Here is a 72,089-nt window from a genome sequence, read left to right on the forward strand (position 1 = left end):
TATCATTGAAATTCAGAATCTATGCACTTACTTCCTGTCAGGACTAGATTTCTTGCGTAGTAATAATAAAAGTGTACTTGGTTCTTATTTTTAATTCAGTGAGCATTATGAGGGTACCTGAAACTGTCACATGAATTTAACAGTCTTTGAGAGGAGCTCAAATAATGGATTTTAGGCCTTATTTTTAGAAAGCACATAGTTTGTACATAGAAGCTGCTCAATCTGTATCATTTTAATGTATTGAATTATTCTTGAACTATATGATCTATGTACTAAGTTAAATTAGTAGTGGCTGACAAGAATCTGAAGTTGGGGATGTTGAGCAGTCTGAAATAGTTTGAAAACTATTTAGGAGCTTTAAGTATAAAGTTATCACCATGACAAATTCGTGAAAAGTGGCTTTGGAAAGACTGGAAGAAAAATAATTTGATAGGTCTTCATCTTTAAGGTCTATACTACATGCCTCTTGTGTGATTCTGGTAGTGAAAATATCTAGACAGCAAGGAAATAGGGATTAATTGATGAATTCATATTTGCATTTTTTAAAAAGATTTTATTTATTTATTTGACAGACAGAGATCACAAGTAGGCAGAGAGGCAGGCAGAGAGAGAGGAAGGGGAGCAGGCTCCCCTCGGGGCAGAGAGCCCAATGTGGGGCTTGATCCCAGGACCCTGAGATCATGACCTGGGCCGAAGGCAGAGGCTTAACCCACTGAGCCACCCAGGCACCCCTGCATTGTTTTATAAAGTAACTCTTGGGGCGCCTGGGTGGCTCAGTGGATTAAAGCCTCTGCCTTCGGCTCAGGTCATGATCCCAGGGTCCTGGGATCAAGCCCCACATTGGGCTCTCTGCTCGGCGGGGAGCCTGTTTCCCTTCCTCTCTCTCTGCCTGCCTCTCTGCCTACTTGTGATCTCTGTCAAATAAATAAAATCTTAAAAAAAAATAAAGTAACTCTTTTTTTTTTTTTAAGATTTTATTTAATTATTTGACAGAGAGAGCTCACAAGTAGAGAGGCAGGCAGAGAGAGAGAGAGGGGGGAAGCAGGCTCCCTGCTGAGCAGAGAGCCCGATGTGGAGCTCGATCCCAGGACCCTGGGATCATGACCAGAGCCGAAAGCAGAGGCTTTAACCCACTGAGCCACCCAGGTGCCCCTAAAGTAACTCTTATTTGTTACAATTTGTAGCAATTTGTAGGTACTTAGATTAATACAAAAAATAACAAGTTTAGCTGTCCCCAAATAAAGTTAGAAATTGCTGGGTAGCTTAGATTTTCACACTCAAGTTTCATGCTCAATTATAGTCTAAAATCTGAGTTTGCAGATATGACATGGGACTCTAGTGATTCAAACATTATAGTACAAATACTGCATATATTTCTGCCAAATTTGTCTCAGATGGACTAGCTTCTAAGGAAGAATCCATAGCATGACTGAGCTAACAGAAACTGTGTTACCTTTCCAATAGGTAATACCTCTATTTGCATGCGGTGTTCACTGATAAGAGAGAAGACCTGAATTTCTGTCATTTTTCTGGACACCAGCCTTAAGGTCTATACTGTCAGTTCAAAATAGAATGAACAGTAATTTATGCTAACCAATAATAATAATAATTATTATTATTATTTTTAAAGATTTTATTTATTTATTTGATAGAGAAGTCACAAGTAGGCAGAGAGGCAGACAGAGGGGGAGGGGGAAGCAGGCTCCCTGCCAAGCAGAGAGCCCAATGTGGGGCTCGATTCCAGGACCCTGAGACCATGACCTGAGCTGAAGGCAGAGGCTTACCCCACTGAGCCACCCAGGCGCCCCTAACCAATAATTATTATTAAGACAAAATTATTTTCTTGGCCAATAGAAATAGATATTTGGGGGGTGCCTGGGTAGCTCAGTGGGTTAAGCCTCTGCCTTTGGCTCACGTCATGATCTCAGGGCCTTGGGATCCAGCCCTGCATCAGGCTCTCTGCTCAGCAGGGAGACTGCTTCCGCCTCTCTCTCTGCCTGCTACTCTGCCTACTTGTGATCTCTCTCGGTGTCAAATAAATAAATAAATAATCTTTAAAAAAAATCTTAAAAAAGAAATTCGGCTTTATTTAAGTTCAACTTCACTAGATCCATTTTATTAGAGAGTGTCTAATTCAATTTTGATTTTTCAAATTGCTTTTTATACTACGAAGAACACTTCTATATAAAATGTAGTTTGAAAAGAGAAAAATTTTATGCTTTTATCATTTTTAGTGATCAAATACTGCAGTGCTAGATATTAGAATATCATGTGCATCAATACATTATTAACTTAATCTAATGCTCAGAGTCATTACCACATTCATGGGTGTCTTTCTGATATCTCTCCAGTCCACTGGATTTTGAAGTGTGATTATGTAAATTTTCTACTGATAAATAAATGACTATAATTGTACTTGAAATACCACTCAAATTCTTAAGACCATGGCATCTAAATAATATATTATGCATTCCTTAATTATTTATCAAGACTAATTCAAAATAACTGTAGGGTAAAGCATACATTTATTTTTAAATAGCCATCCCCTTCCCCAATTTTTTTCTGCACCAGGTTAAAAAATATTCCAGATGGTGAAAATATGGAGAGATGAGAAAAATAAGTAGAGTAAACAAGTCTATTCCTCAAGGAAACATCTCTGGTCTGGCCAATAATACTATCACCATGATGCAATTTTTATGGCATATGATTTTAATACCAGTTCAATAAGGGTATTTTGGTGACAGAGGAAATTATGTTTAAATGTTAAACATTAGTGTAGAAAATTCCTCACCACTACTTGACAAAAGAAAAAGGGAGAAGTTAGCAGGAAAAAAAAATATACCGATGTGTATTTTTTTAGGTTCTTTTATAATCATAGTAGGGAAATTGTAATCTTGAGTTATAAAATTTGAGTAAGGGTTATACAATCAAATGACACTAAATGTAAAGTATGGCTTTCCTTCATTTAATTATAGTTATAGAAAATCACAATAACCGAATGGTACCTTTTCATTGTTTAACATCGCAAGTGTGTGTTCACAACTCTTGTACTGTGCCTTTAAAAGAAGCATGGGGTGTGTGTGTGTGTGTGTCTTACCTACATAAATTCTAATTGCAGAATCCACTCTAATCACTATGTAGAAATCATCTGAAGCCTCATAAGTTCATGAGCTACACACTTTTCTTTTTTATTCTGCAGACCACACCTTATCTGGTTGCTAATGAAATACAGGAGATTGATTGCAGAAAATCTTCAAGGGAATATTTGCTGTACCACATATAGTAAGCTCCATTTGGTGCATTAGCATTTAGCCATTTTATGCAAATTTAGAGAAAATGACTCATGTATATGATTTAATATGCATCAGCGATAACTCATACCACCCTTATAAGAAAAAAGAAATTAAAAATTCATTAGAAAACTAGACTAGTGTCACTACATGGTTAAAACATTATTAAAGCATATTTCAATGTTTTGCTTACACTAGTGTTCTCATCATGGTGCCACCATTTCATGACAAAGGCCGTAGAGGAGAAAACATTCAACTTAAAATGTCTGCTGGCACACATCGCTGGATTTGTGTGTCACTAAACAATGAGCGAGCATAGCCTTGAATACCAACTATTTAATTAGCACTTTTGGAAACCATGCATAGAAAATAGCTCATTTACATGCATCTGCTTAGCGATTAGTCCCATAAAAAGCTACCATTTTTTTTTTGTTGTTTAATATAGCGAGCATTTTACCATCGGCCATGAAAAAAATCAAAACATATGTTATTATTTTCAAATCCTGAAATTCAGAGATTTAATTAAAACAGGCAAAATCTTCATATTTCTCTTCAAGGTATATTTAAATTATTTAATTTAACCTTAAGTGTACCATAAAAGGCTGGATACAAGTAATAATTAAGAACTTCAAAGGGCAACGGAAACCCTCTAACAGTCCTTGGTTTAATTAAAGGCTATTATTAGAAAGCTCTCGAATATACAGTTACATTTAATGACGAGTGATGGCTAGTAAAAGCTGTGTTTGAAAGTTATGAGTATCTTATTCTAAATACAATTGATAGGCTGTAGAAAGTATTGCTATCATTTCATTTTGAAAGTAAATGACATATATTTCTTGAAAAATCAAATTGATAACATTAAAAACCTGTAAGTTTAAGATGCTTTGCTTTCCATTAATTCTCTAGTCTACACATATCTGTCATGATCACAAATTAATTGTTTGCTTCTTAAAAAACATTTTTCCCAATTTAAATGTCTTTAAGAGGGTATTTTTTTAAATACAGTGGTATATTTATGAAGCCTTGTATACAAATGTGTATGGATGCATTAATAATAAAAGTGGACTTTACTAGTGTATTTTGAAATGTAACATTTTTCGGAATGTGGATTGATATTTAATTTAACAGTAATAAATTATTTTTTAGAAGTTTATATTATCTATCACATTTGTGTGAGTAGAGAATTGGCCCCAAAAAAGGTGATTCTAAATACATTTTAGAAAGTGTATAAACCATATAGAAAATAGGAATGGATCGGGGGCGCCTGGGTGGCGCAGTGGGTTAAAGACTCTGCCTTTGGCTCAGGTCACAATCTCAGGATCGAGCCCCGCATCGGGCTCTCTGCTCCGTGGGGAGCCTGCTTCCTCCTCTCTCTCTCTCTGTCTGCCTTTCTGACTACTTGTGATCTCTGTCTGTCAAATAAATAAATAAAATCTTAAAAAAAAAAAAGAAAAGAAAGAAAATAGGAATGGATCGTTTATATAAAATTTTGTGTTTATCATGAGTAATTATGCTCATTGTACTATTTTGCTTTGTAAATATTTATACAGGGAATTTAGTTGGAATTTGTATAAACCTCAGGACAGATGAGTGAGTAGAGTGTGTGTGTATATATATATATATATATATATATATTCTGAAGTGAAATTGAACAAATATTTTGAGTTTATTTAGAACATTTTACTGATTCTGTTTAATTATCTTTAGAAACTGGCTTATAAAGCACTTACAGTAAAAAATTTTTTACTTTTAAGCATATAAAATTTTAATTTTATGAGAAATCTAGTATTTTAAAAATGTGATACTATTTCCTTTATTCACTGTGGGCCAGTGAACTATATCATGAAGTGTTTGGTCTAAGAAGGATTGTGTGGATTAAATATGTAGCTATGAATCTCTATCTGTGTAGCTTATCTATCTAGTTACATAATCTATCTAGTATAATATATATATGTGTGTGTGTATGTATATATATATATATATATATTCCACTGTGTAAGGAAAGTGTGCTCCTGATGTGCCTTTTCTGTGACCTATTTCTTTAATTTGAAAATTTTTTTACTTCACATTTTTTTAAAAGATTTTATTTATTTGACAGATCACAAGTAGGCAGAGAGGCAGGCAGAGAGAGAGAGGGAGGAGCTCAGCTTCTGCTGATCAGAAAGCCCGATGCAGGGCTCGATCCCAGGACCCTGAGATCATGACCTGAGCTGAAGGCAGAGGCTTAACCCACTGAGCCACTCAGGCATGCCATTACTTATTTTATTTTCCTCACAACCAGTATTATTCTTTATTTGCTTTTATACTCACCCTACTTCCCTCCTGCACAGACACTCAGAATTTAAGTTTTGTAAGCAGAAATTTACTGGTCTTGTTCACTGCTGAATATTCTGTACCTAGGACAGTGTTGGACAAATGGATGCTCAATGACTATTTGTTAATCGAAGAATGAGTACATTTAAATATGAGATTGATCTTTCTGAGATAGCTGTTGCCCTGTGGATCTAAGGAATTGGTTTAGATAGACTGGTTCTCCCAATGTGGAAGTCCTCTTGAAGCTGCCTAGCTTTGATGAGATTATCCTTCCTGGACAGAGTAAAACCACTGTTTGGTTTCGGGGTTAGTAATGATTGCAAAGAAACCTGTAATCTAGATTTCAAAGTTCAGTTGTAGGAGAGTTACATATATATTTGAGATTTTATCTTTGATATAGGAAATATCAAGTGGTTCATAGAACAGGGCCAAGTTAACTGGACACATGGGAACTGAATTCTAGAACACAGAATTATTAAAAACATATTCCAAAGAAATATTTTACAAGGAATTTTAATATTTGTATTTTATTTTGATTAAAATATCTAATTCAAAAAAGTGTGCTGTTTGTAAAAGGTCTGAAATGCTTACAATTTTAATGATAGAAGAAATAGATGTGAGTCAGTCTCCCTGGGACCTAATCATCTTGACTATGTTAGGACCATTTTTGAAACTCCCATTAGTTTCCTTAGAATACTAGGGAATTATGAATAAAGATATGGTTATGTTACTAAACAGTGCTCCTATGACTTAAAAATTAACCTGAGTGTCTAACCTGCAATCCAATAGTTAGATGGAAAATTTAAATCATTGATTATAATTTCGAGCAGAAATTGGAATATATCATTTGGTATAATCAGTGAAAATTTGTCTTTTCACATTTTCACACAACATGGGTTCCAAGTAACAAATGTAATATGTGAAACTCAAATCGATGAAATGTTTATTGGGCTCTTAACCAATAAGGTTCCAAGGTTCTCAGAAAATACCAGTAGTAGATTGTTGAGTTCATAAAGCAACAACTAAACATATTCATAAGACCAGGTAGTTAGAAAAGTGAGTCATCAAAAAAGCCCAGCCCTTTACTATTTATGTACTATTAAGAAAGAATGTTCTTTCCCCCTCCCCTACCCCCGCAAAAAGCTTTTTTGTTTCCATTAGGTCCACGGTTTGGGCAAAGGTTCCCGGGTGGTTAAAAAGCTGCCTAGTCCGGGCGCCTAGGTGGCCCGGTGGGTTAAGCATCTGCCTTTGGCTCAGGATCGAGCCCCCACTTGGGGCTTCCTGCTCAGTGGGGAGCCTGATTCTCCTTCTCCCTCTGCTACTCCCCCTGCTTGTGCTCTCTCTCACTCTCTCCTTCTCTCTCAAATCAAAGGCGGGGCGGGGGAGCTGCCTAGGGCTGTAAGGAGAGGCTCAGGCAGAAGCCCTGGCATCAGGGGTTTGCCAGAGGGGCCCCTTAAAGGCTGCTGGGCTCCGGAGGCTCCTAGTCATGCTTGAGGGTGAGCCTTTCGAAGACAAACCGGCCCAGCCCAGCCTGCAGGCCAGCCTGTCTCTGAGGTTAAACAGGTGGTCGCCATGTTCTTGATGAGGTTCACCTCCTGACCTAGGAAGTGGTTCTTTAGAAAGTCACAGAGAAAGGCGTCTGCGCAGGTAGAACCAAGGGCCCGCAGGTCCCAAAGGACCTGGTTCCGGTTCTTCTCCAGAACAGCCGCGGCTTCTGTGGTGTGCAGGGTTTTACGCCACTCATCTTCGGACGGCTTCTGCACTACCGGAAAGAGGACGGAGCAGCAGCAGCAGCGCCCAACACGCTGGTTGTAAGTCTTCAGGAGACTCTTGGGCCCTCTCGCTTCTCCTCAGTGGACTGGGCAGAAGTGGCCCATGCCCTCCGGAGCCACATCATCCTGGTCGAAAGAGAAGCCCCGAGAAAGGTAGGTGTGTAGGAGGCGTGCAGACGCATGTCGACCAGGGGGCTGACGGCAGCCTCTATTTCTTTGGAATAATTCTGTCCAATCTGGAAGCTGCTCACGGTTGACTGGCAATAAGGAGCAAAGCTTTAAAAAAATCGTGTTGGTTGATTTTGGGGACAGGGGATGGCTGAGAAGATGGCTCCCAAAGTTGCTACTGGAAAAGAGGTTAAAGGGTGGCCGAGGCTGTAGTAAATGGCGTCCAAACACTGTTGAATTAAGAGATGGATCCGCAGGCGGCAGGGTGCGCTGCCAAGAAAAAATGTTGTTAGCATTTGGGAGTTTAATCAATTTGCATTTGATTAAGCCCATTAACTCTTTCGTATTATTAAGGTATTATTTTAGTCTGCGAATGCATTTTTGGAAACTACAATGGATTTTATATTGGTGCAAAAAAGCCACCAAATGATTCCCTGGGAGATACAGTAGACTTCTCAAGTCATGTGTCTTGAACATCGTGACTAACTGTGGAATCCGGATCCAGACTCGTGTTGTCGATAGACTTTATCATAAAGCAAAGCAGAGAATTCATGTTATGTGTTTTATCTAGGTCATTTTCATGCTTCTGATTTGAAATTAGAAAAGAAGTCTCCACTGTGTAAGTGGCCATACTGTTTACTAAAGGTAGACCTAAATTTCAGGAAATCAATGAGGAATTTCTGGGCTAATAGAAAATCTGTTAACCAGAAAGTATTTATTTATTGAGTGCTTTATCAGAGTATACAGTGGGAAGAGCTAATTATATGTTTGGGAGTATTGGGTTGGGAGATATAGAGATGGAAAGCTTTGGAAGAGAACTCAGAAAAAGTGTAAGAGGGGCACCTGGGTGGCTCAGTCGTTAAGCGTTTGCCTTTGCCTCAGGTCATGATCCCAGGGACCTGGGATGGAGCCTGGCATCAGGCTCTCTGCTCAGTGGGCAGAAGCCTGCTTCTCCCTCTCCCATTCCCCCTGCTTGTATTCTCTCTCTCGCCGTGTCTCTCTCTGTCAAATAAATAAACAAAATCGGAAAAAAAAAAGTGTAAGAAATGATGCTAACTTTAAGAAACCTAACATCTGGTTGAAGAAACTAGATTAATAAATATGAAAAATTAGTGAATAATGTTAAGACTTGAATTCTGGGATACTCAATAATATTATAGGAATGTACAGTAAAGATAAATCATTATCAATACCAAAAGAAAGATTAGTAAAGAAGGTAATATTTGCAGCTTTGTATTTGAGCTTTGAAAGAGTTGTAGAATTAAGACAGATAGAAGGGAAAGCATTGTGGCCCAGAAAACCAAAATGATTTATGATGACCTGAATGCATCAATGAACAAAGCATATATATATTTTTAAAGATTTTATTTTTATTTATTTGACAGACAGAGATCACAAGTAGGCAGAGAGGCAGGCAGAGAGAGAGGAGGAAGCAGGCCCCCCGTTGAGCAGAGAGCCCGATGCGAGCGGAGGGCCCAATGTGGGGCTCGATCCCAGGACCCCGGGATCACGACCTGAGCCGAAGGCAGAGGCCCTAACCCACTGAGCCACCCAGGTGCCCCAACAAAGCATTTTTTTTTTTAAAGATTTTATTTATTTATTTGTCAGAGAGAGAGAGGGGGAGAGAGAGAGAGCGAGCACAGGCAGAGGCAGAGGGAGAAGCAGGCTCCCCGCCAAGCAAGGAGCCCGATGTGGGACATGATCCCAGGACGCTGGGATCATGACCTGAGCCAAAGGCAGCTGCTTAACCAACTGAGCCACCCAGACATCCCAACAAAGCATATTTTTGAGAGTGAGAAAGAAGGGCTTTATACTCAGTAATGGTGATTAATATTTGTGGGTAGGTAGAATAAGGCCAGATTACTTATATTCTTGAAACTTGGCCACTAGAGAGAGACACGATGATGAAAATTATGGTGTTATTGTGGATTTCTTCTTTGATATATTCAACAAATATTTATTGAGCATCTACTATATGCAAAGTACTGTGCTAAGCACTGGGAGAATAGTGGTGAACCAAAACCAATTCTTGTCCAACCTCATGAAATTGTATTCTAGCAGAAAGGCTAGACTTTGAACAAGTAGCTATACAATTGACTGTTTAATTATGGCTATAATTAGTTCTACAAAGCGCCGCAATACAGAGTATCTAGTCTGGAACAGGGGTGTGGTGTTAGGGCTGTTTGCCTTAAGAAGTGATGTTTGAGTTTAATTAAAGGAGTAGAGAGGACTGAACAAAGGGGAAGGAGGGTAAGCAGAACTTGATAGAGGAGATAGTACATGTCAAGGTCAGTAGATAGAGGGAAGCCTACCATGTTTGAAGAACTGCAAGATCAGTGTGACTAGACTACGGAAATACGCAGAAAACAATATAGAATGGTCAAAGATGAGATTAGAGAGGTAGGAGGACAAGATCATGCAGACCTTGTAGGGTACTGGGCTTTGAACAAAATGTGGTGAAAAGCTATTGAAAGATTTTTAAGCAAGAGAGTGGCATGTTTGGCTTTACTTTTTTTTTTTTTTTTTTAGATTTTATTTATGTATTTGACAGACAGAGACCACAAGTAAGCAGAGAAGCAGGCAGAGAGAGAGGAAGAAGCAGGCTCCCTGCTAAGCAGAGAGCCCGACGTGGGGCTGGATCCCAGGACCCTGGGATCATGACCTGAGCTGAAAGCAGAGGCTTTAACCCACTGAACCACCCAGGCGCCCCTTGGCTTTACATTTTTAAAAGATGATTCTGCGTGTACTACGGATTGGAGGAAGGGTGGGTAAGGGAAACTTGTAATGAAATAGTAAACTTGTAATGAAAACTTGTAATGAAATAATAGTTAAGAGATGTTGGTGGTTTGGATTAGGGTGGTTGTAGTGAAAATGGAGGGACACAAATGAATTAGAGAGGTGTTTATGAGGCAAAACTGATCACATGAACAAAATGAGGAAAGTAGTCTTTACTTATTTTTAAAAAGATTTTATTTATTTATTTGACACAGAGAGAGTGTTCACAAGTAGGCAGAGAGGCAGACAGAGAGAGGGACAGAAGCAGGCTCCCTGCTGAGCAGAGAGCCCGATGTGGGGCTCGATCCCAGGACCCTGAGATCATGACCTGAGCTGAAGGCAGAGTCCCAACCCACTGAACCACCCAGGTGCCCCTTATTTGTTTATTTTTAAAGTAGGCTCCTTGTTCAATGTGGGGCTTGAACTCACAACCCCGAGATTAAGAGTGCTCTAACGACTAAGGCAGTGAGGGCCCCAGACAGAAGTGGTATTTGGAGAAATGTTCACTGTCATCAGTTTTCAGGTGGGCCAGAGTGGGCCTAGCATGGATATGGGGAAGCCTTGGAGACTGTTGCAGTATTCTGAGAAGGTGATGAGAACTGAAACTGGGAATGGAGAAAAACAGACATATTTAGAAACATTCTAATAGGGCAACGCAGGATTTTTTGACTCAAAAATTTTAACTCTAAATGATTTTAGTGTCCTTAGTGGCTAGAAGAAGGAATTAAGACAAGGAGAAAAGTGTTGAGTTTGTGGTTAGATAGTTACATAGGCAGGTATAGGAGTATGATTCCATTTAGGAAGGCATCAGTAGAGATTTGTGATCGGATTAAAGTTGTAAAATATGTGTGAAGTCTGCCAAAGGCACATTATAGAGAGTAAAGAGTAGTAAGCCAGGGTACTGATTCTGACATTGGTAGAAGTAAGCAGGTGTCGCCCATGGGTTAGCTTACATCTGGAAACAGTTGTGCTCAGTAATTCCTTTTTGAAGGCAATTTAGATTTTACTGTTTAGTGTGTGTATCAGGTTAAGAAGAATCCTCCCTGAAATGTCTGTAATTTGCCCCATTTAAAAATGTTATGTTGAAATAAGGAGAGAAAGAGGAGAAACTAGTTGGAAAGTGTTCATATAATTTTAGAAGTAATTGGAATTTAAGTAATGCTTCATAAACATTTAATTAAAAATGATTACCAAGTAATCCAGTACATGCTCAAGTTCATAGACATTTCTTTTAGAAAAAATGTTAGCTTATTCTTTCATTCTGTAAATATTTATTGAGAGCTTACATGTTTGGTACTGTTCTTGCTCCTACTGATTTTACTTCTGATTATGGAAGCTACATTTTATTTGTATTTTAATTTCAAATTTTTAAGAAAAAAATTGAGCTTGAGCTCATGACTCTGAGATCAAGTCACGTGCTCTACCAGCTGAGCCAGCCAAGTACCCCTGGAATCTACATTTTATTTATTTATTTATTTATTTTATTATATATATATTTTTAAAAGATTTTATTTATTTATTTGACAGAGCAAGTTCACAAGTAGGCAGAGAGGCAGGTAGAGAGAGAGAGGAGGAAGCAGGCTCCCTGCCAAACAGAGAGCCCCATGTGGGACTCGATCCCAGGACCCTGAGATCATGACCCGAGCCGAAGGCAGAGGCTTAACCCACTGAGCCACCCAGGCACCCTGGAATCTACATTTTAAAGGGATGAGATAGTCAATAAACAATTAAATAGAAGAAAATAATCAGATACTTATAAGTGCTGTGATAAATAAAACAGGGTAATGGAGCTTATTTTTGTTTGCGTGGTCAAGGCTTACTTGAGGAAATGGTGTTCGATATGGCAAATGAAAGCATACTTATGCTCTCTAAGTCTATGAAGAGGTGCATATGCTTGTCTGGTTGTTTACATAAGATTAATGATCCTATTTAGATTTAATAGCAACAAAAACTTTGACATAATCTCTTTTGAGACGGAGAAAAAGATTAAGGTTGGGACATCTTGGTAGCCCAGTCAGTTAAGCGTCTGACTCTTGGGTCAGGTCATGATCCCATGGGTCATGATTTCACGGGTGTGAGACTGAGCTCCTAGTTGGGCTACAGGCTCAGAGGAGAGTCTGCTGGAAGATTCTTTTCCTCTGCCCCTCCCTCCGCTTGCATGCACTATCTCAAATAAATAAAGAAATCTTTGAAAAAAAAGAAAAAGATTAAGATCTTTTTCTACCTCAATGTATTATGAGTTTTTTAACTTATTGAAGTTATTAAGTACAAGTTTTCCTTTCAAGATATTTTTTAACTGCCTATATCATAGTTTTGAGAAATCTTGTTTTCTAATTATGTGTGCTTAATGTAGTTTTGGGAATCCATACTCCGATTTGAATCTGTTGCTTAAGAATTTCAATCAATTTTTTAAAAATAGGCATGCATACACATGCTTTTAAGAAGTTAAAAGTTCTAGCCATTTTGACAAGTATAAGGTGACATCTCATTGTGGTTTTGATTTGTGTTTCTCTGACGATTAGTGATGTTGAGCATCTCTTCATGTGTCTGTTGGCTATCTGGATGACTTTGGAAAAATGTCTATTCAGGTCTCCTGCCTCAAAAAATTAAAAATAGAAAAAATAGAAATAACGTATGATCCAGTAATTTCACACTGGGCATTTGCCCAGAGAAAATGAAAACACTAATTTGAAAAGATACACACACCCCTTATCGCAGCATTGTTTATAATAGCCAAGATATGAAAGCAACCCAAAAGTCCATAAATAGATGAGTGAATAAAGGTGATGTGGTATATATACACTGGAATATTATTTGGCCATAAAAAAGATGAGAGCTTGCCTTTTGCAACAACATGGATGGAATTTGGAGGTTTTATGCTAAGTGGAATAAGTTAGAGAAAGATAAATACCATATGATGTCATTTATATGTGGAGTCTAACAAACAAATGAATAAACAAAGAAATAAAAACCAGATTTTTAAATGCAGAGTACAAACTGGTGGTTGACAGAGGGGTAGAAGATGGAGGAATGGGTGAAATAGATAAAGGGCATTAAGAGGTACAAATTTCCAGTTATAAAATGTCACAGAGATGAAAAGTACAGCATAGGGAATATAGTCAATAATGTTGTAATAATGTTGTTCAGAGACAGGTGGCGACTATACTTGTGGGAAGCACTGAGTAATGTAGAGAATTGTTGAATCACTAATTTGTACACTTGAAACTAATAAACTAATATTACACTGTATGTTCTACTTCGAATATATATATATATATATATTAAAAAATAAAAAGTAAAAAGTTGCACAGAGACATATGGTAAAAACTGGGCTCCCGTTCCCTGAGTTTCACTCACCAGATGTAACTAGCAGTTTCTTGAGGTTTGGCAACTGTTCTAAAATTAAAATTGAAATTACCTTGCTTATAAGAAAGTTCCTCAAATTATAGTTACGAACCTTTTTTCTGCTGTTTCACAACTTTCTCTCAAATGTAACGGCAAATATATGCAAAGATTGGATTTAAACATAAATCATTAAGGGCCTCAATTGTTGAGGATATCTTTGGTAAAAAGCTAGGCTTCAGTGAGTTCATATTGTTTATTCTTTTTGAAATTCGTGTTTCAGAGACTTAAAGGAAATTTGTGGACTGCCTTCCTCCGAAAGGTATTTATTTATGCCTCAGGGATCTCATGAACATTGTTGTGAACACAGGGAGTTCACAATTATGGTTTAATTTGTAAGCAGTCTCCCTCACAACCTCATGTACTTGACCAGCTTTCAAAATGCCAAGGTAGTTAGTGATTCTCTACTGACTTTGAATCAGCTAATCTCTAAACTTTAGCTTAAACCATCATCAGTAACCTTCTTGTCAACTTCCAAACACTTAGGAATCATTGAAAAATTTCAGACAGGGTCATGGAATCAGGCGAAGATGCTGTTTGATCCCTCCCCTCTGTCCAGTGGACTCCTGCAACCACAAGAGAAGCCACAGCAGAGGTCTGATGTCCAGTCCGTCTCTTCTTCCATTAGCAGATTAGTGGTTGATGTGTCTGTTCTACTCTCATCTCCTGAATTCTATTTGTCCTTAATAACTTCGTCACAATTTAAGTTAGATTCAGATATTCTGTGAAGCTGTCAACTTCTCTGTAGTCCTAAAGGTAGCGCCTCAGTTTAGATCCTTCATCTTGGAGCAACTGTGGCTGCCAAAGGGAAATTTCACAGCAGCGGTAGCACAAAGCATTCCTTGGTAGAATGGAGACAAAGCATTAGGCAGTTAGGTGAATAAATAAATGCCTTTGGTTTTCCCGATCGCATATTATAAAGAAAACTTCGAACATCAAATATATTGTTAACCAGTGCCTAAATTGGGGAACAAACCAAGGATGTAAGCAACCATTTCTTTCTCATCCATTACAATTACTCTGACTCTTCTAGAACTGACAAGGAAAGAGAGGTGAGAAGAAAAGAAACCTTATTGTATTAGACACTGTGCTGGGTGCTTTACATACATTGTCTTATTTAATCTTCAGGAAAACTTTGTAGTTTATATTAGCCTCATTTTTCAGAGCCAGAAACTGAAGCTTGGGAGGTTACTTAAAACAAGTAAAGAAAGGAAGGGACAAAAGGAGGAATGAATAGCTATAAAATCAGGGCCAGGATATTTCTTATATTTAAACAAACAAAAACTTATTAGAGAGTTTTATTATTTATTTCTCTGTTAAGAAAACTTATTTCTCTGTTAAGAAAACTAGTTAAGAAAAGCTTCATGTTAGTACAACTTTAGCACTTTGAATTCATAAATTATCAGGTCATTTAAGGGAAAAAACAGAGTGCATTCGACAGAAAAAACTGATATCTTCCAAATGAATTGAATATTTCATTTTGCGTTCAGTTGCTATGGTATCTTGTAGGTATAATTTATAAATTATATAAACTTTACACATTTAGAAATTAAATCTATATGATAATTTTAGCACTTGTATTTCTTAATAGAAATTACCCATTTTTATGTGTGAAAAATTTTTCCAGCTTTATTGAGATATAATTGACAAAAATTGTGTATATTTAATGTGTACAACATGATGATTTAATATACATATATACTGTGAAGTAATTATCACAATCAAGTTAATTAACACATCCATAACCTTGCATAGTCACATTTTTTTTTGCATCTGTGTGGTGAGAACAGTTAAGATCTAATTTTTTAAAATTTTATTTATTGATTGGACAGACAGATATCACAAATGGGCAGAGAGGCAGGCAGAGAGAGAGGAAGGGAAGCAGGCTCCCTGCTGAGCAGAGAGCCAGATGTGGGACTCGATCCCAGGACCCTGGAATCATGACCTGAGCTGAAGGCAGAGGCTTTAACCCACTGAGCCACCCAGGTGCCCCGCTGATTTCATTTTCTTTGGATATATATACCCAGAAGTGGAATTGCTGGACCATATCCTGTTTTTTTGAGGAACCTCCATACTGTTTTCCATAGCAGTTGTACCAGTGTACATTCCCACTAAAGGTGCACAAGAATTCCCTTTTCTCCACACCTGTGTCCAAACTGATATCCTTTATTTATTTTTTAAGATTTTATTTATTTATTTATTTATTTGACAGAGAGAGAGAGAGAGAGAGAGAGAGAAAGAGAGAACGAGAGAGGGAACACAAGGAGGGGTAATGGGAAAGGGAGAAGCAGGCTTCTCACTGAGCAGGGAGTCTGATGTGGGACTCCATCCCAGGACCCTGAGATCGTGACCCAAGCTGAAGGCAGATACTTAACAACTGAGTCATCCAAGCGCCCCTCCTTTGTTTTTGACAATAGCCATCCTATAGGGTGAGGTAATAGCTTATTGTAGTTTTGATTTGCATTTTCCTGATGATTAGTGGTACTGAGTACCTTTCCATGTACCTGTTGGCGGTTTGTATGTCTTCTTTGGAAAAATGTCTATTTAGGATATTTGCCTTTTTAAAAATTGTGCTATTAGTTTTTTTGCTATTGAGTTGTAGGAATTCCTTATATAGTTTGGATATTAGCCCCTTAACAGATATATGGTTTGCAAATATTTTCTCCTATTGTGTAGGTTACCTTTCATTTTGTTGGTTATTACCTTTCCTGTACAGATGCTTTCTGGTTTGATGTAGTCCTCCTTGTTTGTTTTTGTTTCATTGCCTGTGTATGTGTGGTATTTTTATCTTTAATTTCATGGAAAGAAAATGGGCATGGAATTATATTTATCATATATGGTATTATGACTGTACAAACATATTAACCGTAATATTAAATAAGTGACAGTTTTGTTTTTGCTTTATGTCTAAGTATGTGAGGAGAGGTGGCTTTGATGATCAAAAGAAAGTTGAAATTAACATAACCCACATTTGTCACTCAAGCATTGCTTGAGTCAAATATATACCAAGAATTTTTTTTTAACCCCTCTAAGCCTCTGAATTTAAACACCCACTTGAATTCATGCTTCTGCATGCTCTGCAGAAGAACTGAGCAGGCTATGTTGCTGTGGTTTGACATTGCCTAACTGCATGGAAGGCAGCTTGATACTGGACAAAATTGTGAAGTAAGGGACATTTGTAACTTGGGTTTTAGTAATAGATCCTTTTTGTTCTGAACCTTTTCTCTTCACAGTTATTTTCTCTTTCCACACACTTATTCCTCCTTAAAGAAAGATGTCCAATTTTTTCTTGTCTTCTCTAATTTTATACTATTAATTTTTGCTCTGGGGTTAAGATTGGAAGAAACTAATTCCTGAGATGAAAATGACTGATACGGTTTAATATTTCTTAAAACACAGTGTAGATCAAAGGAATAAAAATTGTTTTGTTTAACAAACATTAATTTGCTGTTCTGTGTGTTTTATAAATTTTAACTTGTTTAATGCTCACAATAACCTATTAGGTAGGTTTTTAATTGTGAAATGTCAGGTGATCCGTAAAGGAGAGCTTGGGAAGCAATTGATCCTTTTATCTTTGAAATCATTTCATGAAATGAAATTCTGTTTGTATGGCCTGCCTTGTTTGTTACTCCCATGATAGTAATCATGAACCAAGGCAAATCAAGCACAAAATCATATGGTCATTCTTGTTCTCTGTGGGGCAGTGATGATAGAGCCAATGATTAGATTAATTTGGACCTTCATGATGGGCTCATACTACAAGTAGAAATGTTCACATCTAAGTTTAAAAAGTTTTGCAGAGATTTGCTAATTGAAATTTTACTATTGTAATTGAGACGTAAGTTAATTTTTTGTTATGTGTAATGTTACTGACCTTTTATGTTTATTATTTTAAAATGTTAAGAAGTTTATTTTTTGACCTTTGGAGTGTCTTATTATAATTCCAATTTTAAAGTGAATTATCCATAAACAATAATAGCTTTCAGTTTTTAAAAATACATCTTCTGATGAGCACTGCAACTGATGCTGTTCCATGCAACTGATGAATTACTGAACTCTAATGATGTTCTCTATGTTGGCTAATTGAATTTAAATAAAAAAAATAAAAACACGTCTTAGATAAGCCCTTCTTCATAAGAATGAGAATGAATTGTATTTTTTTGCAACAGTGCTATACAGGGGTATAAATATGTTCTAAGGATATAATAAATTGTTTTTTATTTTAGTGACTTAACACTTTAATGTGTGACAGTATTTAAATGTGAAATACATTGTCATTTTAACTACTGAATGATGATAATCTATTAGGAATATCTAAAAATCACTTCTAAATATGGGAAAGAATTTAAGGATTATAATTCATACAATATTCATTTTAATTGAATTTCTGCTTAGCTTTTTAGAATATGTGAAAGAATCACCAAGAAATATTTTGTGAACAATGAGGGCAACAAAGAGGAAAAAGTAATAACAATAGTAGATTGATTTTAAGAAGTATCAAATTTCAATTTAATTGCAGTCATTGTTTAATTTTCTCAAATCTCACATGTTGAATTAACTAATAGCAAATTTGTTCACACTGAAACTTATTATTTGTGTAGTAATTCCAGTTGTCATTTGATTTCTTAACTGCTAATTTCTCAAAGCAGTCTTTGAAGAGGGGCACCATGGTGGCGCATCCGAGTCTTGGTTTCAGCTCAGGTCCTGATCTTGGGGTTCTGAGATCCAGCCCTGTGCTGGGCTCTGTGCTCAGCATGGAGTCTACTTAAGATTCTCTCTCCCTCTGCCCCGTCCCCTTCTACCCACCCCCAACCCATGCTCTTTCTCTAAAATAAATAAATAAATAAATCAATAAATAAATCTATCTTTTAAAAAAAGGAAGTCTTTGAAGAAATAGTACAATATTTTGATTAAGGTCAATACACACAGTACTGTAATAGTAATTATCAAACTGTACTATATTAATGGTAGAATTAAGTCAGACCAAAAAAATAGTGCAACTCAATTTATCATTGCTCATTTAAATGGTTAAGTCATAGTCTATGAAACATTTTTTTGCTACTGTGACATTTATAACCCTTAAGCAACTAAACTTCCCAGGATAAGGGGTACAAGGGATAAGGATACAGTTCCAGGATAAACTAACTGTACACACTGAGAAGAGTTCAGCCTTCCTAATGAACATAGTTTAAATTCAGAAAGTCAGTCATCTGTCTTGAAACCTCATTTTGTGTTCAAGAGATGTAGTTTTAGAACTAGTTTTTGCTGTATTGATGCTTGTGCATTCTCTTTTACAACAATCCCAGGTTTAGGGTGTATTGTGAGTTAATGAGTATCTATATAGTTATGACCAAGCCTTTTATTTAATGAGAAAGACTACTCTTTAAGCTAATGGTTTGAAAATACGCATACCCTAAAAATTATTCTTAAATTTTAAACATATATAAAATAACCAATTGTGCTGTTTCTTCTGCATCTAAGTGTTCATTTGCTGTTGTACAATGAGTAGGAAAAAAGTCAGTAATATTGACAGACTTCCTAATGAGGCCCAAAGAGCCAGAATACATTTAAAATATTGAGAGAGAATCCCATACTAGTTTTTAGACCAAAGAATAAAGGAGGGGTTGGTTGATAAACTACCCAGAAATAGAAACCATGTTAAAGGTGATGTTTTGGCTGTTAGGCTTTCTTCAGGCCATAATATATAAAACTAACATTTTTATATTTCTTCTTTTGCCCAAGGAAGCCCTCAAAGACAGAATGCTGCCTTTAACCTTATTTTATATTCCACAGAGTATTTTAAAGACTAGAAAAATATTGCTTGGGCAAAAATGATTGGGGCTCTGAAAGATCAGAAAAAATCTATCATTTTTTTTTAAATAAGCAGACACTGAGAACTTCATCCACGAAGTTATTCCAAATTCAGTGTTCTAGCCAGGGACTTTTGTAGTAAATAAATAAGATTGACCTAGAGTTCACCATATTTTTGGATCTGAGTGTTTCTTTTAGATTGGTTTACTTGAAACTTTACCTACATTTCTATAATAGTTTTATTTATATTTGAATTTTAAGTCCAATATTGAATTCTAAAATGATTTTAATTTAGACTACTGAGTTTTTCAATACAGTTTACTTACTTTTTCATAACAGTCAAAATATTAAATCATATGAAGATATTTCTAGAAATTATTAAAATCACAATATTTTATATTTGTCATTGAATTTTGTTTATAGAATTTTTAAAACGAATTAAACGTGTAAAAAATTAAAATGACAAAAATCAGAGCATTGGGGCACCTGGGTGGCTCAGTTGTTAAGTGTCTGCCTTCGGCTCAGCTCATGATCCCAGGGTCCTGGGATCAAGCCCGGCGTCGGGCTTCCTGCTTGGCGGGAAGCCTTCTTCTCCCTCTCCCACTCCCCCTGCTTGTGTTCCGTCTCTTGCTGTGTCTCTCTGTCGTATTAATAAATAAAATCTTAAAAAAAAAATCAAAGCATTAATTCTAAGAAATACTAGTAAGTGAGTCTTCATAACTTTGTATTTGTCTAGTGAGCAGGTATACATGCTCTGAATAAAAATCTTTATCCTGGATAGATATGGCCCAGGTGTATGTATGGATTTTGATATTCAGTGAGGAATTCAGGACTGTGTTCTAAAAACTAGATGGCTGCCAAAATCACCAACTATGTTGGTCATTTTTGAATATCTAAAAAATGGAAGAAATACCTATTACAGTTTAAGGAAAGGGAATTGCAAAAAAGAGAGGCACTATTGGTTATGAAAAGCTGATTCTGAACGACGGGTTTTGCACATATTATCTCATTTATTCCTCACAGCCTCATAAGAATTAAACAGCTGACCTGTTATTATACAGCTAGCAAGTATCACATCCAGCACTGGGGTGTTTATTCTCAATGTCTGCTTTCTCTACACAACACATAGTTACCTCATAAATATATACCAGGTAATATTCATTCATTAATTTGATGGGAGCAACAACTTTATAACCAAATAGTTTGCCATTTAATTCCGTGGAATGTATTAATGTAGATTTCATGCCATATTTTTAAATACAGTTGTAGACTTTTTTGAAATTTAAATTTCTGTCTTAAAGTTTATTTCGGGCTTCATTTTTATGATTTTCAGTGCTGATATTTTATAATATTGATGAACTTCAATTTGTCATATATTTTACTGGGGTAAAATGTCTAAATGTAGCCCAAATGACTAAGTAAAATTGTAAGTTCTTATGCAATAAAGAAAGCATTCAGAAACTTGGATAGTCTGTTAGAAGTTGCATATTTTGATGATGGTAATTTTAGTCTCTCGTTAATTAACTTTTTTAGTATTTAGTGAAGTTCTTTTGAAACTGCCTAAGAATTCATCATAGCTTCATTTAAAAAAATATTTTGTTATTATTTATTTATTTACTTATTGTCGAGGTAGGGGGAGGGGCAGAGGGTGAAGTAGAGAGAATCTCCAGCTGACTCCACAGTAAGTGCTGAACCCCAATGCAGGGCTTAATCCCATGACCCTGAGATCATCACCTGAGCGGAGAGCAAGAGTTGGACCCTCAACCAACTGAGCCACCTGGGCCAACCCTTGGCATATTTTATATTTCATTCACTAATAATAAACCAAGTCAGTGGATGGATTTAATATCAAGTAAGATTTTCAAATGAATTGTAATGATTTGTGAGACTGGGGGGGGTCTTGTGTTATTTTTCACTGTCATAGTGTCTAAAGAGCAGTACAAAGTTCATGTCAGACATGTATGTCTTAGTAGTTTACTCTTTATGTCATCTAAAGATGATTTACTGATCAAACCCACCAGGGGATAGAAAATGTTTTCTCACTGCTTGGGTTTAAAGCCCTTGATGAAATTAACTATTTCTACCCAGCTGTAGAACACTCTACTACGAATGTGTGGTGTATAAAAAAAGTTACCTTAATTTCTGGGGATGATTGTGTAGTGGACATCTTGGAGGATAGATTAGTTAACTTTAAATGTGTCTTAATGATGGGACCAAGGTGGAGAGGTATTTTCATTTTCAGTGATTTTTTTTTAAAAGATTTTATTTATTTATTTGACAGAAGGAGATCACAAGTAGGCAGAGAAGCAGGCAGAGAAGAGAGAGAAGAGGAAGCAGGCTTCCCGCTGAGCAGAGAGCCCGATGCGGGGCTCGATCCCAGGACCCTGGGATCATGATCTAGGATCATGACCTGAGCCGAAGGCAGAGGCTTTAACCCACTGAGCCACCCAGGCGCCCCTTCAGTGATGTTTGATGAACAGATCATTAGATATGTTTTCAATTCTTTGGGTCAAAGCCAAAATGACCAACACAGGGCTGATATTCAGAACTCATCATCTGTCTAGTTTTGCAAATAGTGCAAACAATACTTGGAGTAGTTACAACATTCTATCTTTGTGGTCACAGTCCATGACTAAATGTGCCATATGTTTATTTGTTTTTGCTTAAAATGAACTAAAAATTTTGCTTGGAAATTGTCAGTAATTTTTGTAATAAAATCTAACTGGGACACTTTAAAGAATTCAAAAATAAGAGATTGGAAATAGTAGCTTAGAGTCACACTGCCAACGAAAATTATAATGAATAGTTTCCTAGTGGTAAGTTCTATATATGACAACCCTGACTGATTCAATAGATCCTAAGACTATGTAAGTGATAACCACAAGAGGATCATGAGCCAACTTTGTAAACACCTTTTTAAATGTTTTTTTTCTCATGGCAAGTGTAGTTGTACTTGTAGGAAAAAACAAAAATGTATTTGTTAGTATGCACAAATACTTTTTTAATTAGAAGAAAAAAATTTTTTTAAAGATTTTATTTTATTTATTTGACAGACAGAGATCACAAGTAGGCAGAGAGGCAGGCAGAGAGAGAGAGAGAGGAAGCAGGCTCCCTGCTGAGCAGAGAGCCTGATGTGGGGCTCGATCCTAGGACCCTGGGATCATGACCTGAGCCACCCAGGCACCCCTAGAAGAAAATTATTAAATTGGTACTGTTTGAAAATATTTAAGTATTGCCTTTAGGAAATTAGTTTGTCAATGAATGCTTATTTTCAATCATCCCTTTCACTGTGGGTAGTTTGATAATTTGGTAAGAGAAGGGGAATATAACATACTGTGCGTACTAAACCACCTGTCAGATTTATTTCTGAACTATTTGTTTTCCTCCCTAGGAAGGACTTCAGCTCCTGATTATTGAACGAAACAGAAGAATCATCTAATAAGTATGGACTTCTAGGGTCCTATTAGATTATTATCTGAATTGGTCTTATGATTTAGTCCAGACTGAGTTGCTGATTTTCCAAACCATAGTTCAGTTTTCTTTTCCTGCAAAGACAGCCCGAGCCCTTTATATGTGTAACTTGACATTTTCATTGCATTTTTAGAAGTAGAGAATTCCCCATTTTCTTTATTTAACTAAAAATTCATAATGAAAATTAAAGCCAAATGTGGCATGGCTTAAAAAAGTGCTCATTTTCCAAATGAAACAGAAAGGAGCGAAAGACCCCAACTGTTTGGTAACTGTCTGTAGTACTGAGACATTGTGACAAATATCTGTTCCTCAAGATATGCTCCCAGGCCCCCCAACCCAATCTTCAGTGACTGTGTGAACCTGTGGAGGCCAGGTAGAAGTGGGAATGAGGATATTTTATTTGAAGAGCAAATTAAGTAGGTCTAAACAGTGAAGCAGTGCTCTGAGGAATTGGTGAAGGCTTTTGCATGAAGAAGCAGCAAGGAAAAAATATGAAATGCATAAAAACTCTGCACAGCAGTTTTAGAGCTTTGATAAAATATAAAATGTCTTTAACCCCTTTGCTGTTCTTGCAAACGCCTGCAATTCAAGAATTTTATTATTCTGGGGCTAACGTAGTTTAAACCTCAATAACTGAATGTTTCCTTTGGGATACCTTCAGGCAAACTATATATTGATTTTCTCCGAATGCACTGTATTTTTCATTAGTACCAAGGTTTGGTGGATATCTAGTCATTTGTTCACCAAATTCCTCTGAAAATTAAAATGGACTATTCCATTTTGGCTGTGGAGTCTTCAGAGCATGGACATTAATTTTTTTCTGTTGGACACTACCAGGATACACTGTTTTGACATTCATCTTGTCCAGGCCATATGATACCAAATCACCTTTTAGTCTGGTCTACCATTTTCCTCTAAATACCATTCCCTACTTGCCTCTAGGGTTTGATGGCACATTTGACATTGCCAAGATCAAAATATTTTTCTGACTTATTTATTTTTAAACTATAAAGTTGCAGATTTGCTTACATAATGCAAGTAAAGTAAGATCCAGATCATCCTTTTATTTGAATTATCCAGGAAATGTAGTTTTAAAAAAGGCATTCATCTTGAAGTGGCTCAGTATTCATTGTTTCTTCTGTTAGTAGAAACTTAGTCTATGAGATAGGTAATACGATTTCACAGTTCGAAGTAGAGTTACTGAAGTAATTTTGGTGTACCTTCAGTCTTATCCATTATGAACCACTTCTGTTTTCTTGAGTGAGGGGATCCCCAGCCTTTCTTAAAGCCTTTCTTAAAGCCTACGTTGCTCAGCAGGTCAGATTTATATATTTGAGGTCATGTATTAAAGGAAGCTTACTACTTATTTTGTCTTATACTTCTTGGTACCCAGCACAGTTTTGACTCAACTAGCCACCCCCAAATATATATAGTTTGAATAATTGATACATTTTTGGGGGTATACATTTAAATCATGTAGTTGGTCAGTGAGTGAGAAATCTAAGCCTCCTGAATTCATATATCAACATGCATTTGTGGTTATTATTTAGGTTTCATGATAACCTTCTGAAGTAGGTGCATATTAATGTACCAGTTTACAAACGAGGAAACTGATGAAATTGTGTGCTGTGTTCTAATTATAAATTCCTAATGCTTCTAGAAGAACTGAGGTGTATTCTTTGGAAATGTCAAGCATCAGCCATGACAGGAATAATTCAGGGAATCTAGGAAAGGCTCAGTGCAGACATATACCTGCTGTTTCATATTTACTATGATGCATCCTCAATTTTGAATTTCTGATTTCAAAATTTTGGAATTCTGAATGCCTTCTGTGAATCGATCACTATTCTAGGCATGGAGGATTCAAGGATGAACCTATACAGGAAAGGCCCTTGTTTTTATAGAATTTACATCCAGTCAGGGAGAATGGGAGTCAGCACAAAAAGAAACAAAGGAACAAGGTAATTTCAGGTAATGGATAATGCTTTGAAGATAGTGAGACAGGGTGATATACAAAGAGGGACTGAGGGAGACAGAGTTGGGCTGGGACTGATGAGAGCTGCTTTTAATTGGTTGATCCTTTACTGAGGAAGTGAAATTTGTGTTTAGCCTGCAATGATATAAAGAAGCTAGCCATGTGGACATCTGGAAGCAGGGAAAACAAGTGAAATGACCCCACTGTGGTAATGAGCTTGATGTGTGCGGGCAATAGGAAGAAGGCAAGTGTGGCCAGAGAATAGGGTGCAAGGTGACAGCATCATTAGTATGAGATGAGGTCCTTTATCTTCACTTAATCAAATTCATGATTTGGCTGTAATGATGTGACTTCAGGATTCAGAATTTAAAACTTTTAGGTCAATCAGTGTTCACCTATAAGATAAGATTTTGGGTCAAATATCCTTTTATAAGAATTAATGTGAGAAGGAGATAAAAAATTCAACTTAAAGTTACAGGAAAAAATCCATTTAATGAAGTATTGAGCACTTCTGTGTATCAGACTCTGAGCTAGGTGGAGGTAGGTGTATGAATAAGGCATAATCCTGCCATTAAGGAAGTTCCTGAGAGGTAAAATGCAGGTTAAAACAATTCTTCTCAGTCAGATATATGAAAAATCAGTCAAACTCAGAAGTTATCCTTGTATCTGAAACTGCACTCAAGTATCTGCTCAGTTGAAATTAGCTTTTCTTGTCTGTTGTCCACTGTGTTTGTTTGAAATCAAGTTTAAATTTAAGCAAAGTAAATTATACATTGTGGGTGCATTAACTAGTCATTTATTAGTTTTATTAACAAAACCTGAGAGATTAAATATATTCTATTTGTATCAATTACTACATCCGTGCTGTAATCATAACAGAAGGTAATAATGTGGAATTTTTAATCTACTTCTTTTTTTTTTTTAAAGATTTTATTTATTTTTTTTGATGGGAGATCACAAGTAGGCAGAGAGGCAGGCAGAGAGAGAGATAGAGGGAAGCAGGCTCCCTGCTGAGCAGAGAGCCCGATGCTATGTGGGACTGAGATCATGACTTGAGCCGAAGGCAGAGGCTTAACCCACTGAGCCACCCAGGCGTCCCTTAATCCGTTTTGTAAAACTATTTCCACATATCCTGTCAGTTGCAATGGCATGTATTTTGTTTTTAAAATCTGACTGTAATTATTCTTTTTTTTTTTTTAGAGAAATACTGATTTTAATTCAACATAGGTGACTGTAATTATTCTAAATTTTCTTCTGAATTTCTAGAACTGATTAGTTTTAGGACAAATATGGGTTGACACATTAGTAGAGCCCCTTAATTTTTTTCTTCTTTTTATTTAAAAAACAAGTAATAAATTCCCATGAAAAAAAAATTTACAGAAATTTATAAAAAGTCAACATCTGGATAAACTACCCCTTCTCCTCTCCAATTCCAAACCACAGAGGGTCACCAGAAATAGTTTGGTATATATCTTGAAGCTTTTTTCCTACTTCTACCCCTTCCTTCTCCATAGACAGGCTTTGCTTATTTTTCTGTTTATGTGAATAAATCATACTCTGCATGTTCTGTGACTCATTTAGCAGCCTATTACCAATATATTTTCAAGTTAATATGCATAGATTTTTTAAAAAGATTTTATTTATTTACTTGTCAGAGAGAGAGCACAAGCAGGGGGAAAAGCGGACAGAGGGGGATGCAGGCTTCTCACCGAACAAAGAGCTGGATACAGGATTCGATTCCAGATCCCTGGGATCATGACCTAAGCCATAGGCAGACGCTTAACCGACTGGGCCACCGAGGCACCCCAAAACACATAGATTTATACCATTCTCTTAGGATGGCATAGATTTCCAAAGAATGAATACCTCATAATGTATTACTATTTTTTGCCTTTTAAGATTGTTTATGCTATAAACAGTCAGCATCCAGACAAGAGTAGAGAATAAATTAATATTATTAGTAAATACCTGTGTCCATAGCACACAGCTCCATCATGTATTTAGCAAAATGTCTCTTGATGGGAATATGTATTATTGCTAGATCTTAAGTATTAGAAACAATGTTGCAATGAATAGCATATTTGAACACCTAAAATTTATTCAGGTGTACAAACTAGTTATGAAAAGTCAATGCCTAGAAGTGGAATGGTTGGAACAAAGAGCGTATACATTTGAGAATTTGAGAGACTCAGCAAAATTTTCTTACAAAATGGTTGTGCTTACATTGCCATTAACCATCAACAATGGATGCACATGAGGTCCCTTCTTGAACATGATATACTTACATAATAAGGAATGAAAAACAACAGAATTTTAATGTAAAAGGACAATTTTTAGAAAAATTATATTAAACTTCTAAAGTGATACTATTAAACACAGAACTACTCAGCTGTTTTACTTTTATAACTTTATTATCAGTCAGTGCCTCAAGTTGATGTCTGCTAGCTCCTAAGTTCAGATTTTTTTTTACAGAGATAGAAATATTCTGAAATGAGCAAATAAATTTAATTCCAAAGGTTTGCTGCCTATAGTTTGCATTTGCATATTCTGTTAGCACCTACTATTGTATCTCCACTCTGTGAAGTTTTTTTTTTTTTTTTTTAAAGATTTTATTTATTTATTTGACACAGAGAGAGATCACAAGCAGGCAGAGAGGCAGGCAGAGAGAGAGGGGTAAGCAGGTTCCCTGCCAAGCAGAGAGCCCGATGTGGGACTCGATCCCAGGATCCTGAGACCATGACCTAAGCCGAAGGCAGAGGCTTAACCCTCTGAGCCACCCAGGTGCCCCAAGTATTTTTATGTGGTATTACTATGCAATATAGGAGATAGCAAACAGGATTTTTCTTAACTATTATAATTGGAATAATTCCAGTCTAGCCTTTTAACCTCTAGGAACTGGGTGAAAAATCTTTCCCTTGGTCATAATTCTTTTTTCAGAAATTCCAGCTTCTATTTCATTTCCCTAATCAATAGAAATGTTGAATTTAGTCAAACACACAAATTTGTATTTCAAACTCAGCAAATAAGAATCAAATTTCAACCCATTTTTAAAAATTTTCAACTGATTTTATTTATTTTATTTTTTAAAATATTTTATTTATTTATTTGACAGAGAGACATAGTGAGAGAGGGAACACAAGCAGGGAAGTGGGAGAGGGAGAAGCAGGCTTCCCGCTGAGCAGGGAGCTCAGTGTGGGGCTCAATCCCAGGACTCTGGGATCATAACCTGAGCAGAAGGCAGATGCTTAAGGATTGAGCCACCCAGGCACCCCAAAAATTTCAACTGATTTTAAAATAAATTTGCTTACTGAGGAATGCTCTAAAAAATGAGTATGTATCACTCGTGTCATGTTAAGAAACTATATTAAACAAAAATAACTATAAATTTTAAAATTAGGCAGCTTTAAAGTGAAGAGAGTCCTATTTTTAGAGAATTTAAGAGTCAACTCTTCTTCGGTTGTTTTCAAGGAAGATAGAAAGGATAAGGATTTATTAAATGAATTTATCATCTCAAATCCACAAACGTTTATTGAGCTCTGCATATGTGGTACTGTGTTAGGTATTGTTGAATTCACTAATAAGTGAGACCTGTCCCCTACAACAATTCAAGGAGCTTACACTTCAGTCAAAAGATAGACTTTGGTTTCTCTTCTAGGTTGATAACAGTTACATATTTTTCTGCAGTTTTCTAAGATAAAAAGTTATAAAGTTGATTGGATCAATGCTTAGATGAAGACAAACTACTTATGGTTCCTGTCTTACACTTTCTTTCCAGTGGAAGCCTTCTGTTAGAATCAGGAAGCTTTTTCTTTCAGGGTAACATGAGGTCCAGACTAACACAAATTGTTCACTAATTAATTCTTTTATGGACTTAAGTACTTCTGATTATGAGGAGAGTGTGTTCACTGCGAGAAAAAGCAGAGGCATGGAGATTATGCATATTCTGGGGAATCATCAGAAGATTGAGTGGATACCTACAAAATTTGGAGCTTATGATTTATAGTTTTTTTGTTGTTAAAACAGGTATAATTATCCTCACCTGCTTACAGAAACTGTGAGGATTGGTTTAAAAATAAAAACAAAAAATATGTCTCCAAAATTAATGCTCTTTAGATAAACTTGAGTCCTTCAACTACTTCATTTTAAATAGACTCAGTGATATCACAGAGAGTAAACTTTTATGAATTAAACATATTTTATATCCCAATAGCATATAGAAATAATAAGATGAAACAAAGTCCAAAAGTAACTAGAACTTTCTTTAGAAACAGTTTGCCTTTATAGGAACGTCCCTTGAGTGCTCTGCTCATTAATAATGCACATGTAGACATACCACTACAAGCATATTTTTTTCTCAACCTGACCCTAAAATTAAACCATTCAACCATTAGAATTAAAGCATTAAAGGAATAAATATTTGTGTAGTCACAATTAAAGAATGGATGAATTCAAGTCAAATTTGTGGTTAATTTCAATGTACTGAAACTAGAACTAAATATTTTAAGGCATATATGTCAGAACTTAGTAAAAATTATATTTTCTTTATTAATATGATTTATTTTCATGGTGAACTTGAAGTAAAATGTCCTGTTATCTCTGTGAACTTAAATTAACCTCAAATTAACCTATATTATTATTTTAAATTATTTTTCAGTGCTCATAAAATTGCAGAAGGTGTTTTGCTCTTTATTTCTTCCAGGATGCTGAATTACATCCTGATTGTCTGAGATAGTTCTATGTCTGATAAAAACAAGCGTTTTTTCCCCCTGGGTAGGTTATCACAACTCACTAAAGCCCCGGTTCTCCAGTGCTTTACATTAAAATCACCTGGGGGAATCTTGTCAAGAATGCAGATTACCAGGCCCCTTACCCGAAGATTCTGATTTAGTAGGTCAGGGGTGAAGTTCAGAAGTCTTTTTCTCAGCCCCCTATTTCCATTTTGATGCAAGAGGTTGATCCAAGCCTTGCATTTTAAAGTTACCGCAAGAGGCCAAAATCTAAAATAGATTTAGTGAATTATTTGCAGTAAAACATAAATATTTTCATTACTTTTCACTACTCTAGACTTCATGTAGAAATTCTCCCATCAACCTGTTTGCCCTCAAATTCACAATTAAGCAGTAGATCTGGTCTCTTTCCTTTCCCATGGAAAATACTACTTTTTTCATTTTATAATCCTCTAGTAAAGTTTGTGCAGACACAACTGGTTGTCTTTATGAATAGAGCTAAGGCTTTCCAGATTATGTTTTGCTTCCAAATGTTTTCTCTCTCAATTTTTAATACCTTTGTAAGAAACTGATGAGAAATTAATAACTGTATAATAACTGACAGAATGGTTGGCTGAAATTACTAATCACATCTTCCTTTTTTGAAAACAATTTTATTTATTTGAGAGCGAGAGAGCATGAGCAGGGGGGGAGGGTAAAGGGAGAGGGAAAAGGAGACTCCCCTGCTGAGCAGGGAGCCCAATGCAGGACTCGGTCAGGACCCTGGGATAATGACCTGAGCGGAAGGCAGACGCTTAACAGACTGAGCCACCCAGGTGCCCTATTAATCACTTCTTAAAAAATAAGCTTTAGGGGTGCCTGGGTGGCTCAGTGGTTAAAGCCTCTGCCTTCGGCTCAGGTCACGATCCCAGGGTCCTGGGATCGAGCCCTGCATCAGGCTCTCTGCTCAGCAGGGAGCCTGCTTCCCTTCTCTCTCTGCCGGCTTCTCTGCCTACCTGTGATCCCTGTCTGTCAAATAAATAAATAAATAAATAAAATCTTAAAAAAAAAAAAGAGGCTTTAAATTTTAGAGTAATTATGGATTTATGGAAAAATTGTGAAAATAGTACAGAGATTTCCCATAACCCCCACACAATTCCCTCTGTTATTAACATCTTGCGTTAATATGATGCATTTGCCAAAGTAATGAACCAATGCTGATATCTTATTATTAACTAATGTCCATACTTTATTCAGATTTCCTTATATCCTTTTTCTGTCTCAGGACCCTATCCAGGATACCACATTAAATTTAGTCATTATGTTTCCTTAGGTTCCCTTTGGCTGTGACAGGTTTTCATACTTCCCTTGTTTTTTTGTTTTTTTTTTTTTTTTAAGATTTTATTTATGTATTTGACAGAGAGAAATCACAAGCAGGCAGAGAGACAGGCAAAGAGAGAGGGGAAGCAGGCTCCCCACTGAGCAGAGAGCCCCATGCGGGACTCGATCCCAGGACCCTGAGATCATGACCTGAGCTGAAGGCAGAGGCTTAACCACTGAGCCACCCAGGCGCCCTTTCCTTGTTTTTGAGGAGGACCTTAATACCTTTGAGAAGTACTAGTCAGGTATTTTGTAGAATGTTCCTCAATTGTAATTGGTTTGATGTTTTTCTCTAAATTAGACTGCAGTTATGGGTATTGGGAAGGAGGACCACAAAGTAAAGTACCCTTTTCATCCCAGCATATCAAAATTATGTACTATCAACACGACTTATCACTGTTGACCTTGATGTTAACTTTGACAACCTGGCTTGGATTAAAATTAAACTGTAGAGTTAATTTTCCCTCCCCCTTTCATAGTGTACCACTTGCAAGAAAGTCACTATGTGTGCTTGCACTGCAGACTTAAAGAGTGGGAAATTATTAAATTTTATTTAAGTAATTAACTTTAATTAATTAATTAAATTTAAATTTAATCACTTGAATTTAAATTATTAAATCTACCTCTTTGATGGCAAAGTATCTACATAAATTATTTGGAGTTTTTCTGCATGGAAAATTTGTCTGTTATCCCCCGTTTATTTATACAATAATTTATACCTGGGTGGAGTTATAATTCAATAGTACTTTATTTTGTTGCTCAAATTGTTCCAACTTTGGCCATTGGGAGTTTTTTAATTTGATTCCTATGTTCCTTTGACATATTCCCATCAGTGTGTGTGTGTGTGTGTGTGTGTGTGTGTGTGTGTGTGTATGTGTTATATTTTCTTACTTTATTTCACTGCAAGATGCTTCAGGCTCATCTTATTTATTTCCTGCTTGAGTTCTAGAATCAGCCATTTCTCCAAGGAACTCTGGTTCCTTTTATTGGAAAATTAAGTTCTGGGGACTAGGTGTGCTTGTTGCGCCTGGGATGTCTTTGCTTCTAGAACCTCTCAGCTGAAAAAGCAAGAAAATGTATGTGTATATGTTAACCCTTGTATATAAAAATATCTATAATATTTCTAAATAAATCCATTTGTATGTATATTAAATTAAGCAGAAATTTACGCTGATGTCTTTAATGTTAATCCATTAACACATAGATCATTCTAGTCTTTTCTCTGCTTATCTGTATATAATTGCTCACTCCAAAAGTGGAAACCTGGCTTCTACCATTTACCGTCCTTTTGTTTAATTTTCCAATTCTGGTATACATGTATAGTAGTTTCAATAACGTTATCAACTAGAGCACAGTACTTATGTACAGTTATAGAATTCACTCATTTCTGAATTACTTAGGTCAGCAACTTTTTCCTCCCATCCTCTTCATTGAGGTTGTTTTATACATTTGTGATTTGATTAGATAATTTTGTCCCAGTCTGCATTCCTTCTAGATGATTTTTTAACATTTGCATATATTAAGGTTCACTCTTTGTGCTTCAAGTTCTGTGGGTTTTGACAAGCGCATACCATATATTTGCCATTTCAGTATCATATAGATAGCATCACCATCCTAAAAAGAAAATCTCTTCTTCACTTAACTCTCCTCCCTGGCCCAAAGCCCCTGGTGACCAACTGATCTATTTATCATCTCTGTAGTTTTGCCTTTTATGTCATATAAATGAAATTATACAGTATATAGCCTTTTCAAACTGGATTTTTTCTTTTAGCAATATGCATTTAAGATTCATTTGTCTTTACATGGCATTAATTACTTTTAATCAAATAAGATACTAGAATATATTTATTTCATTATTTGTGATTTTAATTTGTTGGAATCATATGTTAGCTGTACTAATAGAAGCAAGGAAAGAACAGTGTGCTGGTAGAGGAGGTGATTCACTCTTGAGGTATGTAAGGAAAAACTTAGTGAGGAGAAGGAGAAACTTGGGTTAGGCCTTTTATTTCAATAGTGTTCATTGTAAAGACAATGTTAAACATACACGCACATGCACAGAGTCTCACCACCTTCACACAAAGGGTAGATTTCATTTGTGTACAGATTTTCAGTATAGATGCATAAATTTTTGAAGCATTGTCTAAAATTTTAATATTTTTTACTTAGTAATATTACTAAAATACTTTCATGTTCTCATGTACTTTTTACAATTATAATATTGCTATTTTTTTTTAAGATTTTATTTATTTGAGAGAGAGAGTGAGCTAGAATGGTGGGGAGAGTCAGAGGGAGAGGGAGAAGCGACTCCCTGCTGAGCAGGGAGCCCATTGTGGGGCTGAATCCCAGGACTCCCAGATCATGACCTGAGCTGAAGTCAGACGCTTAACTGACTGAGCCACCAGGTGCCCCAATATTGCTGTTTTATATTTATATTTATTTTTATGTTTATAAATTATGTCAAATTTTATTTTTCCTTTATATTTCAGTAAAGCTGGAAAAGTGATTATACATGTCAATTGTGATTAAGTAAATATAGAAAAGTATAAAACATGTAATTCTATTAACTGCAAAGGCAACATTTCAGTGTATTTTCAAAAAGTCTTTAAATGGAGCTTTAAATTTTGCACATGTTAATTTTCTTTAACATTACAGTATTCTTCATTATTTACAATTGTTCTTAAAACAATTCTTGGGCACACCCACGTGGCTCCGTCAGTTAAGCATCTGCCTTCAGCTTAGGTCATGATCTTAAGATCTTGGGATTGAGCCCCACATCGGGCTCCCTGCTCACTGGAGAGTCTGCTTCCCCCTCTGTCCTTCCCCTGGCTTGTGCTGTCTCTCCCACTCACTCTCTCTCTCAAATAAATAAAGTCTTTTTTATTTTGAAAAAAAATTAAGATTTTTAAAATTTATTTGACTAAGAGGGACAGCAAGAGAGGAAACACAAGCAGAGGGAGCAGGAGAGGGAGAAGCAGGCTTCCCTCTGAGCAGGGAGCCCAACCAGAGGCTTGATCCCAGAATCCTGGGATCATAACCTGAGTGGAAGGCAGATGCTTAACGACTGAGCCACCCAGGCACCCCGATAAATAAAATCTTAAAAAACAAAACAAAACAAAAAAACAGTTCAGGGCACCTGGGTGGCTCGGTCGGTTAAGCGCCTACCTTCGGCTTCCGAGTCATGATTCCAGGGTCCTGGGATCCAGCCCTGCATCAGGCTCCCTGCTCAGCGGGAAGCCTGCTTCTCCCTCTCCTGCTCCCTCTGCTTGTGTTCCCTCTCTCCCTGTGTCTTCCTCTGTCAAATAAATAAATAAAACCTTTAAAAAACAACGACAACAAAAAACAGTTCTTGGCCTTTGGTAAGTGTTTAGTATTAACTATTGTTACATGGTAAATGTCAGTGGGCTATGTCTGGATTTTTCATGTGGATAGCCTCAGGTCTAATTCATCCATGAGCTACTTTTTAAACCCACGGGCTTTAAAAGCTTCCTAGCTTACTTGAAAATATAAGAAATATATGATGTCATTATTGTAGCATTAAGCATGTTTTTAGGTTGATTAAAAAATTAGTTTTAAGTGATTCTCTCAGAGGCGTGGGGTTGGAAGCTAGAAAATGTTTCCAGAAACCAGTCAAGAGTGTGGATTGTGTGTATGAATGACTTGTCATGTCATCAAGCCCAACATTCTCACAGTCTGTAAATTTTCAGCAACCTCAAAAGAATAATTCACATTGTGACTTCACTAATAATTTGAAAAGTTTAGAATTCATCAAATAGGAGATACAACCTTTCAAATATAAATATGAAATTGTATTACAAAGAAATTTTGCATTATCCAGAACTCACAATCTTCCTTTTTCTTTCTGATATGTTTATTCTATTGATATAACACAAATTCTTGAGCACCATCGCCAATATCCAGTAGCGTCATAAATCTAGGAAACCCAGTTAGGACCTTAGCCATCATAGAGTGAATAAGAGAGTTATGAAACAGGTGAAAATACTTAAAAGATTCTTCCCAAGGCATCCCCAGTATCCAGAACACCAGAGTAAGGACTAACAAAATTCATCTCATTACTATCAACAAACAACATTTTTTGTCAACAGAGAAGAATAGCTATCAGTTAAATAATACTTGTAAATTATGATAAAAAATAAACTGTAGGGGCGCCTGGGTGGCTCAGTGGTTAAAGCCTCTGCCTTCGGCTCGGGTCATGATCCCAGGGTCCTGGGATCGAGCCCCGCATCGATCGGGCTCTCTGCTCAGCGGGGAGCCTGCTTCCTCCTCTCTCTCTGCCTGCTTCTCTGCCTAATTGTGATCTCTGTCAAATAAATAAATAAAATCTTTAAAAAAAACTGTATAATTTTAAAAACAAGCGTTGAACAAAGTACACATTTGACAAGTGTGTTAACCTCTGATGGAATGAACAAAACTTTAGTATTTAGATTTGTGCCTTTTGGAATATTAGAGTAGGATATAATCCCAAAGGTCAATTAGCTCAATCCTATTTGTTTTTGTTTGAAGAGGAAAAAATAGGGCCAGAGATGTTGGCTGACATTCAAGATCACTCAGCTAGTGGTAAAGTCTAGACTAGAAAGCTGATCAATATGTATCTAGTATAAGCTCAGTGTTTGAGACTGTGAACTATAAAACATGCAAATGTTGATGCTACCTTTCCTGTCCTCAGGGCGACCCAAATCAAGTTTGATCTTTAAAAAAAATTATTTATTTATTTATTTATTTATTTGAGAAAGAGAGATATGTGCACATGTGTGGGAGCACACAAGGCAGGGGAGGAGGGGCAGAGGGAGAGGGAGAAAAAGCAGACTCCTGGCTCAGCAGGGTGCCTTGCTCCATCCTAGGACACTGAGATCATGACCTGAGCTGAAGGCAGACAATTAACTGACTGAGCCACTCAGGCGCCCCAATTTGATCTTTACCAGGACAGACATATATGTTTATTGCATGGTGGCAACTCATGCCTTGAAAATCGAGGGAAGGACAGATTTGGGGTAAAACAATCATAAAATTATTTGTTGCCTTTTAATGTAAAAAATGTTCTTTACAAAGTCAGTTTTCTCTTAAGTGTATATAGGAATAGAATTGAGTTCTATAACCCCACGAGTGTTGGAATTGGTGGATATACTTGGAATTTTGAGTGTTCAACAATTTTTTTCCTTTTCTTACGGATTTTTGGAACATAGTCCACCCCAAACCAGTCTTCCACATTGGAATTTTCAACTTGGCTCTTGCTTGAGAAATACAGTAATTTGTAGATATTGTAATGCTGATTCATTGTCAGTGAATTTTTTTAAAAGTGGGAATATGGGAGGAAAGATCCTTTGAAGTTGGCCTCCAGAAGGAGAAAAGATCTTGAAGGATCTTGATTTTGAGCAGGAGAGAGATGTGGTCTGACATCTACATTTTTTAAAAAAACGATTTATTTATTTGAGAGAGACAGAATCACAAGCAGACTCCCTGCTGAGTACAGAGCTCAGTGTAGGGCTAGATCCCATGACTCTGAGATCATGACCTGACCTGAAATTGAGTCGGATGCTCAATCAACTGAGCCACTCTGGCGCCCCTGTTATATACTTTTAAAAGAACATTATCAATGATATTTTGAAAATATCCTCTATTCTTTCCTGGGGGAGAGATGGCAGACCAGTTATGAGGCTGTTGCAATAAGGTAAGACATGATCCTGGCTTGAAGCAAACTGGTAGCAACTCTAGTGGTGAAAAGTGGTCAGAGATCTGGGTAACAGATCCAGGTAATTAGAGCTGACCCATTTGCTAATGGATTAGCTGGGAGAACTGAGAAAACTACAGGAGCCCAGAATAACTCTAAGATTCTTCCACTGAACAATTGTAACATTGGAGTTGCTATTTGTTGAGACGTGGGGGTTCTGGGAGGAGCAATTTGGGGAGGTGGAAGATAAGAAATTTGGCTGTGAGCATGGTTAACTGTCTTTTGCTAGTACTGTGACTTGAAATCTGTTGTATGCGGCTCTGTGAAAGGTCAGTAGTCTTAAGGACTTGAAATACATTAACTTCCTATCAGTTTTGGCCAAAACATCTATCAGAAGATTTTATTTTATAGTTTTTTGTTTATTTATTGAAGATTTAATTGGCCTTATTAAGCAATTCATGAACCAGACAGCATCCTATCTAGGAAGTAGAAGGGAGCTCCAGAAGATTTTGTTTTTTGATCTAGAAAATGTAACAAAGGACTTGGCAAACATTTCTTTATAATATTTAGAATTTACATTCACATCGAGAGATTTATACTTTATGCAAATCTAGGTCATCTTTTTTACCCAGAATGCCAAGAAAAAATTTAAAATGTACAATTGTTAATGGTAAGATAGGATAATAGAATCAGTTAAATGTTAATGGGTTTAATGACATTCATTTTTATTGTATGATTTAAAGCAAATCCCAGATAGCATATCTTTTTACTCATAAATACTTCTGTAAAAATGTTTATGTCTGAAAAATGTTTTATCCACTTATCTAGCCATAGCTTACAATTCCAATTCCAATTCCAATATACATATACTATTACATTCAAGGCCTTATCTGTCTATGGGTAAGTGAAAGAGATCTTTAAGGCATCTCTTAAGAGTTGCTCTAAACAAAGTGACAGTAATAAAGTTAAATAAAAATTCTTCAGTGAGATTTCACTACACATATTAAAATAAAACCTTTCCTTTTTCTCATTCCATCTTGTGTGAAGTGTTTGCTTTTTCTAGGAATGTTTGTGTAAACATCCATTATATACCTCTTTGAGAAAGTATAGCTACTGTACATCGATTTGAAATACAGCTCAGCCTATGCTGAAAATGGCTGAACTGAGGAGTTTCCTGGGAGCTTAAAAATATTTTAATATTCTATTTAAGAGAGCAAGAGATTTTAAATGATCAAAGAGAAGTTTCTAGATCAGTGATTTTTAAAAATATGTAAGTGGAAATAGATTTTTAGCCATTATACAGCTTTGAGACATTAAGAAATTACCTTAAAATAGTTTGTATAATATATCAATATATATTTATCTTTCAACTGCCCCTAATTCAATTGCACATATTATCACACTTATAAACCTATAGTAGACATTTATTTTACCCAAGAATATCCCAAAAGATATTGAAAGGAGGGCATAGATTTCAGCTATTCTCAGATACTTCAAACTGATCTTTGTGGTACTTCAAGGGTTTATTTTGGAAAGGACATCATAGACATGCAGGTGTGGAAGTGCCCGTAAGGGTTCATCTAGTTCATCATGTCATCCTAAGGATTATTAAAATTTCCAGATGCAAAACTAGTTATAATGGGTTGGATTTCCAACCTGTGAACTCTGGAGAACTCTTCTAAAGGCAGAATCTCCTTTTCAAAGATATTAAAAATAAGGTTTCTCCTCATTTCACTTTTGCAGAGTCCCCAACCCTTGAAAGAGTTTAGAACTTAAACTTCAAATAATCTTCTCTTTGACAAGGTCTTTTGGTGTTCTTCAAATAATAGTCCTTTGTTTAAAGAAAATCAGACTTAAACTTATGTATTAAGTGATTAAAGTAAAGCTCATTATTATGTTTTCCATGTTACTTCACCTCTGATCTTTCAACTTTGACCTCTACTTTTGATCCATTTCCAAAGTATTAAAATATAACCACTATAAAGAACTATCCTTTATAATAGCACAATCACCAACATGGCCCTTGGCTATTTCTGATTATTCAGGCCTTGTTCTTTAGTTTTGAGACTACCTAGTATTTTTTTGGTTCATTTCATATCAGTGGTTGCCCAACTTTCTTTTTCAAGGACTTCTTCAACATACATCTTATTACTTCAAACAGTAAAATCATTAAAATATTCAAAAATCCTGTTTTTGCATCTATGCTTATAAAAGTAAATAAAAAATTTAAAAAAACTATGTTAAGGTAGAGAATAAAAAGTGATTATTTTTAGAATATTCTGGAATATTGTTACTATATCAGCAGTAACTAATACGTATGTATATAATGAATACATATATGCATATATATGTAAATTGCTACAATGGATTAAAAAATTAACTACATTAAAGTCTCTGAGTTAATGATTTTGTAAAATCCTACTTTATTGGTCATTTTTGGGATCCAAATCATTACTCTGAAAACTGATCAATAAATGTAAATAATCGAGAAAGAAACATTCTATTTTTTAAATTTCAGAAATTTAAAAATACCACCTATCATTTTCCACCAAATATTAAGAAACTTTCTTTTCCTTCATGCCTAGCATTCCAGATTCATTTTATATCTGTCACAATTGTAATGGTACCTATGCTGAGGTTCCAGGATTTTATAAGATCAATTTGGAACATTTAGGGACTTCTTAAGTAATATTCTTCTCAGTGATGTACTTAAATTAAAAATTAGTGTTGCTATTTTTATTTTTTATTATTAAAAATATTTAAAATTCAATATAGTTGACATACAATGTTACATTAGTTTCAAGTATACAACAAGTAACTGAACAAGTTTATACATCATGCTGTGTTCATCATCACAAGTGTAGCTACCATCTTCCCAGATACATTGCTACTAGAATATCATTGACTATATTCCTTATGTTGTGCCTTTTATTCCTGGGACTTTTTCATTCCATAACTGGAAGAATGGTGCTTCTTTTAAGTGAAACAGTGGAATGATTTTCTTTGAAGGCTATGGATTAGTGGATTAAAAGGGGAGACTCAAATGTGAGAGAGTGAATATTTCACTGGTGGTGTTTTCTGCCAACCCCCCGGGACCCCCTAAAGTCCTCCCTAAAGTCCTTTTTAGGGAGAAGCTTCCTAGAAGCTTGGTATTGTCGTAAAAAATCTCAAGAGCTCTTTAGCTTCTTGTGTGACAGTGCATTTTAGCTTAGGTTTGTAACAACGCTAAGACATTAAATCAGTGGCTTTGGGCTCTGCAGTTCCATGGTTCCAGGTAATTGCCCTGTGCTTTTCTACTTTTGAAGCTGTGTGATATTGATACTTTCTTCCTCAAGATCAAATCCACTTTATGATGACTTTCCCTAATCCATTCAACTGCCTTTTTTTTTTTTTAAGATTTTATTTATTTATTTGTCAGAGAGAGTGAGCCCAGGCAGACAGAGTGGCAGGCAGAGGCAGAGGGAGAAGCAGGCTCCCCGCTGAGCAAGGAGCCCGATGTGGGACTTGATCCCAGGACGCTGGGATCATGACCTGAGCCGAAGGCAGCCGCTCAACCAACTGAGCCACCCAGGCGTTCCCATTCAACTGCTTTCTTATTGTTAATTCCTTCTTATTGTTCTCCTTGGTGGTTTTGAATCTAATCTCAACACGAATTCTATGGCAAACTTCTTCCTAGGTTCTTGCTCCTAGAAGGTGCAAACCTTCTTCTAGAAGGAAAGACAAATTCTTACCTTTCTCTTATCTGTGACTGTAAACCCATTTACTCTCATTCACCAAGCATATTCACTTAAAATGGTCACTTCTGCAAACTTCCAGATGTAGCTAAAAATGTTCCTGTCTTCAGGAAGTTTTCCTCAAACTCCTCAGATGGAGTTAATGGTTCCATTCTCGTATATAGTCATGGAACTTGGTTTGTAACTTAGTTGTAGCATTTGCTAAGTGTTCTCTGGTCACTTATTCACTTAATGATGTAGATCTTACTAGATGGCAGCTTTTCAGCAGCAGAAGCCATGGCTTATATATCTTTTTCTCTATCACAGTTCCTAACCCTTGGTAAATATTGAGTAAACATTTGTTGAAAGAATAAAAGGATTAATGAATGGATAAATAAATTAATGGTCTTTGTGCTTTTGTTGTCTTTGCCAGTTTCTTGCTTGTGCTTACGGCATTTTTTGTTTGTTTTCATGGTCACTATCTTTTACATTTATTAAGTGGAAATATGGTCTTCAATCTAAATAAGTAACCCTAATTCTTAATTTCCTCTTAAATTCAACTTGAATAATACATGCATTGGTAAAGCGCTCTGGGAATTTTGTTTTGTATTTGTCTATGTGGGAAAATCCCAATTGAATTTCTACAAAAAGGCAAAAATTAGGGTCGGTCAAGAGAATGATGAAATCATTTGACTTGTCTTATTAGAGCTTGTCATCAACATAGACATTTGATTCCTAATTTACTTGCAGTAGCTTTTCTTCCTTCTTAGTAGACGTTGGTAATCAGCAGGAAAGCAGCAATCCTATAAGTAAGTTAAATTTGAAAATTTGTTTTCTGTTGACTTGATAGTAGGGAAGTCTGGAGCCAAATGGTGATATTTGTGTCTTGGCAACCTAATTACTCTGTCCCTCCGGCACTGCAGCCCTGGCCATGCTTACCTAACCCTCCTCTTTTCCATCCTCCCTCTTAAGAGGGTTTGGCCTGGTAGATAGTGTGGATTAGGAGGTCTCAGTTATGAGTCCCAGTTTCCTCATCTTTAAGGAAGGATAATAGAACTAGATGTTTATGAAGCTCAAATACACAGTACACACACCAATTTTTTTGCGAATTCTCACAAATTATATATGTAAATTTTAGGATTGTTTTTAATTTATTAGAAGCATCACCTGTAACATAATTTAGTACTCCTATTTGTGTCTCTGTGACAATTAAGTAATGCAATAATCTAGTCTTGTTATAATCAAGATATGCTTAGGACATGTTCTTGGGGCATTTTAGTATAGCCATCTGAAGAGGATATTTCTCTGTTGTCCATCTGTGAAGATTCATGCTCACAGGTACGGGTTGGAGGGCAGGTGGATGAGACTGACTGTGGGGCAGGGAAGGACTGGCAGTAAGGGCACAGGGAGATTAAACACAGAGCAGCAGAATATAACTACCCAGAGATGGCACTATGACCAAAGGACCAAGAAAGTAGACAGTTTTTGTTTAAAGAAATTAAGGTATACAGATCAAAAAGAAAATTTATGTTTTAAACTGAGCCATTTGAAAGTGTAAACTATCAGATTAGTAAAACAAATCAAAAGAAGGGTGCTTCTACTTGTACCTGTTTTTGTTAATAAGTATTTCAAACCAGTACATTTGAAGAAAGATGTGATTACAGGTTACCCCTCAAGACTATTCATGGAGAGCCAAGGGTGAAATCTAATTTGTGAAGTGGTTTGTCTATTAGAGCATATATTGTGCTGTCTTTACTTTTAGGGGAGAAACTATATAATTGAGAAAGATATTAAAGAGGACCATGATGCACATGTGGGGACACATATACACACACACAAAGTATTTGTTAAAGGGTATGAAAGTCAATGAAATTTTATGGTAATCAAGTTTGTCTTTTTTTGTCTTCCAGGTGATCTTAATTACATATGTACTAGAAGGTTTATAGTATTTCTTTCTTTTTTTTAAATATTTTTATTTATTTATTTGACAGACAGAGATCACAAGTAGGCAGAGAGGCAGAGAGAGAGGAAGGAAGCAGGCTCCCCACTGAGCAGAGAGCCCAATGCGGGGCTGGATCCCAGGACCCTGGGATCATGACCTGAGCCGAAGGCAGAGGTTTTAACCCACTGAGCCACCCAGGCGCCCCAGAAAGTTTATAGTATTTCTAATGTTAATATTAAAACAAATATTGAAGAAGTAGCTAATTTGGGGAGATTTCAGAATATCATGGAAAAGAGATTAATTAAACCTCAGTATACTAGACAATTCCAGAGAAGTGAAAAATAGATGATATGAGTGGTCCAAAAGAGAATCCAAAAGTCCAAAAAGAAAAATCTGGGAACACTGATCCTCAGTCTTTGCTATTTTGTCAAGAAACAGTTTCTTTATCTATAGAAATGTTTCCCCAGCCAGTCTATGGATGCTGTGAGCATTGTTTTCCAAGGCATTTATTATAGTTTTACCCTCCTCAAAAATGGGTACTATATAGGGTATGATTTGTAAATAGTAAATTGAAGTAGAAAAGTAGGAAAAATCACAGGAATAAATTTCCTGCCTCCTAGGTGATGTCTGGGTAAATTTACTTATTCCACTGTTCTCATTCTTTAATTTTATTGCATTGTAGCTCATTGTCTTATTAAATCATTTTGCTTTGAACTTTCACTCTCAAATGATGGTCAGTAGTTACCCATCAGTTTATTATTCACTTGAATCCTGAGCATTTTACTTAATGTGTAGTAAGTGCTCCATAAATGTATTTTAAATAATGAATAAATAATAATATTTTATATCTTTGAAGCAATTTCATGCACATTGTGTCAGTTTTTCTTACCTCTTTCTGCATGTATGGTTATCATCCCACCTAAAATGATAAAAGTAATTTTGTGTTTTTTCCAGGGTATGCTGGTTTGAGATGAGAACACAGTCTAAAATCAGTTCAAGTTAAACCCAGGTTTGATTGTGATTTACTCTCAGAGCAGACAGACCCATCTGTTGGTAGTTACCTTGGCCTCCCTCTCTGTGATCGCACCCTTACCCTCCCTCCCCTATGACGTCTGTGGTCTCACCTCTTAGTACTGTCCCTCTTGCACTTCACCCCAGCTCCACTGCCTCCTTGGTGTTTGTAAAACACTCCAGGTTTGCTCTGCATTAGATCTTTCTCACTAGCTGCTTCTGTCTGGAACATTCTGCTCATAGATTTCTACTTGTTTAACTCTCTCATCTCTCATCTTCTCAACAGAACACTCTAATAGACACTACTGCCATGCATTAATATCCAACTCCCCTCTACCACTGGGCAGATCACACTTCCTTTCTCCCTTGAAGTTAGACAGGAGCATTTGGCTTGTTCTGGCCAAAGAAATGTGAGCAGAGGTGACATATGTTGCTCCCAAGTGGATGTTTTTAAAAGCTTGTGTATATTCTCCTGTGTACATTCTCTTGTGTACAGTGCTCGCTTCCCTGTGTCCTTGCAATTGTCAGCCTTTCAGATGGTGGGGTCTCTATTAGCCTGGATCCCTGAGTGAGGATGGCATGGGCAGAATACCCACCAACCTGTAATGGGTATTTTGCATGAGCCAGAAATAAACCTTTGTTGTTTTAAGCTACTGAGATTTGAGAGTTGTTTGCTACTATAATAGAACTAGCCAATTGTGAATAATATCCTTAGCTATTACTATTCAGTACTGCAACCTATTCTCCACCCCTTCAGGGCACTCGTTTTTCTTTATTCCACTTCACTTTTCATAACTCTTACCACTTTCTAAATAGATATTAGATACTTAATTGACATGTTTATTTTTTATTTTCTCTGTGCTCTCAGTCCCCCCTCCCCCTAGAATGTAAGCTCCATGGGGCTAGGGCTCTTAGTCTGTTTTGTTCAATTATATGAGGTACGGCATTCAATAAATATTTATTGAATGAATGAATGAATATTAAGCACTACCCTGTACTGTTCTGGATGTTGGAGATGCAGAGATAAAACACCTTCCCTGACTTGCCCTGGTCTCATGACTGATACAGAGAACATGTGACTATATTAGCAGTGCATTGGGAAAAGTAAAGCTTTTCAAAAGCCACAACACTGTTGGGAGGCATGAGTAGCCACTTTAGCCTGCCTAGAGGTGTACATTAGGGAGGCCTCCAGATAGGTGATGTTGAGCTGGTATTTGAAGCTAATTAAGGAAGACCCAGACAGATAAGGGAACAGGGAATTCTAAACAGGGAACAGGATGTATTAAGAAAGACCATGAGAGGGGCGCCTGGGTGGCTCAGTGGATTAAAAGCCTCTGCTTTCAGCTTAGGTCATGATCCCAGGGTTCTGGGATCGAGCCCCACATCGGGCTCTCTGCTCAGCAGGGATCCTGCTTCCCTTCCTCTCTCCGCCTGCCTCTCTGCCTACTTGTGATCTCTAGTCTCTGTGTCAAATAAATAAATAAAATCTTAAAAAAAAGACGATGAGAAATAGCATGGTTTATTTCAAGAGCCGCAGGTAGTTTGGTCTTGCTGAAATTCCATTTATGGAGGATGGAAAGGTCAGAAGGGACCAGTGATGGTTAATTTTATATGTCAACTTGACTGGGCTGAGGGATGCCTAGATAGTTAGTAAACCTTATTTCTGAGTGTGTCTCTGAAGGTGTTTCCAGATGAGATTAATATTCAAACTGGTGAACTGAATAAAGTAGATACCCTCTCCAGTGTAGATGGACATCATCCAATTCATTGAGAGTCTAAATAGAACAAAAAGACGAAAGAAGTATAAATAAGGTGTCTCTGCTGGAGCTGAACTGTTGATCTCCTGTCTTAGGCTTTTGGACTCAGCTGAGAAATTACTCCACTGACCCCTTGATTCTTAGGCTTTTGGACTTGGATTGAATTATACTGATAGCTTCCCTAGTTCTCCAGCTCACAGGCAGCAGATCATGGAATGTCTTGGTCTCCATAAACACATAAACCAATTCCGGGACACCTGGGTGGCTCACTGGGTTAAGCCTCTGCCTTTGGCTCAGGTCATGATCCCAGGGTCCTGGGATCGAGCCCTGCGTTGGGCTCTGCTTGGCAGGGAGCCTGCTTCCCCCCCTACCCCCTGCCTGCCTCTCTGCCTACTTGTGATCTCTTTCTGTTAAATAAATAAATAAAATATTTTTAAAAACCCATATAAACCAATTCCTATAATATATCTCTTAATCTCTCTCTCTCTGTATGTCCTACTGGTTCTTTTTCTCTGGATGACCCTGAGTAATACAAATTTTGGACCAGGAGTGGTGTATATTAAGATTTCCCTTCTGAGGTGAGGATAAGTGGTTACATATGGCCCCTCTGAATTTTGGAACAACATATTCCTCATTTGAGTGTGTTACACTGGCCCATTTACTGAGTAATCTGAAAACTGCTGGTTTTAAGTGGACCTCCAAACAAGAAAAGACTCTCTAATAGGTTCAGACTGCTGTACAAGCTGCTCTGTGACTTGGGCCATATGATCCAGCAGATTCAATGGTACTTGAAGGGTCAGTGGCAGATAGAGATGCTATTTGGGGTCTTTTACAGGCCTCTGTAAATGAATCACAGTGTAGGTCTTTAGGATTTTTTTGAAGTAAGGCCCTGCCATCCTCTATTAAGTGCTCTCTTTCTGAAAAACAGTTCCTGAGCTTAGGAGATACTGAATGTTTGACCACAGGCCACAAAGTTATCATGTAACCTGAGCTGCCCATCATGAATTGGGTGTTATCCTGCCCACCAACCCGCGCAGTTGAGTATGCACTGCAGCACTCCCATTATCAAAGAAGTGTTTATACATGATGAGGCCCTGAGTAGACCCTGAAAGCATAGGAAGTTACATGAAGAAGTGGCCTAAACGTCCTTCTCCCCGCCCCACCCCCCAACTACACTGCCTTTTCTTTTCCAGTGTGCACCTGTGGTCTCATGGAGAGTTCTTTACAGTCAACTGAAAGAGAAAGAAAAGACTCAGGCCTAATTTAGAGATGGTTCTGCATGATAAGTAGGCAGCGTCTGAAAGTGGGCAGCTGTAGCACTACAGCCCCCTTTTGAAATATCCCTGAAGGACAGTGGTGAAGAGAAATGCTCTCAGTGGATAGAACTTTATGTAGTATATCTCGTTGTTCACTTTGCTTGGAAGGAGGAATGACCAGGTGTGTGACTATACTGTTGTATTGGCTGGTTGGTCAAGGACTTGGAAGAAACATGATTGGAACAGTGGTGACAAATTTGGGAGAGAGGTATGTGAATAGACTCTCTATACAGAAAACATGAAGATACTTGCATGTGAATGCTCACATGCTCACTTCCATGTGAATGCTCACCAACAGGTAACCTCAGTAGTGGAGGATTTTATTTATTTATTTTAATAAAAATTTTATTTGTTTATTTTTGTGAGGGTGAGAGTGAGCAAGAGAGAGAGAGTGAGCATGATGAGCTGGGTGGGGAGGGGCAGAGGGAGAAGCAGACTCACTGCTGAACAGGGAGCCTGATGCAGGGACTCCATCCCAGGACCCTGGGATTGTGACCTGAGCCAAAGTATATATGCTGCCGAAGCGAGCAGTTGACCTGAGCTAAGGCAGACACTTACCCGGCTGAACTACACAGGCGTCCAGTAAAGGAGAATTTTAGTAACTAAGTGAATGGGAAGACCCATTCTGTGGATTCCAGTCAGTCTTCTTCCCTAACCATCCCTGTCATCTCTCAAGGGCTCATCAGGCAGATGGTTATGGTGGCAGGAGTGGAGGTTATGCATGGCTTCAGCAACATCGACTTTCACTCACCACGGCAAACCTGACTATGGCCACCGCTGAGTGCCCAGTGTATCAGCCACAGAGATCAGCACTGATCCCTCAGTGTGGTACTATTGCCTAGAATAATCAGTCAGCTACCTGGTGACAAGTTGATTACCTTGGACTGCTTTTGTTGTGGAAGGGTTAGCATTTTGTTCTTATTGCGAGAGATAATTCCTCTGGTTGCAGACTTGCCTATCCCAGATATAATGTTTCTGCCAAAACTACCATCTGTGGACTTATAGAATACCTCATCTATCATCATGATATTCTACATAGCATTACTTCAGATCAAGGAACTCCTAGCAAAGGAAGTGCAGCATTGGGCCCATATTGATGAAATTTTCTGGTCCTATCATATTGCCTCCATCCTAAAGCAGTTGGCATGATAGAACAGCAGAATGACCTTTTGAAGACTCAGTTGCAGTGTCAGCCAGGGGTCAGGGCTTTGCAGGGCTAGAGCAGGCTTTTTTGGAAGGCTGTATATACTCTGCAGCTGTGAACCTGTGAAATCAAACATATTACATATTTCCAAAATACAGTGGTAGGATAGGGTTAAGATATACATTCCCATTCCAAAAGGGAGAAATAGAAGAGAAAGAAGTAGTAACAAATCCAGGGTAATCTTAAACCTAATAGGTCAAACAACACTAAATCTCAAGGCTTGAAAACAATTCTTCTTGTCTCAGTGCTCTGTCTTCTAGACAAACTGGGGTAAAAAGTGGGCTGGCAAGGCTCTGGGTGCTCCCACCCTCGCAGTTTTGCTGAGTGCAGCTCATGATGCAACTTTCCCAGGCTAGAATCATATGCTGGTGTTTTACTGGTCAGGGGTAATGGAGGTGGCAGGTCCCAAGGCTCTCCTGGGAATTGGCCTAGTGGGGACTCTGGTAATATTAGCCCAGCAATGGCCCTTTGCCAGAGTTGGGTGCTTGGTGGCTCCATTTTAAAAAACGATTTATTTATTTATTTATTTATTTATTTATTTATTTATTTATTTAAGAGAAGAGAGTGAGAGAGAGAGGGACAGACAGAGTGTGAGTACAAGGGGAGAGGGTAGGGGGAGAGGGAGTGAGAAATCCAAGCAGACTCTCCACTGAGCTTGGAGCCTGATGTGGGGCTTGATCTCAAAACCCTGAGCTCAGACTGGAACCAAAACCAAGAGTCTGATGCTCAATTGACTATGCCACACATGTGGCTGGCTCCATTCTTTAAAATCTAGGTGAAGGTGGGCTTGGGCTTTGCTGTACATTCTAGAACCTACTGGAGTTGTACCTGGGGGCCGAGGAATGTGATGCCAGAATATTTGGAACTCATTTCCATCTGAGACCTCATCAAACTGGCCTTTACCATCCATATTTCTACCAATATTCTGTTTATGACCATTTAGATATGCCCTAAGAAGATTGAGGCTGTTCTCAATGTCCTCTTCTCCTCCTAAGACCTTCACCAGATTTGCTTTTAGCAGTTTTTTCACAGCAGTATGGGTTTTCTTCTAGCATGCACTGCAGAACATGTCCCTCTACATGTTACCCACTTCCAAAACTGCTTTCACATTTTTGGTATTCAATACAGCAGCACCCCATACTCAGTATCAATTTTATGTCTTAGTGCTTTAGGCTACTATACAAAGATGTCACAGACTGGGTAGTTTATATGCAATAGACATTTTTCAGGGTTCTGGAGACTGGGAAGTTGAAGATCATGGCACCAGTAGATTTAATATCTGGTGGTGTACGTCCTGATTTGAGTCCAAAAGTCTGAAAGCCAGGAATGCCAACATCTTAAGGCAGAAGACGGATGTCTTAGCTCAAGCAGAGAGAGCAGATTAGCCCCTCCTCCACCTTTTTGTTCTATTTGGACCCTCCAGATTGACGTGCCTACCTACATCCATCTGCTTTACTCAGTTCACCAGTTCAGATGGTTATCTTTTTCAGAAATGCCTTTACAGATACATCCAGAAATAATGTTTTACTAGCTATGTGGGCATCTCTTACCCTGTCAAGTTAACACATAATATTAACCATCACAAGTCCCCAAATTTATATACTGAAGTTCTAATCCCCAAGGAGATGATATTAGGAGGTGGGGCTTTTGGTAAGTAATTAGGTCACAAGGGTAGAACACTCATGTTTGGGATTAGTGCCCTTATGAAAGAGTCCCACAGAGTTCCGTACCCCTTCTGCTGTGTGGGGACCCAAGAAGTGTGCGACCTGGAAAAGGCCCCCACCAATCATGCTGAACCCCTGATATCAGACATTCAGCCCCCAGAACTGTGAGCAATGTCTGTTGTTTTTAATGCTCCCTAGTGTGTGGTATTTTGATACAGCAGCTGAATGGATTAACACAGGGCCAGATCATGAAAGACTCTTAAAGCCATTCTAAGAAGTTTGACCTCATAGTGTGTAGGCCACTGAAGGATTATAACCAGGAGAGTGAGACAATCAGATGAATTGTATTTTAGAAATATTACTGTGACTGTAATGTGGAGGTGGACAGAGAAGGTAAAAGGCTGATGAAATAGTCCAGGTGAGAGATTATAACAGTCTGAACTAAGCCAAAACCAGTAAGAATGCAGAGGAAGTGGCAGTGACATATTAACTGTGGGGAAGACTCTAGAGGATTCAAAGTGAAAGTTTGCCATTTTATTTTGAACAATTTGTTGTTACTATTATAATTTTAGTCACTGAATGATTCTTGATTCTATTTACCAAAGTAGGTAAAACAGGAGGAAGACACATGATTGAGTTGAAGTGACTGTGAAACTCCTGGATGTGAATACCCAGTAAGTCTATTGATGCATAGGCCTGGGTCAGTAGATTGGGGAAACCATTAACCTTTAAGGGTAGTTAAAGCTATGGATGTAAGATGAGAAAGAGGCTGGAGAGGGAAACCTCCAAAATCACATACTGGGATTAGGAAGAGAAAAGATAAAATCTGGTTAGAAAAAGAGAAGGCACAATCCAGGATAAAGAAGGAGAATGAATCTGTGAAGGCTGAAGAGAAGAGAGAGTGTCAAGGGTTCAACACATCATATTCTATGTGGAAGTCATGAGCTGGGGAAGCAGCCAGTGGATTTGACTGCTTCAAATGTAATATGTTGTTAGGGACTGCAGGAAGAGTGAACTTCATTTTACTTATCCAGAATTAGAGATGTTCTAAAATCCTGCCTCAAAGACTGTGACCTGAGATGCTGAGGAACCCAGACATGTTCAGGATCACACAAATAATTAGTAGCAGAATTGAGCTAAAATGCTCTTTGCAGTACTTCTCCTTTGACTTAGGACTAAGTTTTTAGATATTTGAAAGGTCCTTGTAAACCAGGTCTAATAGATTTAGTAATTAGACTCATCCATGTTTCCTCTTTTCCTCCCCTGACCATATCCAGTTCGTTGGCAAATCCTGTTGAGTTTTCCTCAAAAGTGGATCTCTATTCTAATCACCTCTCCCCACTTCTACCACTGCAACTCAGTCCAGCCTCCATCAGCTCTTCTCAATGTTACTGCAGGGGCCTCCTGACTTTTCCTGATGCTTCCACTTGTGCCTGCTTCAGAGTCCATTTTCAACAGAGCAGCTAAAATTGTCTTTAAAAATCAGATCATGCCACTCCCTTGCTTAAAACATGCCAGAAGGTTTCCAATAGCACTGAGCGTGAAACCCAAATTCTTTTAGTGCTCAACAAGGCCTCATATACCATAACTATTGTCTACCTTTTGGACCATGTCACACTCCACTCTCTGTCCCATATGCCATCCTTTTTTCTGTTCCTTAAACAAGGCAACACATTCATGCCCCACAGCCTTTACACTTCTGTGGCCTCCTGGATGCTCTTTCCCCAAATTCCCATGTGGCTGCCTCTTTGTCTTCATTTAGGTCTCAGCTCAGATGTCATCTCCTTAGAGTTTTCCTTCTCAGCCTAACTAAAAGAACCTCCCTTAACCCCCCTTCCAATTCAGTCTTTACTATCACAAAATCCATAGCATTTCTTAGCACTTTTTGAAATGACATTGCCTATTCATTTGCTCATATCCTCTATCTTTCCCATGAGAACAGGAACTCTGTCTATCCTGTTTACTTCGGTCTTCCCAGAGCCTAGAGCAGTGAATAGAGTATGAGATAACGGCTAACTCTTATGTTTGCCACTTGCCCAGCACTGTTCTTAACACTTTACAAATTTTCACATCAATTTTAAATTTTCACATCAATTCTATAAGGTAGGCACAATTTACAGGTAAGGAAAACAATGCACTGACTTAGGTCATTAAGGCTCTTGCCTAAACTGGTGAGTGGAAGTGCTTCTTAGACATCAGTACCATCAGAATCTTCTAAGGGGTTCATTGCAACCGAAGTTGCTGGGCCCCCACTTCAGTATTTTTGGTTCAGCGGATATGGGATGAGACCCAAGAATTGTCATTTCTAGTAAGTTTCCAAAGGATGTTGTTGCTGCTGGTCCAGGAACCGCCTTCTGAAAATCAGTGCAGTAGAGTTGACAGAACATTTCTCACATTATTTATTGTAATATCCATATACCCATAACCCATGATCATGCCCACTTTCGTAGTTAAGGAAACTGAGGCTCAGAAAAGTTAACTGGCCTTCTGATGACCACAGAGGAGGGAGTGAATAGAAAAATTGTTTGGACTCTTTTGGCTCTAAATCAGTGCTCTTGGCATTGCCCTAACAGGCCTCTCTGTGGCACTAAATTTTTTAAAATGTTGCTTTAGTAGGAAAATTGTAAAGACTTCATGAATTTGGCAGATAAACAGAGGAACCCCATGGGAACAGAAGGAACTTACATCTTCTACTCTGTTTCAGCTTAATTAATCTGAGTAACCAAGATGCTTTCTACACAAGCTGACTTGGCCAAAATTTATTTTCATTCTAATTTAGACCTGCCATAAATATGATCCAACCACTTTCCCTTTTTGTTTTAAACAGAGACATATGACGGCATTGTAAGTGAGGTTTCTCTGGCTCATTACTGTTAAAGAACCTTTCTTGCAAAACAAAGAAGAGATTCAAGACTATTTACTAAAAATTATAATTTAATGTTCATAGTTTAGTTCTTCCTATAAATGACACTTGTTCTAAAAAAAAGTTTTTAAAAAAAATCTTACAAAAATTTTGACTAAATTTCTGAAGTACTTGTATTTTTTTTCTTAGATAGCAGCCCTACCACACACTAGAGACTAGAAGCTATAAAACTTTGTTTTCCTTGGGTTCTTTCAGGCATTAACATTCCGATGCCATATTCTTATGACAAAGACTAATAAGAAGAGAAAATGGCATACCCTGGATCTATTTTAGTGATAAAGATAGGAGTGGGAAATGGTAAAAATCTACCTTGTTCTCATTATTACAGTGCTAAAACTGTCATCAATTATAATCACTCACCACATCCCTAACGTGAGACTTTGTTGGTAACTTCTCTTCAACACAAACTCAGTCTCCTTTAATCCAGTGCATGTGAGAAATATATGTGGAAATATATTGATAGTGCTTACATTGATGGCATTCTCTTCACTTATAAAAGCGTGTGCTGAAAAAGGAGTAATGTCAGCACATAATAACCAGGTTTCTATAAGACAGTTATTTCTGTTTTATTGCCCATCATCTTATAAGCAAAATAGAAAATGTTCCAAGCATTTACCTTGACCTATATTTCATAGTCATAGTTATCTATGCAGAATTTTTCTTTTGTCTTTACTCAGTGTGCAAAAATGTCAATACATTTCCTCCCTGTCCTTTGCCTTTGGCCTCCTGTTCAGTTTTGTTCAATTTGACTTCACTTGTTTCTTTCTTTTTTGTCTTCAGTCCCCTTCTCTTTTTTCCTACCTCTGTCCTTCTCTGTTTTCTCTCCTCTTTCAGTGGATAATTATTGGGTCCATGATGTTCTAGATTTAGAAAGGAAGATACTTAGAGTCATGCTGTAGAAGAGAACATATAATATAAACATAAAGAAGTTCCATAGTTCAAGATGACACATTATACGATGAAACAAGAAAACAGTACAGGAGGTACAGTAAGCATTCAGTGGGAATAGAGATCCCTAAGGAACTGGTGTTTTTGAGGATGGCTTTATAAAAATGCTTCCTTTAATCTATTGCTGCACAAGAAGTATCCCAAAATGTAGTGGCTAAAATAATAACTTGCCTTAATTGTACCATCTGGGCTGGGCCCAGTTGTCTTCTGCTTCACCTGGTATCTGCTGGTATTAGAATTGCAAGATGACTTCCTCCCTTCTGAAGCACCTGGCACCTCATCTAAATGGCCAGAACAAATGGACATCTATCTCTATAAGGTCTCCCCAGGAGAGTAGCTGAACCTCTTTGCAAGGTGTCTCAAGGTGCCAACAGAGAGCATTTCAAGAGTAATAACCCCCAATGTGCAAGTACTTCAGTACTTGCTTACTTTCCACCTGTTAATATCCCAGTGCCAAAATCAGTGTGGGATGCAATGAATACTGAGCAACTCATGAACAGTTGGTTTATGGGGGCCACCAATTCAAACAAAGCACTTGGAGGGCCTGAATATATAGGGGGTGTGAGGAAAGGAGAGAAGTTACATATGGAGAATTTGAGCTTGGATGATTAGAAAAATTGTGGTACCATTCATTAGAAGAGAAGTTATATGGAGAAACCAGTCTATATTTGAAATGATGAAAATGTCCATTAGGCAGACAGAAAATTTACTGGAATAAAGACATGAGCTGAGGGTTGAAGTTCTAAACTCTGGAGTCATATGCAGAAAAGAGTTAGTTAAAGCTTTGTGACTGGTGAGTTCTGGAAAAGATAGATCAATGAATTTTGAGCTATGCTTAGAAGGTGGGAGGAGAAGAGCCAGATTAGGAGACAAAGATACTGAATATTCCTTTCATAGTTTGTGTCACTGTTAGCATTTTTGTATTTCTAGTTTAATTTGGCTCTCATTTATACACATCTGGGAATATAATTTAATTGAGAAATCACTTGGCTTATTTTAGCATGTTTTGATGTGGAGTACCTCTAGTGTTTTAAGTTACTGACTCGAAAATATTTATTTATTTATTTATTTTAAAGATTTTATTTATTTATTTGACAGAGATCACCAGTAGGCAGAGAGGCAGGCAGAGAGAGGAAGGGAAGCAGGCTCCCTGCTGAGCAGAGAGCCCGGTGCCAGGACGCTGGGATCATGACCCGAGCCGAAAGCAGAAGCTTTAACCCACTGAGCCACCCAGGTGCCCTGAAAATATGTATTTATTAATAATAGCTAATATCTTGGAGACTTCCTCATGGTTCTCAAGTCGGTGGAATCATTGTATGAAAACTAAGTTAACGATACAGCTTGACAGAATTAAGCTTTTAGTAATTAATTTTACTTTATTAATTAGTTTTATTAATTAAGCTTTATTAATCTTTACACCGTCCTGCTTTTAGAAAGTAACAAAATTATGTAAAGGCTTGGTTTCAATGATGAATTAATTTTCTTCTTATGAAGTGGACTTAATATTAAGGCTAGATTAATGCAAGTGCATATTAAAAGTTTGGTGCAGAAATAGTTTCTTGGTATCCACTGACAAAGTAAAGTCAATATTCAGAGGCAGTTAATAGTTTTCTAAGAGCCTGTTGCACATATAAGTGAGAATTGTTGATTGAGGAACTGAGTTCAGAAATTCCCTGAGGCAGTGTCAGGAAGTAAACACCAACATTTTAAAGGGCATTTTAATCAATGGGGTCAGAAGTAAGATATAAATTCCTGATTCCTTTCATGGGCTCCATTGACAAATAGAATTTTTAGTAAGGAAATATTAATATTCTTTACACTAAAATGCAAAGCAAATAAAGTTTTGAATGAGTTATTAAATTACATTAAGTTTATACTTAATGTGCTCTATATTGGATTATCTCCTTATTTATTGTATTACTTAGATTTGAAAATATTTTAGTTTTCAAAATTAATTCTTAAGAGTGTTATTTTAGTGATCAGTAAAATGAACTAGATGTAAAAATTTGTATTAAAGTTGCTGTAACATTCTTTAAATCCATAAGATCTGACAGTATAGTGGAACATAAGGCATCATTTAAAGTATTTGTGTATGTTTATAGAGTTTCCTCTAGTCTTTACCAACTGAGCCACCCAGGCGTCCCGAGTTTCCTCTAGTCTTTAAATAAATTTCAAGTTCCAGTATATTTTTAACGTGAAAATAACTTTCACTGATTACTTCTTCGATTTTAGCATTTTAAATGACTTTCATTTTAAGAGTATTCAAAATTAAATATATCAGATAACTGGTAGCATACACATAGTGACTAGATAAATCATTCTAATAATTTTCAGGATGCAAAAGTAATTATATATATTATACTAGTAGATTTATTTCCTCATTTTAAGAGGGGCTATAATACATGCAGCTTTAGTTTATTGTAACTTTGAAAATTCTGTCGGATTTTTGTTACATATGAACTAATGAATAACTAAATATCCTTTAGTCATAGTCTTTCATTCAGTGAACATAGAGTTTAGGCAACTTTCTATGTAGGAATATGAATCACGTAGTAGAAAGATTTTTGTTAGCTACGTGTATCCCCATAGTGATAGTAGGTATTAAACTGAAGCTGAAAGGAAATTCCTTACTTTCATATGATCTTCAGATAATTTTAAACCAACTAAATTCTTTTCAAGCTTGAATTTCATGTGTTCCAATAACCCTAGGCTCTTTTTGAATCTTGTTATCATAGAATATGTGATTTTAGAAATGTTTTTATTTAAGTCATAAAATAAAAGGTGCCCCTGCTATAGCATGGATATTGCATGCCTTTGGATTTAACGTGAGCCTGTCTTCTCTCAGCTAACACTGTTGTTAGAATGGAGTTCCCACAGAATCACAAAAGCTGAGAACTATATTTTATATGAAGTCTGTTACTGTTTCTACAGTGGAGGAAACGGTTTGCTCTCTCATAGTGGATTACAAGAGAGTGGGACCTCATAGAGACAGATTAGTGACAGACTTGCCTAGTGGCCTGTGCCTACACTAAGAAACAAAGTTAGGACAATTATTTGTAAGTTTGATCGATACGAGTGTGGGTTTTTTTTTTCCCCTCGAGTTGAAGACTCGATTCTCCACTTAATGTTAGTTACTGTATCAGTCCAGTGTATTATAATTTTATTGTTTCTTTATAGAAACTTAGAGCAATATTGCATCAGTGCTATTTAATCCATTTTATTAGAATGACCCCAAAGGTTCAGAGGAGGATTATATCTAAACATATTCATTGAGCCACTCATCTGTTCTCTCTTTAATTCATTCAACAAACTTGTCTTCCTAGTGTGTGTTAGGCCCATCCCTAAAACACATCAGTAAGTGGAAAAAAAAATACAAACTAAATAAATAGGTATGAACTGTGCTTTTATGAAGTTTCAGACAAGAGGAGGATATAGGCATTAATCACCTGGGCATCCTAATGAAAGTATAATTACAAAGTGTGTTCATGGAAAATAACCCTATACTCAGAATAATAAAGCAGTTTGTCTGTGGGTGAGGTATGGGTGAAAAAATGGCTCTGCTGGTTTGTGTAGGGTGGAGTATGAGGGAGCTTTCTATTGAGAGAAGAAAAAAACATTTACCGTGATCCCGGATGAGAGGAGCTGGAGAAAACTGAAAGAAGGCCAGCATTACAGGTATTCAGATAGTAAAGGAGAGAGAAGCACAAGATGAGTAATGGCCAAACCACTCAGGAATTTTTAGGCCATTTATAAACTTTGTCTTAATCCTAAAAGCAAATGGAAATCGTGGAAATGTTTTGAGAAAGAGAATGCAATGAGGTTTACTCTAGATCTCATAAAGATATGTCTAAGGGGTGCCTGGCTGGCTCAGTGGGTTAAAGCCTCTGCCTTCGGCTCAGGTCATGATCCCAGAGTCCTGGGATCGAGCCCCGCATCGGGCTCTCTGCTCGGCAGGGAGCCTGCTTCCTCCTCTCTCTCTGCCTACTTCTCTGCCTACTTGTGATCTCTCTCTCTGTCAAATAAATAAATAAAATCTTAAAAAAAAAAAGATATGTCTAAGACATAACCCTTGGAACATGTGAATGTAACCTTATTTGGAAAAAAGGGCCTAGTAAATGTAATTAAGGATCTTGAGATGAAGTCATGTTGAGATTATTCCAGAGGGCTCTAAATCCAATGACATGTCCTTGAAAGAAACAAAAGAGAAAAACCCCAAAGGAGAGGGCCACAAGAAGATGAAGCTAGCGATTGGAGTGAGAAACTACAAACCAAGAAATGCTGACAGTCATCAGAAGGAAAGGACGAGGAACAGATCCCCTCCTGGAGCCTCTAGAGGAAGCACAGCCTTATGGACATCTTGATTTCAGACTCTGTCTCCAGAATTGTGAGAAAATAAATATTTCTGTTGTTTGAAGCTATCAGATTTGTGGTAATTGGTTATGGCAGCCCTAGGAAATAAATATGGGGGTGGTGATTCTTACTTTGTCATAGATGTTTCAGCTGCAATATTGAAGACCTGATCAGCCCTAGTCCATCAGTTGCTGGTTGGGTAGCTTTTCCAAGTAGCCGTCTAGCTTGAGCTAAATTTAAAAATTATGCTTGATGGGGCACCTCAGTGGTACAGCCAGTTAAGCATCTGACTCTTGGTTTTGGCTTGGGTCATGACCTCAGGGTCATGAGATCAAGCCCCACATTGGGTTCTGTGCTTATTGCAGAGTGTGCTTGGGTTTCTCTATCCCCCTCCCTCCACCTCCCCTTCAAATAAATAAATCAGTCTTTTAAAAAAGATTTTTATTTATTTATTTGAGAGAGAGAGATAGTGAGAGAGTGCTCAAGTGGGGAGGAGGGGTAGAGGGAGGGAGAAGCAGACTCCCTGCTGAGCAGGGATTTTTTTTTTTTTTCCCCCTGGTGACATGAGGCTCAATTCCAGGACCCTGGGACCATGACTGAAGCTGAAGGCAGCCGCTTTACTGACTGAGCCACCCAGGTGCCCTAGTAAATAAATCTTTTAAAAATATTATGCTTGAAAAAAATTATTAAAAAATATTATGCTTGTTGTAGGCCTACTTGTCTGTTTTTGCTTTTGTCACTTGTGCTTTTGGCATGAAATCACTGCCATGATCAATATCCTGAAGCTTTCCCCTGTGTTTTCTTCTAGGATTTTTAGTCTCAGGTCTTACACTTAAGTTTTTAATTCATTTTGAGTTGCTTTTTGTATCTAGTACAAGGAAAGGGTCTAATTTTATTATTATGCATGTAGATGTCCAGTTTTCCCAACACAGAAATCCAAGAGAATGAAGAAAAGGTGAAGATTTTTAGGATTTTCAAATAGCCTACTTCTGTACCATTCAAATAGGCTTATGAGTAAAAAAAAAAATACTGTTTAAAATCACATATTTTGGAAACATCTGTATGTCATCGTGCATATCTGTTAATTTTATAATCTTATTTCAAATCTAGTTTCATTGTAATTTTGTGTATTAAGGGAAGAAATACCCAATGTATTGACTTTCTAGATGCTCCTTGGATGCTTCTGAAAGCTGCATTTGATGCTTTCCTTTCATAAGGGCCTTACTTAATAAAGTATTACTTACTTAGCAAATGACTAGATACTGCCTTAGTGCAGTTGAAGAGATATGTTACCACATATTCTGAGAATGACCGTATGTTTCAGTAAAGATTCATTTATTTTAAACTATGTTTGAAACTCACCTAGGTTTATATTTTCTCACATTTTATCTGAGAAATGCACAATGTTTATTTGTAAAATGGGAATGAATTTTAATATTGTACTTCTTACTGCTGTGGGGTTTAGAGTTGACTTCATATCATTAAATGCATGGATGAATTAGCGTATTTATTTGCATGTATGATATATCTGTATTTCAAAGCAAACATTTCAAAGGAGCACCAAAATATGTATGTAAAATTTGTATTTGCCTCCTAGTAATGTTCATAGAGAGGGTATGCGCTATATAGATCTGGGTTTATAAGGAGAAATTGGACTGTTTGGAACTCCATTACCCAATTTTCATGGGCATACATGTATATATGCAAATTTGGTGAGTGTTTATGACATAATTTAAAAATCTGACAATAAGTAAGATCAAATTCTACCCACAGGTGACTTAATATTGGCCAAAACATTGCCTTTTCTCTTCTGTGTTTATAACACAGCCAAGACACATGGGGCCAAGCATAGTTTGTGAGATAGTTACTCACACACATTTCATTTTATAATGTGGACACTTTACAGTAAATAACATGAGACCAAGGACATATTGGAAATAGTGCCAGGGGGTGCTATGCTATTTTAGTTATCCATAAATGTAAACTCCTTTAATTAAGCACAATATGGTCTCATTTTTTTCATACATTTTCCTCCTTATTTTAGTTCTTAGTTTTTATTTTATTATAAATAGATTTTAATCATGATTTAAACATATGAGGGCCCAGTTTTATTTTGATATGTGTGTATCCGATTCACACGAAAGTTAATGGGGGTTATGAATACCTACAGAGAAGAGAATACACCCAGAGCCTCCAAAACAAATTTAGAACAATTTAAAATGCCCTGGAGTAATAAAGAGCTAGTTTAAGGGGTCAGTAAGAGGGTAAATATATGTTTTAAAGATTATTTTTGTGAAAATTCTTGTGGCTTTGAGGCCCAAGGGAGGAATAGATGGGTGTGAACAGCAAAAAAGATAAACTAACAATTATGCCTACGGTAAAAGTGTAAATTACAGTTTACCTTGGCAGAAAGTGTGTGCATGGCAACATTTTTTTATGAGAGCTATTTGTATTTCCAAGAGCTGTGTAACAGTTGTTTATCCCTCAGAATGTCCTTTTGAGTTGTGTATTTCCTACCAATCAGCCTTCTGTGACAGTGACATGAGGATACATTTATCATTCAGTTTCTAGGATCACATATTTTAAGTGATCAACTAAGCTACTGTCAGTATGTACCTGTGCAAATGAAAAAATAGAGAATAAACGGGAGTTTAGAACTTTCCTCAGATGATTGAGTGACAGCATTTGGATTGGATTTCATAAGGAATCATGCAGTTATGTTATATAAGAGACATGGAACACATCTGTTGCCATGTAGCATGCCTGCTTCCCTATCCTTCCACTTCTCGTCTTGTCCATAGTAAGCCTTATTATTAATTCTCAAGGTGCCAGGAAAATACATACTTAGAACCTCAGGTTTGAATGCTATTTAAATGTAGGCAATCCTACCCTTTTTTAAAAAACCATTTGCGAATTCCTTTCAAGAACTCAACCCCCCTTAAATGTCTATTTTCACATTTCTAAAATTGAAGCAACACCTACAAGCCTGTTTGTCTCACACAGCCATAAAGATCAAATGAAGAGATGATTTTAAAACTTACGAAAACTAGGACGTGCTGTACAAACGTGAGACATGATGATGATCAGGTTAGCTTTCTTGTGATTTAAAGAAGTCAATTTGAAGAAACCTTGGGAAAACTTTTTCCTCCCATCTCATTTCTTTGATTTTGTGCACTGACTCCTTGATAAGACTTCAGTCTATTTTTACTTAAGTATATACTGTGTACTTGTTTATGCAGCATTAAACATTGGTTTGCTAATTGATTTCTGTCAAGTCAGTGTTAAGAACAGATAGTGAGAAGTGCTGATTTGTGTGTACGTATGTGCATGCATGCGCACACGTTTGTCTACGTAGTATCTGGGAAACACTCGATAAAAAGAGTGGATAGTGATAAACATATAAAAAGGCAATTGGCCAAAGCATGTCATAGTATATTCATTCAAACAAAAAATACTCTTTTGAGGGATAAATATGTGCCAGTACCTCTGCCAAGACATAGTAATAGATAACATTGTCAACGCCCTCAAGGAATTCACAGGCAATTGGCAATGACAGACAAGTAAACCAACACTTATAATACAGAGTCATGAATGCTGCAATTGAAGATTTTTCGGCATCCTGAAGAGTCTGTAAAGAGAAGTGAAGGGCATAGGAATGTGGTCAGGTAAGGCATATGAGAAGTTAAGAAGGGTGAATTGAGTCTTGAGGGACACACAGAAGTAAGTTAGGTAAAGGAAGGACATGGGTCCTCCAAGCTGAGGGAAGAGTGCAGGAGGAGAATTGATGGAATGTGGCCCATTCAGGGAAGGATGTGAAGTTTATGTAACAGCATGTGAGAATGTATCTGGGGAATGTACGGGTTTAGTATTTATTCTGAAGGCCATGGGGATACATTTTATTTTACATCAGGGAATATAGATTAGATTGCTTTTTGGTAAACTCCAATAACCATGGGAAAGGGAACGAGATGGACTAGAAGACGGGAGAACAAAACAGTTCATCATTAATGTAGTCCAGGCAAGAAAAATGATTTGAGATTGAACTTCAGGCAATAGTAGTAAGAAGGAATAATTTAGTAGATCGAGCCATTTAATGGAGTAGAATCAATAAAATTCAGTTACAGATTAATAATAACACATTAAACATTTTAAAAACAACACCAACTCATGAATGCTAGGATATTCAAATGGGATTGTAGTAATCCCAATAGTGGCCCCCCAAAGATGTTCATGTTTCAAATCCCTGTGATCCAACCTGTGAATGTTACTCTGTGTTGTAAAAAGGACTTTGCGGATATAATTAAGTTAATGATTTTGAAATTACCTGGATCTGCCTGATGCCATTACAGGCGTCTTTTAAGAGAGCAGCAGGAGGATCAGAATTAGTGGTAGGAGACATGACAGTGGAAGCAAGAAGTTGGGGTATTGCAAGGAAAGGAGCATGAGTTAAGAAATCTGGGTCACCTGGAGAAGCTGTAAAAGATAAGATGAATTCTCTAAAGCCACCAGAAGGAAAACATTCCTGCCAACACCTTGATTTTAGACTTCTGACCTCCACAACTGCAAGAGAATACATTTTTTAAATCTCTGAGTTTGTGGTAATTTGTTACTAATACAGGGACTTTTCCTGCCATAGTGTCAGTGGAGAGCCAAACAGAATAGATACCAGGATACCAGAGTGAGTGTGACAGGCCCCCATCCTCTCGCATATATTGACAATTGGAAAAGTTGCCTTTGGGAGGGGATACTTTCTCATCACAGCCTATTGAAGAATGCTTCATAGGCATTATTTGTAGAGCTTAGAAATAGATATCCTGCAGTTAGTTAGGAGGAATGGAGAGTTCACACCTGATTTTTGGCAAGGAAAGATGAAAACTACCTAGGTTCCAGTGTTACCTAGGCATTGTAGACAGGGAGGGGCTAATTGACCACTTAGTTATGCACCAAGAACAATGGTGTTATATAGGAACTGAAACCTTTTGCTTCCTACTGTCATTCTGTTCAACTTATCCAACACCCACTGATCACTGAATCCAAATAGTCCTGTAAACTTCATGCCTTCTTGCAACTGCTACATGACTGTCACCCTACATTTCTTTTCATTGCACTTGGTTTTACAGTCTCAATTTCTTGGACAATATGTCCTCCCCATTTTGCATTCTTTCTTAATGTTGTTGGAATACTTCTTTAAGTATTTTTCCTTTCAAAAGTATCAGAAAACTTTTCTGGGTATGTGTATGCAGGAAAGCATTTTTTTTTCTCCCTCCCTCTCTCCATAATTCAGCTGGGTATAAAATTACAGATTCAACATCATTTAACTCCAAAACTTTAAAGATACTGTGTCATTTTCTTCTAGCATCAGTAATGAGTATGAGTAATGAGTAATGAGATTCCATTTTCAGTATGAAAGAACAGGAGTTTAAAAGGAGTATAAAACTCCTTTTAAACTCCTGTTCTTTCATACTGGAGGTTTTCAAGAAATTATCTTAAAATCTTGGTGACAGAAATTTTATGAAGTATGTCTAGTTGAAAGTCTTTAAAAAAATTATGCTTCTCATGATGTGGTTCTTTTGGTTTGAAGACTACCCTTCTCCAACTCTGGACATTATATTCTACTTCTTGTTTTCCCTTTTCTTTAAAAAAAAGTCATTTTCAAATTTGGTTATATTGATATTAAACCTCCTAAGATAATAGCTTTTCTAGAAAATCTCTAAAATCTGTTATCTATAAAATAGTGATGCATTCTCAACCTTTAATTTCCTATTAAGTTCTTTATTTCAAATACCATATTTTAAATTTCCAATAATTATTTATTTTCCTTCTCATCTTTTCCTAGCTGCATATTTTTGTTTTATGCATGCATTATTATCTCAAATATCCCTGAGGATAGTAACCACTATTTTTAAATAAAAAAGTTCCCTTTACTATATCATCTCTTGTTTCAGATTAGCATGCAAAAGGTTCATTAGGGCATATCCTTAGGATCGGCATCTGGGGGAAGAATGAGAAAGATACAGGATTGGGCAGTGTGAGAAATTGAGCTGCAATGCAATCTCTGTGGAGCTCTCAGCTGAATTTCAGGGAGTTGTTTTTTTTTTTTTTTTAAGATTTATTTATTTATTTTAGAGGGAGAGAGAGAGAACGTGAACGAGGTGTGGGCAGAGGGAGAGGGAGAGAATCTCCAGCATACTCCAAGCTAAGCACGGAGCTCAGAGCCCAGCGCAGGTCTTGATCTCACAATCCTGGGATCGTGACCTGAGCCAAAATCAAGAGTCAAATGCTTAGCTGACTGAGCCACCCAGGGGCCCCTGAGTTTCAGGGAGTTTTGAATCTGGGATAACCCTATAGAATTTCCCCAAGTTGGGGTGAGGGAGCCAGGACTTTATGTCTCCATGTTGATAAGTCATGGGATTCAGGCCATGATTGTGGGTTGGGTGGCTGTCCTCAGCCAATGCAGTTACCTTAGAGCTTTTTGTTGGCAACTCTGCCAGCAACTAACTGAAAGGGAGTCTGGTTCATCTCAGCATCTACCACATTGTTTTGAAGGCTAAGTTTTTAGGCTCTTCTTGCTCAATTTTTTTTTTTTTAAGATTTTATTTATTTATTTGACAGATGGAGATCACAAGTAGGCAGAGAAGCAGGCAGAGAGAGAGAGGAGGAAGCAGGCTCCCTGCCGAGCAGAGAGTGCGATATGGGGCTCAATCCCAGGACCCTGAGATCATGACCCGAGCTGAAGGCAGAGGCTTTAACCCACTGAGCCACCCAGGCGCCCTTCTTGCTCAATTTTTATCTTTCTCTTCCATGCTGTTGTTTTTTCCCTCAAATGTTTGGTGAGCTTAGGTTTTTATTCGTGTGTATGAATGAAAGTCTAGGCTGTTAACATGGCTAACTATATCTGGGTCTACAGTAAGGCTTTTCCTTGAATGAGAGGACTACAGAGCTCTCTGTATGTGATTAGGGCATGTAGATTGGCAGGACTCACTTTAAAGATGCTCAGGCAGGGCATTATTTGGGAATTCTAAATGCCAGAATGAGGGCAGCCTTATTTGGGGGTGCTATCTCTGCTACATGTCCCAGATAATTATAAAATTTCTTTAGAAATTGTCTGATTTGGGGGTGCCTGGGTGGCTCAGTCAGGTAAGCCTCTGCCTTCAGCTCAGCTCATGATCCCAGAGTCCTGGGATCAAGCCTGGCATCTGGCTTCTTGTTCAGTGGGGAGCCTGCTTCTCCCTCTCCCTTTGCCTGCTGATCCCCCTGCTTGTGCTCGTTTTCTCTGTCAAATAAATAAATAAAATCTTCAAAAAAATTATCTGATTTTAAGCTTGGGGAATAAATGCTAATCCCATATGCCCTGTATATCTGGGGTGGGGCAGTTGGAGTGGGGTTTCTGAACAAAGAGGTGTCTGTATTCCAGTATGGCCTAAACTTGTTTTTCACAAGAATCACCTGAGACCCTTATCAAAAAGCCAGAATTCTGAGTCGTATTGCTAGACTCACTGAACCAGAGTCCCCAGAGAATAGTCTTGAGTTCTCTAAGTTTATAAGAACTCCATGTAATTTTATGATCAGCCCTGGTTGGTAACGGCACCTGTAGCCTTCAAGCCATCAGCTCCCCATCTACCCATCAATCTCATCTCCACTTCCATTCTTTGTATCTGCTCCCTTGGAGTCTATCTGTCTATTATGATAGCTTCCACATGCTTCCTGTCTTACAGCAAGTCATCAAACTCTCTGGTCTTCCTGTTCTTAGGCCTATTATCAATTTATTCCCTTTTGTACTCCTTTACTGTTTCTTCAATGGGTTTTTAATAAGGAGGGAAGGTAAACATGTGAACTCAAAATACCCTCTTAAATCAAACCTAAGTAACCATCCTTTGGAAAAATCTCTTAGCCAGGCTATTGCTAATGTGCAGTATGACAGATTGGATATGGGGATAAGGGAGATAGAGCAGTCTTGGATAATCCTCAACTGGCTAGTTTTAGCAGTTGGGCAAATTTTTATGTGTTTCACTGTAAAGAAGAATTAGGTGGGAGGGAAGAAATATTTTGCTAGGGAAGATAATGAATTTAGTTTTTTACATGTCCAGTGTAATATGAAGGCCTAGGGAAGAGATCTGATCTGGAAGCATAATCTGTGAGTCATTGATTCATCCATCAATTTGCACTGATGCACCTTATTAATACGCACATTGCATTAATAATGCACCTTGCATTGATACACTTTCTTAATATATGCCAGGATATGGAAGTCGAAATACCTTTTAGGGGTTAGAAACAAATAACTTAAAGTGCATGATATCTCATAGAAGTACCAAACTCAAACCTGGGTGATCAAGAAGGAACTGACATCCAGGCTGAGACGGGACAAATTGTGAGTCTGGCAAAATTGCCTGGACAGATAAATTATTTTAGAAACAGTGTAGAGCCAGTAGGAAAGTTGAGAGCCAAAAAAGAATACCAGTAGGAATTTCTGTATGACTAGTTCTTAGCAGAAGGGAGAACAAGAGAAGAAGCTGGAAAGGCAAAGAAAAGTGAGATGATGCAGGATTGTATGCAATGGGTACAATGGGAAGTCACTGAAGAGTTTAATTTTTTTTAAAAGATTTTATTATTTGTTTATTTGGCAGACAGAGATCACAAGTAGGCAGAGAGGCAGGCAGAGAGAGAGGGGGAAGCAGGCTCCCTGCTGAGCAGAGAGCCCAGTGCAGGGCTCCAATCCCAGGACCCTGGGATCATGACCTGAGCCAAAGGCAGAGGCTTTAACCCACTGAGCCACCCCTTTAACCCACTAAGCCACCCAGCCACCCCACACTGAAGAGTTTTAAATAATCATCCTACAAGTGGATCTGGCACCTTGGAAATGAGTGATATCACCCAATGGTTCTCTAGCTTTGGTCTGCATCAGAATCAACCAGGTAACTTGTCAAAAATGCACTTAGTACGGGTAGCTTTGCATCAAGCCCTTTACATACATAGCTTCTTTACATATATTATTTCTTGAACCTCACAATCTTGGAAGTGAGTGGAATTTATATTTCCAAGGTCACATTGCTAATAAGTGCCAAAACTGAGACTTGAACCCAAGCATTCTGGCTGTAAAGTCTCCTCCCCTTACTCCTACACTGTGTTGCCTCAGGATAGAAGCATTATATAAAATAGTCCTGTGAGGGGCGCCTGGGTGGCTCAGAGGGTTAAGCTTCTGCCTTTGGCTCAGGTCACGATCCCAGGGTCCCGGGATTGGAGCCCTGCACTGGGCTCTCTGCTCAGCAGGGAGCCTGCTTGCCTGCCTCTCTGTCTACTTGTGATCTCTCTGTCAAATAAGTAAATAAAATCTTTAAAAAAAAAAAAAGACCTGTGAATTTCACAGAGGACTTATTATGAGGCCTTTGAATTCTTGAGAATTCTGAGATTTACAGTGCTACTATAGGAAACCATTTATTTCCTCCCATATCCAGAGCATTTAATGAGCATTAAATCAGGAGTATGGAAGCAGGCCTAGGAATCTGAATTTTAACAAGGCTAAAAGATGTTTTGTGGCAGATAATTCTCTGACCCTGCTTGAAATAATTTGAGAATAGAGAAGAGGTCTGAGGTTGGCCCCTTAGGACAGAAGAATCCGTTAAAGTGACTGAAAAGAAATGTCTGGAGAAATAGGAGGTAAACTTAAGAGTATTGTTATGGAATAGGAAAGAATTTGAGGAGGTCGACAGCATTATATGCAAGACGGAAGACAAGCTAGGTAAGGGCTTAAAAGTCCCGTTTGGACACGGTCATTGTTCACTAATAAGGCTGAGACTTTTCCCTCCGAAACTATTGATTCTTACGTCAGAAGAGCTTCTGCTTCTGGTTATCCACGCTGCATGAAACTAAGCCTAGAGATAGTTCCATTTTCTCATAACCTTCCATTTCTCATAAGAGCAGTTAACAGACTTTGGGAAGGTCATTTCTTTATAGCTTATCTTCATAGGCATTGAATTTCAACCACAGCATACCTATGAGTGGCAGACTCACTTAAATTTCTTACAGATTTGCACATATGCTCTAGGATTTGACCCTTTAAATATGGAAAGATTATTTGTTTCAATAAAGTGCTGCTCAAGCAGCAGTCTCTTTACATTGAAGATTCTACCACCTATGATAATTGAACCTGAAGAGAAGAATTGAAGTATGGTTTAAGAAAAACTCTGTGTTTGTTTTTAAATGTAGGCAAACAAAATTCTCACAATTGGAGTGTAAGCTGGAGGTGGATAATTCTTTGTTTTGGAATATTTAATGTTTTCAAAACAAAAATAAGCAGACTCTACTTTGAGGTTATACTGGTTATTCAGGCACTAGAGGTAAGTGATTTCTTGGCAATGGGCTAAAATGTACGTGCCTGACTCCTGCTGGTTTTTACTGGGATTGAGTCTCAGCACAGAGTTGTCTCATAAGATAGTGTTAAAATCTGCACTTAACTTACTCTTATTTATAGATGTCTATACTGCAACTTCCAACAGCTCCAATTTCTTTTTAGTAACATTAAACATTTCTTCTAAACTGAATTCTAAGCCCAAATTAATTCTTCTTTAGTCATTCTTTCATTCTTATTAATGTATTTATCCTAAGTTAGAGGCCCAAATTCTCAGCTTTGAAGATCACTTAGAAATTTTATGATAGTAAAAATAATTATTAAGCACCTACTATGTTTGGCATTGTGTTGTGTTCTTTGTGTATCCTTTAAGCCTTGCAGTTTTGGAAATATAAATACTTCTATTCCCAAGATCATGTAGCTAGTTAGTGTCAAAACTGAGACTTGAACTGAAGGATTCTGGCTGCAAAATCCTTTTTATACTTCTGCACTGTGGTGCCTGCATACAGAAGCACTATGTATTAGACCCTTAAATTTCACTAAAACTATAGAAGGGGCTTTTGAGAATTCTGAGATTGACAATGCCACCAAAGGAAACCATTTACCGTAAAAACATCAGGTGCTTCTGAAACTCACTTAAGAGCTTGTTGGCCCTCTGTGGACTAGCCTTATCACCCACTATATCCACCATACCTAACATCATTGTTGATTACACATTGTAGACCATTGAGTTACTGGCTCTCATTTATTTATTTATTTGGTAGTTCTTGAGCATCTGATGAATATAATAAGGTCCTTATCTTTATGGAGTCTGTATCTAACGGTGAGGGGAGGCCAGGAATGACAAATCTATAAATATCAAGAATCTAATGTTACTTAGTGGTTTTCATACACATATACATGTTGTTAGGTTGTAGTGTCCATTCAAAGAAAGAGGCATCTTTTAGGGTGAGAGATGAGGTAAGTTTAAGGGGTTGCTAGAGACTAAGTGAATTTTATTTGGAAAGGGCTGAGAGGAACCATCCTGATCAGAGGGAAGTGCCAAGAGAAGATGTTGCTCTTTGGAAGGAAAGAAAGAAATCATGTTAAGGAGGTGTTATGTAATGAATTTCGAGATATTAAGAAAATAACATCTAGACCACTAAGTTTCTTTGGTTTGCATGTTCCTGTCAGATATGAATTAGAATACCCCAACAATCACTAGACATTTCTGTAGTAACCTGAGGTAGAATTTCAAACTTCCAGAGAGAAAGGGACAGTAGTAATAGCAGTCCATTTTATTTTATTTTTTTTAAAGATTTTATTTATTTATTTAACACAGAGAGAGATCACAGGTAGGCAGAGAAGCAGGCAGAGAGAGAAAGGGAAGCAGGCCTCTCGCTGAGCAGAAAGCCCGATACGGGGCTCGATCCCAGGACCCTGAGATCATGACCTGAGCTGAAGGCAGAGGCTTAACCCACTGAGCCACCCAGGTGCCCCAATAGCAGTCCATTTTAAAGTTGACTTCCCTCTGTCCTGCCTGTGCTTATCTTCCAGTATCATTCACACCTTGTAAAATGACCTGTCATTCTTGGGGAGAGTTTGGAGGTTCACAGTTGTTTATATCAAACTCTGAAGATAAAGAAGGATGAAAACTTACACTTTTAGGATTACTGCCATTAGAAAAAAGTAAAGTGGATAGGAGGGTGGGTTAAATGAGTGATGGGCATTAAGGAGGGTGCTTGTTCTGATAAGCACCAGGTTTTGTATGTAAATGATGAATCACTAAATTCTACACCTGAAACTAGTGTTTATTCTGTATGTTAACTAACTGGAATTTATTTATTTATTTATTTAAGTAATATTTTAAAGATTTTATTTATTTATTTGACAGAGAGAGAGAGATCACAAGTAGACAGAGAAACAGGCAGAGGGAGAGGGGGAAGCAGGTTCCCCCGAGCAGAGAACCCATGTGGGGCTCAATCCCAGGACCCTGGGATCATGACCTGAGTGGAAGGCAGAGGCATAACCCACTGAGCCACCCAGGCACCCCAACTAACTGGAATTTAAATAAACACTTGAGGAAGGCCTAGGTGGCTCAGCAGGTTAACCGGCTGCCTTTGGCTCAGGTCAAGATCCTAAAATCCTGGAATGGAGTCCTGCATCCAGTCTCCTTGCTCAGCAGGGAGCCTCCTTCTCCCTCTGCCTGCCCCTCCCCCTGCTCGTGCTCACACTCTTGCTCTGATTAAAAAGTGAAATAAAATTTTAAAAGATAAAATTCCCTTAAAAAAAACTTGAAAAATAAAAATAAAAATACAAGTCTTTGTAAAAAACAAAAAAAAAAGGAATTCAAAAGTGACTTGTTATTCCATTGCTTTTATTAATCATGGTATTGAGCTTATTGCTTGGATCTAAATTTAAATTACTCCATGTTTTAGATTTGGGTAGGGGTTTTAACTGACTTTTTAGAGAATTATTATGACACACAAAACTATTTTTAATAATTCTCAGAAAATCTGAGTGTAAGACCTTTTAATTATTTTTATGATAATACCTACTAAAAATACAAATGGATTAACTATTGTGTTAACAATCACCATCAGTCAACCTACTAGAAATCTTAAAATAATTGTTACCATAACATTTCTTTTTTAAAAATTTAGAACATAACTATCTCTAAGTTATTTTCAAGACAAGTCTATTTCAATTAACTTTGTTCAAATTTATAAATAGAATTATTTTTTAAAAGAAGAAATTTAATTGAGGACATGGTAAAGAAAAAAAGAAAAAATAAGCATTTTGAACTTCAGAAAAAGTGATTTTTCTTAGTGTATGTAAAAATTCTCATTTATATTTACACTAAAGCTGTGGATAAACAATTAGATTTTTGTAATACAATTTAGAAATCATTTGAAGGAAACAGTAGTTTCTTTTTTACTAGTAGGTTAAAAGTAAACTTCCGTGTTACGTTCATATTTTAGTTAAAAAGCAATATAATTCTGGAATTGATTTTGGGTTTTAATTCTCTTTCCAGTACTTACTAGATATCTATTCCTGGAGAAATCTCTTACTCTAGTAGAGGTTTTTGTTTGTTTTGTTTTGTTTTATTAAAATGGGGGTAAGCATAATTATCTCACAAACTTGTCGAGAAGACAGATAATGCATGCAGTGTAGACAATGTATATAAACTAAGAAATTCTGCACATATGATATACACAGACACACTCATAACACTTTTTTAAAGATTGTCTAATGATAATTATAGAAGAAATATTTTATGTTTTAAGATAACAAACTCCTTGAGAAGTTTCTACAACTCTCTGATGTAAGGAGGGGGAATATATTTAAATGAAAATGCCTCTCTACTACAGTCAGAACAGAGCATAGCCCATGCAGGAATTATGCTAGACAGCAGAAATGTTTCTTCAGTGGGACATGGATGTTAGATTTGATCTGTTTAATCTTGAATAACCCTTTGATATTTCATACACTACTGATTTCATAATAACATGTTTGGGTAAACTGATAGAAAGCATTGTCAAACTTCTCCCCTATGAGGCTACTTACTTATTTAATTGTTGGACAATGGTTAGAGTTAGAAATCATTAAAATTATTTATTTATTTATTTATTTAAAAATGTTTTTATTTATTTATTTATTTTTTTAGATTTTATTTATTTATTTGACAGACAGATCACAAGTAGGCAGAGAGGCAGGCAGAGAGAGAAGGGAGGAAGCAGGCTCCCCCTGAGCAGAGAGCCCGATGCGGGGCTCGATCCCAGGACACTGGGATCATGACCTGAGCCGAAGGCAGCGGCTTTAACCCATTGAGCCACCCAGGTGCCCCAAAAAATGTTTTTATTTTTTTAAAGAACATTTAACTGACTGAGCCACCCAGGTGCCCCAATTTTGTTTTACTTAACCTGCTTGCATTTATGGAATCCCAACCTCACATGGAGCACCAGGAAGGATCATTGGGTGGGAATGGAGGGAAATCCATAGACAATATTATCATTACTCTTTAGGGGCTTGAAGGAATGTACTTCACCACTTGAAAAAGAAGAAAACACATTTATGGATGAACATGCCAGGGATAGCAACTTGATATAGAAACTGCAGGCCTGAAAGAGAAATGACAGGCCCAAATATTTTTAAGTCCGATTGTTTCTGCTTGGGTATGGTCTG

The sequence above is a fragment of the Martes martes genome (assembly GCF_963455335.1).
Source record: "Martes martes genome assembly, chromosome: 5".
In the NCBI taxonomy this organism is placed as follows: domain Eukaryota; kingdom Metazoa; phylum Chordata; class Mammalia; order Carnivora; family Mustelidae; genus Martes; species Martes martes.